This window comes from Amblyomma americanum, chromosome 1, assembly GCF_052857255.1.
Source record: "Amblyomma americanum isolate KBUSLIRL-KWMA chromosome 1, ASM5285725v1, whole genome shotgun sequence".
Taxonomy (NCBI): Eukaryota; Metazoa; Arthropoda; class Arachnida; order Ixodida; family Ixodidae; genus Amblyomma; species Amblyomma americanum.
Genome location: NC_135497.1, coordinates 467,678,454 through 467,750,542, shown reverse-complemented (window position 1 = coordinate 467,750,542; position 72,089 = coordinate 467,678,454). Strand labels below are relative to the sequence as shown.

At 46.4% G+C, this 72,089-nt stretch overlaps 1 protein-coding gene and 1 pseudogene across 1 annotated transcript in view; both read left to right on the top strand.

Annotated features, from left to right (window-relative positions):
• The window catches only part of LOC144104599 (uncharacterized), an 11,407-nt gene extending 9,446 nt beyond the window's left edge, over positions 1–1,961 (top strand). The window contains exon 3 of the mRNA XM_077637707.1: positions 1–1,961. This exon is cut by the window's left edge and continues 801 nt beyond it. The gene's annotated coding sequence lies outside the window, so the exon portion shown is untranslated.
• Positions 1,962–47,472: 45,511 nt separating this feature from the next.
• LOC144126194 (uncharacterized) lies at positions 47,473–68,556 on the top strand (annotated as a pseudogene).
• The last annotated feature ends 3,533 nt before the right edge of the window (positions 68,557–72,089 follow it).

Below are 72,089 nucleotides of genomic sequence, written 5' to 3'. Positions count from 1 at the left end.
TTATTAATAAATTAATATAAGCAGAAACCTCGGTTTGTTCACTCTGTACGCATTGCAGGTCATGTTGACTGCAGTAGTGCACGTAGAGGTAGGGTGTGCAAATATTTGAAACTTCAAATGTGAAGGGAAGGAACTTGGATGCACCAGGAAATTTGTTCATCTTATCAGAACTTCGTCTTTTGGAGGGGGACGCCGGTCTTAAGTCCATTTTTCTTACTTTACAACCAAAATTATGGCATCCGCCGCGGTGGCTCAGTGGTTAGGGCGCTCGACTACTGATCCGGAGTACCCGCGTTCGAACCCGACCGCGGCGGCTGCGTTTTTATGGAGGAAAAACACTAAGGCGCTTAAGGAAACTCCAACAGCTGCAACAAGACTCACAGTGCCTTGTTTATAAGTGTGCTTGGTGTGGTTGCAACACAGCGAAGCCGGTGGCAGCCGGCCGTTGGTGGATTCGAGTTTTGCTTCTTCCGTCGCCATTCCACATGGGCTAAATGTAGGCTATCAAAATGCTGGCATGAGGTAAAACATGATCGCTCAATGACATTTGCTACATAACAGCCGAGCCTCTATTGCATGGATTTCCATGGGAGCTTTGGCAGGACAGGCTCACGTAAACTTAACACTACTACTACTGTTCTTTTGTATCTTCTCACTATAGCTTTCCTTTCACCATTGAACTTGGGAATTTGCTTCCTGGAGACCTTCGTTCTGTACTCAGACAATTTTTGGAACTATTGCTACTTTTCCCAATATTCTTGAATGTTGGTTTGAGATTCTTACTACTTATTGCTACTTCTGCCCCACCTCTGCAATAGCCTCACCAAGGCTGCAGTAGTAAAAATAAACAGCTGTCTTTGGTGTGGGGGTCCAGGTTATGCAGCAGCCAAGAAGCATCAGCAGTGGCAGCCTCGGGAGCGTCGGGTGCCAGCCATCAGCTATGCAGCAATAAAGTCTATGATTGCGACCTGTGCAGCCAGGCATTCAGCACCGCAGAGGAGCTGATTGCCCACCTACGGCACATACACATCAATATCTAAGTAACAGCATGACCTTGAAGTGTCACGCTGTTTAGTGCTTCCGCCCCCCCCCCCTTTTTCATGCAGCAGGGTTCAGTTTGCTTTGGTTGTGCCGTTGCGACTTAAAATGTCTCAGCTCATGCAGGATGAGTAACATGCAGGGGGCATTCTTGCTTAATATTTGCATACAATGTGTTCTAATATATGTTGCTCAGGATGGGTAACCTGCTGGCGCATTCTTACCAAATACATTTTGCTCAGAATGGGTAACCTGTTGAGGGCATTCTTGGCAAGTATTCTCATACAATATGTTCTTGAATCTCGCTCAGGATAGGTAACCTGCTGGAGGCCTTGTTGCCAAATATTGCCATAAAATGTGTTCTTGAATCTTGCTCAGGATAAGTAACCTTTTGGAGCATTCCCTAGGAATACCTTCATGTGATGCGTTGCTGTTCACTCTTGCACAGGTTGGGCTACCTGTATAGACATTGTTAACAAATAGTCCCATATGCGGTGTCTTTCTTTGATGTTGCACATGATGAATACTCGCATGCGCTTTGTTCTACATTTTCACCACTGCAGGCTAGTGGTGGTGCCATGTTCGTGAATCTCGCTTAGGATAGGTAACCTGTTGGAGGTGTTGTTGCCAGATATTGCTATAAAATGGGTTCTTGAATCTTGATCAGGATAAGTAACCTTTTGGAGCATTCTCTATGAATACCTTCATGTGATGCATTGCTGTTCACTCTTGCACAGATTGGGTTACCTGTATAGACATTGTTTACAAATAGTCCCATATGCGGTGTCTTTCTTTAATGTTGCACATGATCAATACTGCCATGTGCTTTGTTCTACATTTTCACCACTGTAGGCTAGTGGTGGTGTCATGTTCTCTATCCATGTGCACACTAAACCTCAAGTGTTGTTCTGCAAAATAAAAAATCTCCCCAAAATTATGTCAAAGGAAAGACTGTCGGTTGATAAGCGTTGTTACATGAGGATGAAGATGAACAACATGTCTGCTGTATCGTTCATCCTCATTACCCTGTGTCCGCAATGTTCCTTTGTCATGTCAAACCAACTAGCCAGTAGCAGTAGCAGTTAAGTCTAGTTTTCAATACAAAAAAGGTGGGTGAATCGAGGATTTTTAACATCCCACCAGCATAATCAAACTTATTTTTTTTTAATGGCGAGTACGGGACTTAAGGCTTAAACTGCATGACAAGCTCCCGACCCCTTGGCAAAACAGCACGATGACAGCCAAATACACAAATATTGCAACGAAATGAACAAGCATTAAAGAGTATTGAGTGATATGGATTCAAAGGGAAAAAAATGTCAATACAGTTAATGTGAGCACCTGTGATCAACTAGAACAGAGATGAAAATGGAAGGCTTGATCACTCCTGCTGATTTGTGAGCTGGCAAAAGCGTTCAGTGAGATGCTCCTCTTTCTACTGTTGGTATAAGGTGATGTGGAACAAAATCCAGACCCCCATGAGACCATTTTGAAATGACTCTTGGATGGACAAAGAGAGATTAAAGGCAAGCTAGCTACCATTGAGCAGTATCAAGCTGACAGCAAAAAAAGTGCAGCTTAAATGCTCGTCTAGAGAAACTCTAAACCCCTACTACAAATTTAGAAGACCTTTAGAGTAAGTGAATGCAGAACTAATAATGAATCACTATGTGCTAAACTTGAAAGTCTTGCTGCAAAGAATGATGACAGAAAATCGAAGCTGAAGGTGCAACCTTTAGTTTAATGGATTGCTCAAAAATTTTTCGTTCTTCTAAATAGTGTCCAATCAATTTGTACAGCTTTCCTCCGAGGCCAAGACTCGCTAAGGCCGCGAGAATCGCGTCGTGAAAAGCAGTGTCAAAAGCGGCCTTGATCTCGGCTACTGATCTGGAGTACCCGGGTTCGAACCCGACCGCGGTGGCTGCGCTTTTATGGAGGCGAAGCGCTAAGGCGCGCGTGTGCTGTGCGATGCCAGTGCGCACAGCACTGGTGGTTGAAATTAATACGGGGCCCTACACTACGGCATCTCTCTCTTCCTTTCTTCTTTCACTTCCTCCTTTATTCCTTCTCTTATGGCGCGGTTCAGGTGTCCAATGATATATGAGACAGATACTGCGTCATTTACTTTCCCCCAAAACCAACTATTATTATTATTATGTCAGGAAAAACAGCTATCGCGATCGATGTACCCAGCATGAGGAACTCAAGTGATGAGATGAGGGCGATGACATTATCAGTCGCAGACCTATTTTGACGGAACCCGTTCGTTTCTTGGAGATGCTGGTTTCGGCTTTCGAGGAACCAAGTGATGCGTTTGCAGATTATTCGCTCCATAAGCTTACCTACGCAACTCAGTAGGGCGATGGGCCGGAAGGATCTGTAGCTTGTTGGCTGCTTACAAGGTTTCAAAACGGTCACAATTTTCGCCAGCTTTCTGTGTTGACTTAACCAGTCATCCAGGGAGAAATGTAGTAAGCTCAGACCATTTATAACGTTACCGCTTGTAATGCGGGACCGCACTGTATGCGGCTTTTTGTGATACCCGCTTCGCTTCACATAAACTCGAATGCATTGGCGTACCGCTTAATACGCGGCTGCGCGTAACCGAAAACCGCGTATAGTGCGGCTACTGGAAAGCGTGGTGGCCCGCGTACCGGCGCGGGCCCGTGTGTACCGGCGGCCGCGAGGAGCGCGCTTCCCAGACTGCGCAAGATGGGGGCAACAGGCGGGGAAGGAGAGCGCTTAAGGCAAGCGTGGTTCAAGGCAAGGCTGGGGTGGCTGACCAAAGCTGAAGGCAGGAGAGGATAGAGAAAAAGTTGCAAAGAAGGCATTTCTCCTCTCTCTCCGATGCGCCTCTGTTGGGCACACTAATTGGGCAAAAGTTGAAAGCACGTGATGACGCGGCCAGACGAGCATGCTGGAGCGGCGGCGAGCGCACTGCACGCATGGCATGACATGCATGCAAGCGCTGCAGTGCTGCTCGTACCAAGCGCACGTTCGGCTGCTTCTTGTCGGTCTTGTCAAGCCTGAGCCCATGAGCGAGATGTGTCATCGCGTGTAGCGAACAGTTGGCAACGTTGGCAAGTTTCATTACGGAAAAGTTCTGAAATGCAGGAAAATAAAACCACATTCCTTTTATATTTGAAGTGTAACAGTTTACCCTCACATTTATTTTCCACTTGCTGAACATTGTACAGCAGTTGCTATAGTTGAGGAACTCGCACCTGAATGAACAGCATTTTGCACCGCGGAGACTGCATAAATACATGGCGTAAAAGAGTGCCGTTTGGACAAGCTTAATTCAAGGCATGTGTAAATTATTAGTTTGTGGGCCACATCATGTGGATGTATCCGTTTTTTTAGTGCGTAAGAGACTGCATGAATACATGGCGTAAAAGAGTGCCGTTTGGACAAGCTTAATTCAAGGCATGTGCAAATTATTAGTGTGTGGGCCACATCATGTGGATGTATCCGTTTTTTTAGTGCGTAAGAGACTGCATAAATACATGGCGTAAAAGAGTGCTGTTTGGACAAGCTTAATTCAAGGCATGTGTAAATTATTAGTTTGTGGGGCACATCATGTGGATGTATCCGTTTTTTTAGTTTGTCCTTTTTTGTGCATCCTCTCACCTGTCTCAAAACCGTCATTCATACTGTAAACAAATGTATGCCTGAAATCCGCCAAACATCTTGTTTATGAGGGGAGATTTTGTATAAAAAAATGTGTAGTTATTTTTCGGTGCCCCATATTTAACCTCCTTCAAGGTAATGCCCATTTGATCCAATGCTCTCGTCTGAAATGTGTTTTTCACTTTTTTGAAGCAGTCCAGAAGTTCTTGCGAGAAGTGGGGTCTTTCAATGTCTGCGCCCTTCTTCCACAACCACAGAACAGTTTATCCTGTGGACTTTCTTCTTAGAGGGGAACTGAAAGAAGTTGTGAAGAACAAGGTACTGAGAATGGCACTGGTAATTACTCTAGGTAATTCTGTTTTTGGTTAGAAATTTGCCAAAACTTCTGCTATTTTCATCTTGTTCAATCATGCAAATGTTTTAGAACTTCCTGGTATTTTCTGCCTTTTTTGGACATGCTGAAGTTTGTCCTGCAAATGCTAAGTATGGCTGAGAAATTTGAATTTAAATGTTTTCCTGCCCCATGAGTCAAACTCATGATATCCGAACAAAGAAACTCGTTACCACCGTATTGAAGTGAATGGCAGTGTAGCATAGCCTTCGCAATCCATGCCCAAAATTTGGTGCCTACGCACGCAGCTTACTTGCAAAATCAGCTGGTGATGACAACACCCGCAGTCAACCTTTTGGTGTTTTCCGTCTTATTAAAGCTCAGTTTTCGGTGACAGCAGTTCCTTTGACATTAGAATATCATATTCTGTAGAAAAGCAGGTCAACTTTAATTTATCCTCAGTGTTCCAAGTTTTGTTTCATTTGCAGGGTTATAACGTCCCAAAGTGACTGAAGCTATGAGGGGCGCTGTAATAGAGGGCTCCAGATAATTTTGACCACCTGGGGTTCCTTTACGTGTACTGACATCACACAGTACACGTGTCTGTAGCATTTTGCCTCCATAAAAATGCGACTGCCACGGCCAACATTGAACCCACGTCTTTCGGGTCAGCAGCCGAGCATCATAACCAGTGAGCCACTGTGGCGGCTTCCCCTTTAAGGTCAGTTGGTTGCCCAGTGATAACTGAAGCTTATTATGTGTGTAGTTATGCAGCACTCATTTGGGGGCTGAAATTTTTCAGATCACTTTAAGATTACTTTCAAAAGTGCACTTTCTCCTTAAATAAATTACTGTTAACATGAAGTTCACAATTGCTATGCACTAAGCCAGCAATAAAACCAGCTCATAACTGCGCGTTGTACAAAGATTGCTTTTAGATATCGAGTCTAAAGCTGTGTAAGTGAGGTTGTATGATGACTAACAATGAGCTGGTCCACCTAAAAACAGATATTTCATACGTGCAATTTCATATTCCAGAAAGCTGTGCTGTACAAAGTTTCTGAACGGCAAACACTGAAATATACATATCATTAGTGTTGCACCCAGCTTCAGTGTATTGTGACTCGAGATAGAATGCTCGAAATGTAGGTGCTTGAAATTATATCTCAAGGAAATTTAGTGAGAAAATCGCGTCCAGTTCTCAACAATTAAAAGGGTCATACACAGAGTGTAACACTGGTCAAACTTGCAAAGGCTTAGTCCCGTTTTGAGCTCTGCTAAATCTCCCTTGCAATTCTACATATACGAAATTATATGCATTTCAAAAAAGATGAGGCGAGGCGTGATGTTAGTGAGGTCATTAATTGTTTCATTCTTGCTGAAGTGGCCGTTTGTGCTGCTAGCTTTCTCCCCCTTTACGAATTGCAAACATGCTCATGGCAGAAGAAAGTTGGCACATTTTGTAGGTGCCAGTCCGAGTTCTTTCATACATTGCACAAGTAGTGTACTTTATTACATAAATAAGCTTCATGCAGATACTACCATCTGAACTGCATGAAAAAGTTTATGTATTGTAAACATGGTTAAACAAGAATAAAGAGAGGCCACAGTGAATGTCATACTGTCACTCACTTTTGAAAATGACACCTGATTTTAGTTACATCTTGTCTTCTCTGTAGTGAAGCATAAGATATTAGAATACATGGATCACAACATGGCATTTAGCTACGACTGCTATGTGATTTAAAATTCAATTTATTTTCTCATGCTGTTTCGGTTTAGACAGCCAGACAATAGCTATGACATCAAAGGTTAGTATAGGTCACTGCTTCTTCATTTTTAGTCATTCTCGCTCTGGAGACAGGCTGGTTTTAGCATTGCAGTTAATGAAAACAAAGAGGGAGCAGTTAAATTACAGTTTTTTTGTGGCGCATGTGGCGTACACCGACCTTTGATATCAAAAACATCTCCTAGCCGCTGGAACCGAAAGAGCGTTAAGAGGAATTTCGATTGTAAATTATTTAGCGACTCTGATGTGTATGGGGTGATCCATATATGCTAATGTCTAACGCATCGTTACAAACAAGAAAACACGCAAGAAAAGATTTGGTGGGTGTAGTCCTTAAAAAAACTGAAAAAGCAAGAAATGAAGGAGGAGAAATGAGAATCGCACAAAGAGCATTTGAAGAGCAATGAAGTGAGGAAGCGAGTGTGTTTCATTCTTTACCTGCATTATGTCTCTCACAACGTCAAGAAAGTTGCAAGCAGGTAACGAGTAAGCCTATGTTTTTGGTGCCATTTATGCGAGGAGCTCTAAATTTTTGTGGACTTTGGCAATACATTTTGCTGCATGGATGTCCTGTCTTGCCAAGCTTAGAGTGGTGTTTCTATGTCATTTTAGAGGCATAACTGCTTCATGGTGCTTTTCCAAACACGCATACTGGCTATAAATAAGAGACAAAAGTGGAGATGGTGCAAACACAATGGCGACATTCTTGAAAGAACAAAAATGAACAAGGACACTGTACCATTTTCACTATGGGCTCAGGCCCACCTATTGACTTGTCGAACACCAGCAGCATCTTGTGAATGAAGGTTCATCTAGGATCACTGTTTATTTCCAGAAATGAGACCACTGCGACTCGGAAGAGTGATATGCAAAAGCTACAAAGGAATGATTTCAAGGCATATTAGGAAAAATAAATCTGTCACAACAAGAAACGCACGGACACCAGTGGCAAATATGGTGAGAGATGTTTGAATGAATAGACTCTTTTGGTACAACCCTTGTCTTTCGTGTAGGATCCATCAACTAACGGCCACAAATTTTAGACCTCTCGTAAGCTTGCCGAGGTGTACCCAAGGTTGACGAAAAGATTAAGAGCTGAAAGAGTTAAAAAAGACATAACAAACACAATGCGTCTTACGGCCATCAACAAGGCCCGTTATTCTAACATGCGGCACATTCAAAAAACATCCCATTCGGTAATACTCTCTGGGGGGCTAAGTTGCCGCATGGTTTTGAAAACAGACGCGCAAAACAGACGACGTTGGGGAAGTCAGACGAAATAAATGCAACTGTTCATTCACCTAGGAAGCGAGTGAATATATAGACAAAAAGGAAAGAGCAGAGAGGGACCCACACATGCGCACAAGTAGAAACAAAAAGGCAACAAATGGCTATAGAAAAAATGTGTCTCAGCACGTATCTAAAGAGAAACTTTCTTTTCTGTCTGTTGTAAGCGATGGTGCACTTGCATAATCTCTTCCGTCTTTATTGATGTGGACGCCTCTATAAGTTCACGGGGCTGTGGTGTCTTTGCCCCTGCTTAGGATTTTTGTTTTCTTCAGCTTCGCCTGGCATTTTTTCTCCTTTTTCCCCGCAGGCTTTACAGTAATGTGGTAAGAGAGTACCCGTGACGTTCTTTAACGCGCAAATATGGCCAGCAAAGCTATCATTATTACATCAGCCGGTTTGGTCAATGTAACATTTCCCACACGTCAGCGGGATCTGATAAACTACGCACACTGCACATTTCACAAACGGCGTCACATGGTTTTTCTGGCATTCTGCTTTTTTCGGTTTGTTTGGATCCATTTTGCCACACAAGGAGAACAGCTTCTTAGGGGTGGAAAAAACTACACGAACTTTAAACTTTGCCTCAACATGTTTCAGATTGTGTGCCATCTTATGAATATAAGGAATTATCACAGGTTTAGGTTTTGGCAACATCGTTTTTTGCACTGTTATTACACTTCTCTTTTTTAAACTTTTCCGGTAACAATTTGGCAACTGAGCACAGTAACATGGCCAGCTTGTTGAAGCCTGGTCTTGCCTTTTTGCTGATCAATTCACTCGCTTTCCAAGTGAATACACAGTTGCATAGTTGCACTCGTTTCGTCTGTCTTTCTCCTGATTTGTTTGTTTTGCGCATTGTTTTTTTTCTAAATTCCATTCGGTAACACCTGACTGCCCAAAATTGCGGAAGTAGATGCACATCTGCTTTTGGCATTTTGGCCAATCAGGTGTCGCTGGAAGGGACGTTTTCAAAAGGAACACAAATTAGAATACATGCCGAGATTCGCCTACCGTGTGGTAGTATGCCCATTTGGCAATGCACTGTAATAAATGTAAGAAATATGGCTGCTGCCCTGCCCTTGAAAACTGGTTTTTGCAAAGGCAAGAGGTAAAACTGGAAGGAAGGTAACTGAGGGCTTCATATCGCCAAGAATGCCGACCAAAGTATATGAGCACGGCGTCTATCTTCATCATTATCATCATCAGCCTGACTGCACCCACTGCAGGGCAAAGGCCTCTCTCATTAACCCTGTCCTTTGCCAGCTGCAGCCACCGTATCCCTGTAAACTTCCTAAATTAATCCGCCCACATAACTTTCTGCCATTCCTTGCTAGTGCTGCCTTCTTTTGTAATCCACTCCGTTACCCTTAAGGACCAGCGGTTGTCTTGCCTTCGCATCACATGCCCTGCCCAAACCCAATTCTTCCTCTTGATTTCGAATAGGATGTCATTAACCCGTGTTTGTTCCCTCACCCACTCTGCCCGCTTCCGGTCTCCTAACGTTACACCTAACTTTTTTTTTTCCAAGGCTCGCTGCGTTGTCCTTAAAGGGGCTGCGAAACACCGTTTGAACGGATGCCGGTTATGCTTGTGATGGATTATTTATGTCACACAGATGCTGACTCAAAAAGAATTCGATGCTTATTAACGGGAGTTATTCAATGAAACAATTTCAAAATACAAGCAAACAAAATGCTGCCCTCAACACGATTTTAGCGCAGCTTCCCATTCCCATTTCACTCTCCCAATGGCGACACTTAGTGCGACCAATCAAAAGAGCCTATCTTAGTACGTGGCGGAAGTATGCACTCTATGGTTGCCTGTTCTCTGTAACGCGTTCATGCCAAGGCTGGCACCGCCGTTTGCATGTTTACAACAACCATGCCAGCGCCCAGCTGACCCAGCGATGCTTCACCGTCACGTTGATGGCGCAGACGAGAACACTAATCAGTGACGTTCTCTTATGGATCCGAACTCGAGCGCGAGATACTGCGGCGGTGTGACAGCCTGCGCAAGATATCAGACACATTTAGCATAGTGCGTACCGCTACTGCCAACCATCGCCCGTCGCTCCTAGCGCGCTGGTTGGTCACGGCGAGCAAGGAGCGCGCTCAATTGATGGGAACGTGGCGCCATCTGGCGCCACCGCCCGGTGATCCTCCATAAGCTGACGATGCGCGCTGCGTGCTAAATGTGAAACGAACGCATCCTTCCTTGGGACCGAAACGAACGCTTATAGAGTGCAATGGCTCGATCGGATCGATTCCTCAAAACCGCTCTCCGATACATAGAGAGTAGCCACAAATGTTTAGTTCTAGGTCGTAGGATGTTTACAGAAAGGCGCAAAGTCCTTGGATGAAAAAAGTAGCTAGAGACTCTGGTGGTGTATTTTTGTTTTACTTGACTTAGAGTGCTTTTAATAGGGGAAACTAGTTGGTTTTGTTAATGTAATATAAAACACAAAACTTGACAAAACATATCTCTAGTTATTAACGCAATTTGCAGTATATTTACTCTCTCCAATCATCAAGCGCGCACTAAGTGATGTCATATCCGCTGCTAAAAACCGCCACTGTGTGGTTACACAGTCAGGGCCACGAATTTGTTTTTGCCAGCTAATTAATACATTAAAAACCACATCGTTGTGTCTTCGTCATGCTAGAGTGCTGCGCGTGCGCCGAACACTTCCATTCCTTCTTTCCGCTCCCACTTCCCTTTCCACTTCAGGGGATAAAAGCCATCACACGCCCCAATTAAACGTCTTCTATGTTCGAGCTGTCGGTGCCTCGTAACGGTCCGAGCCGCAGGCAGTGTCTATGCAACAGTTGCGACGAGCCATGACACCCCACAGGCGGTGAAAGAAGACCTGGAATCGGCCTCCATGAAGGCAGCCTCACAGACGACAAGCATGGCTCATCGTATGCAACCTGCATTCAACGAGGGTACAGATAAGTGGAAGCCGTATCTCATTAAGGCAGAGGCCTACTTTGAAGTTAACGAAATCACCGATTCGGCCACGAAGAGAGCACTGCTCGTGGCAGCATTGAGCACACACACCGTGCAAGTATTAGCCGGCAAGGTCGCACCGCGAGCCCCAAAAGCTTTGAGCTTCGCGGAAGTTGTCGAGGTACTGAGCGAGTACTATGATCCGAAGCGACGAGAAATAACTGAGAGTTTTAAGTTTTTTAATCGCTGCCAAATGGATGGGGAATCATTCACGCAATTCCTGGTGGAAATACGGCGATAACTGCAATTTTGGCAACGCCCTGGAGCGGCTGCTCAGGGCTCGTATTGCGTACGGTGTTCGGTCAGGGGCCCTACAGTAGCATCTACTGGCAAAGGGCGACCTCACGCTAGCGAAGGCTGAAGCACTCGCAATTTCGGTTGAAACTGCTGAGAATGACGCTTTGAAAATGCCATCAGAGCCAAAGGCTCTATTGAAATTGCAGGCGGCTCGAAAAACGCCCTCCGGGGTATACAGAAAGGCTGAAGAGCATCTCGAATGCGGAAGGTGTGGCAGCTCGAAACACGACGATGTCAGTTGCGGATGAGCAAATGCACGTTGTTATCGCTGCGGGCGGCGGGGACACCTTGCTAAGAAATGTCAAAGCCACTCTAACCGCGGAAGGTTAGCTGGCAGAGCGATGCACACAGATGCACTGGCAAAAACGGAAACCACGCCAATGGACGATGGCAGTGACGAAGTCCACCTTTGGAAATTGGTTTCGGAGCATAAAAAATTTCTCGAGCCACCAAACCATACCCGCCGTGGTGGCTCAGTGGTTAGGGCGCTCGACTACTGATCCGGAGTTCCCGGGTTCGAATCCTACCGCGGCGGCTGCGTTTTTATGGAGGAAAAACGCTAAGGCGCCCGTGTGCTGTGCGATGTCAGTGCACGTTAAAGATCCCCAGGTGGTCGAAATTATTCCGGAGCCCTCCACTACGGCACCTTTTTCTTTCTTCTTTCACTTCCTCCCTTATCCCTTCCCTTATGGCGCGGTTCAGGTGTCCAACGATATATGAAACAGATACTGCGCCATTTCCTTTCCGTAAAAACCAATTATTATTATTATTATCACCAATCCACCGCTCATTTATATGGGACAGCGTTCAAGTAGCAATGGAAGTCGACACCGGGTCGCTAGTGTGTGTCATTTCTCGGGAACTGTACAGGAAGCATCAAAACCATTGGCCTGCCTTGAAGCCGTCACAGGTGAAGTTGTCGTGCTACGCAGGGCGGTTACCGGTGGTGGGTGACCTGACATTAGGTGTCGGCTTCAGAGACGTGCTCGTGACTGTCCCCTCACGGTGCTCCCCGAAGGGGGGCGTCGGCAGCTTGCAGGCTTTGGTAAGTGGCGACATCACGGGTTCCCGAGCATCCGCAGGGACATCCCCGCAGGGGGATGATGGTGAACGGTGCATTACCACGGACTCGAGCACCCGCGCTTCGTCGTGCGTGGCATCACCGTGTCCGGGGAAAAGGGGATCCTGGTGGTTGAGCCGATGCCGAGCGTTTGGACCTTTAAGACCCCTCGTGAGGCGACACACCACTTTCGCCCCACTTCCTGTAGACGGCACCTCCGGCCTGACCCGACCGGGGGAAATCGGCACTCGCCTTTTCCTGTCCTCCCTTCTATCTTTCACTTTGCTACCCCTTTCTCACAACTCTCCTATATCCTACTCACTTCTTGGTTTTTACTTTTTTGCTGGCGGCGAGGGTGAACCTTGTGTTACCAACTACCCTGAGTTCCGTCATATTTGGTTATAGTTGAGGTGTACACCTGGCGTGGGTAGGACTTGCTTTCGAGTTCCTGACCCGTCCCCTTGTTGGACTCCGTGGTGGGTGGCTGGCACCATGACAGAATAATTACATTTTTTTTATGGCTCCCCTCTTTCACAACCATATCGCTCTCTCAAGAGAGGGCGGAATGAAGCAGCAGATTTTTTGCCAAAAAGAAACCGACTTTCACGAAGTTCCTTGTCATACACAGTCAATGTGAAGAAAAGCAAGCCCGTATAATATCCCCATTTCTCGTGTCCAAACGCTTAACCGAGACCTTGGGCCCCGGCTACAAGGTCTCAAAAATGGCCAGCGGTGACTTACTGCTTGATTTACGTGACAACATACAGTGTTCCACACTCTCAAACATCGCGTCTATAGGGGACATCTCTGTCTCCGTGACTCCCAACCGATCTCTCAACACAGTACGAGGCGTAATCTCTGAAAGTGACTTTATTCATCTGGCAGAAGCCGAAATGCTTCAAGGACCATATGACCAAAATATAATTGACGTTCAGAGAATCAAAATTCGCAAGGACAAGGAAATAAATACTAAACATATGGTCCTTAAATTTAACACCAGCACCTTGCCCGAAACTATCGAAGTTGGATATCTAAAGGTCAACGTCAGACATTACGTACAAAATGCCCGTTGATGTTTCAATTGCCAGAAGTTTGGCCACGGCTCACAAAGTTGCCGCGGCCGTAAAACTTGCGCGAAATGCGCTTCGAAGGACCCCCGTTCTGAGGAATGCGACGAAGCACTACGCTGCGCAAACTGTGAAAGAGACCATGCTGCATACTCCAAGGCGTGTCCGTCCTGGAAAAAGGAAAATGAGATAATCACCTTAAAGACCAAAGAAAACATTTCATTTATAGAAGCAAGAAGGCGATTTGCCCTCACCAACCAATTCTCCTTCACAGCGAAATCCAGCTTCGCTGATCTGGTGCGCAGGGGCGTAGCACCACACTGCACACTGGCACCTACCGAGTCGGCTTCTATCGAGCCGATGGCAGGGCCTTCCACGCCCCAGGCAGGGACAGCGAAGGCTGCTCTGTCACCTCGGAAGCAGGGAGCGCCGGTCCATGGGCCGGCATCCCATGCGACTTCCCCCCCCCCCGTCAGGGGAGGTCTGAAACGCGGAGACCCGCGGCGACGCCGTGGTCCTCCCGCACATCTCGTGAGGTGATGGACACAACTCCTCCCTCGCACCCGCTGCAGCTGCGGCAAAGCTCTCTTGAAGGCAAAAAAAGAGATAAAGTCCCTATAACAGGTCCAAAAGACCGACAAACCTAGTTTCTAAAACTTATCTTTAACTAGTTTACAATCATGGCTTTTCTAGTTTACTGAAACTGTCGTGGACATTTAAACAACTACACTGACGTAACAGGTATTTTATATTCATTCTCCCCGGTAGCATTGTGTCTCGAGGAGACTGACCTAGGACCTCAGACCTAGGACCTAGGACTACAGACCAGCTTGCGGAATTCTTGTGGAACGTCGTCCGGTCTTCCCTTCCCAAAGCCAAGAGGCGTTCTTCCGCGGGAGGGAAGCTTTTGGTACTTGGAGACATCGCCGTGGATCCAAGGCATGCACAAACTTTACTTCTTGGACCGAAGTTTTGCCTAGAATCGGGCATGATGACCGTCGAAAGGTTGGCGCTTGCACGAGATGTCTCTGCTAAAGCCCCAGCTGCAGATCGACCTAAGTGCGAGTTCGAGTGCATTGATGCCATCTCTAGATGCGTTAGTTAGAAGGGGAAGTATAATCAGTTTCGCTCATTAGTCAACTATCTGTACGATAACCACTTGCGCACAGTCCAGTCGGATAAGGAGGGTTTCTTTGTAGTAATGTCAGAGGACCAGTTTTCTGAAAAGGCCCATGAAGCAGTTATGAAGAACTTCAAAAGTGTCACTAAGAATCCGGCGCTAAGCAAGAAGAGGGCAGTGACTTTGCTTCGGAAGTTTGAGCTAGAAGGTATGGCAAAGAAAGTGGGGGAAGCTGAACACTTGGTGCTAGAAATTTTCTTTAGTGCTAAGACGCACGAGCCTAACATTCCTTTCCGGGGAATCGTCTCTGAGCACAATTCTTGGCAGCTGGTTGTGTCTACATATCTATGCAAACATTTGTCGTCACTTCGCGTAAAGGATCCATTTCTCGTACCTAATTCTGAGGCAGTCACTGCTTTCCTCCGAAATTATAGCTGTGATGACCCCCATAATGCGCAGGTCCACACGGGACGGAGAGGCAAAGAGACACCGTATGGCTCAGTTTAAACAAACAGGTATATTCAATAATTACACATGATTAAGATTATACATCAGAGGCTGGGGCGTCCGAGCTTACGTGCCGACGACTTCATGGGGGCGATGGAGTGGCTCCGGAGTTTGGCTCGAGCGGTTGCCGGCAGAAGCTGCACGCCGTCGGGCTTCGGCGCTGAAGGCCCTCTTGGCGAACGATGTCGTCCTGAGCGTGCTTCTTCCGTACTGCCTCTCGATTTTTATATCCTCTTCTCCACACTCCCTAGGGTGAGGACGCCCACGCCGGAGGGGAAGGAGGGGGGGCTAGGGCTTTCACTTGGGCGCACAAACATACCACCGCACTTATTGTCTCGCCCCCCTCACGTGTTGAGTCCGAGGGAAAGAAGGTTGTCTTCGCGGTAGCGCATAGCGTCGGCTGTGGTACGGCGCGCTCTGGCCCGCTGACAGTTCCCGCGGGTCACCGGCCTCCATTCTTCATCCATCAACTGACACTCGCTCCTCAAGGTAAGGCGCGCTCTGGATCGCTGACAGTTCCCTTGTCCTGGAATGTGCTCGGAAGGGCCGCCCCTGGAACCGCCACGCCAATTGGGGAGGATAAGCCCGTTTCCCCGCGGCGGCGGGTCCGGTTGGGCTTAAACCCCTTCGTTCTGGTTGTCACTCTCAACGAGCATGGCTGGGTAATTGATGATGCCTGTCATCTGGGTCTCCGTCTACGGCGCGCCGTCGAACGTGGAACCTCGTAGCACACACAAGGAATGTACCTCGTAGCACACACAAGGAATGTACCTCGTAGCACACACAAGTAATGTACCTCGTAGCACACAAGGAATGTCACACTCGCTCACCCTCCAGAAGAATGTTCTCCGAACATTTGAGTCCCTGCAGCTCCCCTTGTCTTTCTGAATCGCCTCGCACAGTGCGTCCGACAAAACACTTTTCGCTGCACTCAACACCACTGCACAACACCATATGCCTCCGCTGTCATAACTGGCGTCTCCAGGGGCAGCACTGATCTTCTTTTACAGATAAACATGAAACTCAGCACCGAAGCCTCTCCTTTCTAGTCCAAACTGGACGAAATAAATTTACCACAGTTACAAAGGAGCTCCCACTTCTAGCACGATCACGGCACAGACAAAAATATAGATAACGAAAGGAAGTAGGGCAGGTTCTGCATGCGCTCCGCATGCTCTCCTGTGAAGGTGTTACTTAATGACAGAAAGGTTTAACTACTAACTCCGATAACTTAACACATACGCATATAGCAATGTTATAAGCTGCGGCATTACACAATTCTGACCAGTTCACAACTCCGCTCTGTTTACACCATTAGTCCGACTTAGCTTTCCGATTTCGCAGCGGATATCGGCCTTCATGAGTCATACTAAGTAAGTCTGTGACCCTTTGTCTGCTTTGGGACTCGCGAGGGCTCGTGGCAGGAGCCTCTCCTGGCGTTATCTGCGCGGCAACCTCGCGCGCTTCTTCTTCTAGCAATGCATGAAGTAAATCCGGTGGCATTCTGGCCGTCACCTCTGGCGCCTGCCGAACAAATGCAGGAGAGGGCGTTTCTTGCGAACTATCTGCGCGCTCCGCTTCACTTCTGTCCCCATCAAAATCCGCGCTTTCCCTTTCCTCATTTCGTGAATACTGAACCGGTGCCGACTTGAGGCGATTTGCGTGTATCCTTATCAAGCGCCGGTTCACGTCTCGGACTCTGAAGTTTACCGGAGAAAGCTTCTCGACAACCTCGCACGGTCCTCTCCACTTCGTCTGGAACTTACGAGCTAGCCCAATCTGCCTTTGGCAGTTTTCAATGTACACGCTGTCCCCCACATTAAACGGCGCGTCTCTAGCACTGCGATCGTGCACCTCCTTCCTGCGCTTCGCCGCTTTCTTTAAGGCCTCCTTTGCGATGTCCCTCGCCACTTGCAAGCGCGATTCTAGCTCCACCTTATAGTCGTCCAGTGAAGCGTATGGGACACGACGGGGGCCCTCTGGCACTTCACTAGGCTGGTCCGGGTCTCGGCCGTAGAGAAGAAAGAATGGCGATTCGCCCGTGCTCTCGTGTGCTGCGGAATTGAAGGCAAACATTGCATACGGGAGCCACAAGTCCCAGTCCCGCTGGTCGCGCGAAACAAAATGCGACAGGAACCCGGCCACGGTTTGGTTCAGTCGCTGCACCGCGCCGTTGCAAGCCGGATGGTACGGTGTTGTCTGCTTCTTAGCGATCTTAAGCAGCTCGCAAACTCTCCTCATTAGCTGCGACACGAAGTTCGTTCCCCGATCTGTCAAGAGTTGCCTCGGGGGTCCATGTTGGAGCATGATTTGTTCGACAAATGCTCTTGCAACCGTGTCTGCCTTCTGATCTGGGAGTGCTACCGCTTCCGCGTATTTTGAAAGGTGATCGACAAATACTAAAATATACTTGTTTCCGGAAGTGGTCGTGGGCAATGGGCCCATTATGTCCATACCTGTCCGCTCGAAGGGAGCCGAAACCTCAGAGAACGGCTGAATTGGAGCTGGTCTTCGTCCCTTGGGTGTTTTTCTTTCCAGACAGGAATGACACTTCGCACAGTAGTCTCTAACATCCTGTCGCATGCCACTCGAAAAGTACAAACGCTCCACACGCCTGCGTGTCTTCGCTACGCCAAAATGACCGGCGCATGGCGCATCGTGAAACGCGCGAAGAACCCTTTCTGTCCACGACCGAGGTATGACGACTCTCTCCCAAGCGGTTTTCTCTGGTCTCCCTTTCCTGGTTGGCCTCGTGCGCCGACACAGGGTGCCGTCTTTGTCAATGAAATAACCTAGCTGTTCGGGGTGAGACGGTGCGCCCTCTAAGCTTTCGATTATTCGCTTCAGGTCAGGATCTTTGCACTGCTCTGTGCGTAATTCGGCGGGGTCGACTACGGGGACAAACTCATCTATAGCTGCCACGGCAGCTGTGCGGCTGAGTGCATCAGCATTCAGATGTGTCTTTCCTGACTTGTGCTCAATTTCAAAGCAGTATTCCTGCAGGTGTAGATTCCATCTAGCGAGTCGCGAGCTAGGGTCCCTGACACTCATCACCCATTTCAGAGGATGGCAGTCTGTGACTAGCTTGAATTTGCGGCCGTAAAGGTAGCATCTGAAGTGCTTTACTGCCCAGACAACGGCGAGGCACTCCCTTTCCGTAGCTCCGTACTTTTGCTCTGTGGGGCTCAGCTGTCGGCTAGCAAAAGCAACGGGATGTTCTTTGCCCTCGATAACCTGAGATAGCACGGCACCAACTGCGAACTTTGACGCATCTGTGGCCATAACGAAGGGCAAATTAAAATCCGGGTGGCACAACAGCGGTGCACTCATTAGCTTCCTTTTCAGGGCCCCAAAAGTATTCTCCGCGTTTTCGTCCCAGCGAAAGGCGACATTTTTGGCTGTTAAGGCGGTGAGCGGCTTAGCGAGCTTGGCGAACTCCTCTATGTGCCTTCGGTAGTAACCGATCAGGCCGAGAAACTGCCGGACCTGGCGGACGCTAGTCGGGGATGGAAAATCCGAGACACACCTTAGTTTCTCAGGGTCCGGTCGCACGCCGTCAGCTGAAACAACGTGCCCGAGGTATTTCACCTCGTTTTTGAGGAATTGGCACTTAGAGGGCTTCAGCTTGAGACCCGCTGCTCTTAGTCGCACCAAAACCTGCTCAATATCGCGCAAATGGTTATCAAAACTGTCACTGTATATGATAATGTCATCCATATACACGAAGCACAGCCTCCCCAGAAGACTTGCCAGGATAACATCAGCGGTTCTCTGCCAGACAGCAGGGCTGTTGGCCAGACCCATCGGCATTCTTTTCCATTCATAGTGCCCTGAGGGCGTGTTGAATGCCGTTTTCTCGGCATCTGCCGGATCCATTGCTATCTGCCAGAATCCCGCCGCCATGTCCACTACCGTGAAGTACCTGGCAGAGCCCAGCTGAGAAAGCGTCTCCTGTATATTGGGGATGGGGTATGGATCGATGCGAGTTACGGCATTTAGTTTGCGGTAGTCCACTACCAATCGATACGAGCCATCTGGCTTTTCCACCAATAGTGCTGGTGCTCCCCAGGGTGACTTTGAGTGTTCGACAATGCCGCGATCAATCAGGTCCTGCACCTGCCGCTCTATCTCCTCACGTTGGGAGTAAGGAATCCTGTACGCACGCTGGTAAACGGGCGATGAAGTGCCGGTTTCTATCCTGTGCTTTATAACGCCACAGCAGCCCAAATCCAGGTTGGACGCGGCGAATACTTCCGAGTAGTCGTTCAGCAAACCAGCCAGAGCCTCCCTCTCCCTGGATTTTACGTGAGAAAGATCGAACGACACCTTTGGAGCAGCCGAAGGACTAGCATGCTCTACAGTTGCGAGTACCGTATCGGTGGGCTCACGTTTCTCTATCGCAGAGGTGAAGAAAGCCAATGTTTTGTTCTTGGGAAGGCTCAGTGGCTGCTGGCTACAGTTAACCACCCGTAGGGGCACTCTGTGGGCGTCATTAACTGTCACGAGGCACGCGGCTGCCTTCAGGCCATTGCTGAGAGAGTCGACCGGCTCAAGCACTCCCACGGCGCCGCTCTCTACATCTGAAGGCACAAACGCGTACAAAATGTGCTCCGACCAAGGAAGGACGACCGCCTCATCGACCAGCCTGACGGCAACCCGCGAATATACCTTCTCCAATGATCCCACTGTTTGACGGGTGTCAATATCGGTAATGCGAATCTCAGCCCCTCTCCTGTTCAAAAACGGAACTTTTGATCCGCCCGCATTAACCTCTTCCTCAGAGAATGAGTCTACTACCTTCCCTTTTCTCAAAAAATCCTGCCCTAATATACCTGACACTCCGTTTGGCAGAGACACCGTGTCCGAGCATACGTAGCAGGGGTGCTCCAATGCAATTCCGCCGAGAGAGAAGTGTAACCGGTAGAGTCCACTTATGCCAAGAGGATCCCCCGTTATGCCTACAAATTTGGTTGCCATACCACCAGACGCTTCCAACACCTCGCGGTCCCCCTTCCTTCGAAGCGTGTTAAAACTGCTCTCCTTAAGCAATGTCACCTTTGACCCCGTATCTATCAACAATTCCATGCAACAACCATTTAACTGGCAACGCACAACAGGGCATGCCTCGTCGGCCACACAAACTACCACCACCTCATCATCCACTGCTCCCTCCCCACGCTCCTCAGGCTGGGGAGGACTATCTAGTTTTTTGTCTCGGTATCTGGAGCCCCGCTGTAGGCTTGCTTAGGGCGTGTCTCGCCTGCTTCTCTTTGTGGCTCCCCACGGCGCACGTTTTGGCAGAACCTGGCGATGTGTCCGCGACCCTGGCAAGCGAAGCATTCGATTTCTTCAAACTCTCGCATACCGCGCCTGTAGCTTTGTGGCGGTCTCCGGTTTCCAGCGAATGGGCGCTGTTGAGCGCGCGCTTCAACCTGGCGTTCTACCTGCTGAGATAGCAGCTGTTCTAAGCGATCTAACCGCTCTGTCAATAGAGCAACCTCAGGGATGAGCCCCGCTCTCTCTATGACGCGTACTCTCGCTGCGGCTGTCGTTAACGCCTCATTTTGTTCCTCATCCAATGCGGCCTCCACGGCTTGGTCGAAATTGCTCGGCTTGCGCGAGAGCACGAACCGGCGCACGGGGTCTTGCAGACCAGCCACGAACAAAGCGGTCATTTCCTCTTTAAGTATATCCTCCGCGTATTTCTTCTTAAGCTGGTCTCCTTCCTCCTCCCTGCTTAACGTATCGCGCGCTAAGCGCTGAAGCCGCGACGCAAACGTTCGCACGTCCTCCCCTACCATCTGTCCGGCGTCACGGAACCTCTGTACTCGCACGTGACGTGGTTCAGTGTCAAAATGCTCAAACGCGAGCTTCTTAAATTCCGCAAATGATTTTGTGGATTTTACTTTTTCGTCTCGCCATGCAAAATCATGAGCAGCTCCTGCCATCTTACACCTCGCCATTCCCAGCATTTGAGCATCGGACCATCCCCCCATTTTCTCAATCTCTTCTAGCATGGAAAAGAAATCGCAGATTGGAACCCCTGTCTTATCTCCCGTAAACGTCGGAATGACGCTTCCTAATGCCAGCATGCTTGCTCCGAGCGACGGCTGTGGAGTGGGAGCTCCCTCAGATAAAGACATTTTTTTTTTCAAGCCCTCCGGTGCCTCAAGCCTCTCAAATGGGGGTAAAAGTCCCACAATCAGTCCCGTGATTCCCTTTTGATTAAAATTTTGAAGTCATGAATGTCGCAGCATTCAGAGGACATTTGCTTTTGAGACCCCACTTCTGACACCAGTGTGATGACCCCCATAATGCGCAGGTCCACACGGGACGGAGAGGCAAAGAGACACCGTATGGCTCAGTTTAAACAAACAGGTATATTCAATAATTACACATGATTAAGATTATACATCAGAGGCTGGGGCGTCCGAGCTTACGTGCCGACGACTTCATGGGGGCGATGGAGTGGCTCCGGAGTTTGGCTCGAGCGGTTGCCGGCAGAAGCTGCACGCCGTCGGGCTTCGGCGCTGAAGGCCCTCTTGGCGAACGATGTCGTCCTGAGCGTGCTTCTTCCGTACTGCCTCTCGATTTTTATATCCTCTTCTCCACACTCCCTAGGGTGAGGACGCCCACGCCGGAGGGGAAGGAGGGGGGGCTAGGGCTTTCACTTGGGCGCACAAACATACCACCGCACTTATTGTCTCGCCCCCCTCACGTGTTGAGTCCGAGGGAAAGAAGGTTGTCTTCGCGGTAGCGCATAGCGTCGGCTGTAGTACGGCGCGCTCTGGCCCGCTGACAGTTCCCGCGGGTCACCGGCCTCCATTCTTCATCCATCAACTGACACTCGCTCCTCAAGGTAAGGCGCGCTCTGGATCGCTGACAGTTCCCTTGTCCTGGAATGTGCTCGGAAGGGCCGCCCCTGGAACCGCCACGCCAATTGGGGAGGATAAGCCCGTTTCCCCGCGGCGGCGGGTCCGGTTGGGCTTAAACCCCTTCGTTCTGGTTGTCACTCTCAACGAGCATGGCTGGGTAATTGATGATGCCTGTCATCTGGGTCTCCGTCTACGCCGCGCCGTCGAACGTGGAACCTCGTAGCACACACAAGGAATGTACCTCGTAGCACACACAAGGAATGTACCTCGTAGCACACGCAAGAAATGTACCTCGTAGCACACAAGGAATGTCACAGAGCCCAGCACTATGTGATGGTTATAGCGTCGATCAAAGTTGACTTGTTTTATTCTCTTCCACACTATGAACTAATCCAGTCTGTTCAGCAATGTATCACGGAGGACAACGATGAATGTGTGTTCCAAAATGAGTGTGGAATCACGACAGGATCCTTTCTGGAACTGTTAACCTACTACCTGAGTAACACGTTTGTTGAGTGGGATGGCCGACTTTATCTGCAAAAATCGGGTGTGTGCATAGGTGCGATTCTAGCCCCCACTCTCAGTAACATTTATCTAAGCCGGGTTGATATGACAGTTGAGATTGATCTAGCCGGTTGTTGTATACGCATTTTTCGTTATGTGGACGATTACCTGGTGCTGGCTAGGTCCATGAATCCAGAATTTGTGTCAAATGTTCTTGATGTTTTTGCACGGAATGGGTCGGGGCTGAGGTTCACACACGAAGTCCCTCAGTAAACAGTGTTGCAATTCCTTGATTTAAAGTTGTCTTTCGAACCCAACCATGTCTGTTGGCAGTATTCACCCAGGAGTGAGAAGCCTCTTTTGAATTACAGGTCCTTTCATTCAAAGCTAGTAAAAAGCGGTATCGTTACGGGATGCTTAGGCATGGCAGTAAAGAAATCTTGTTATAAAATGATGCCCACTCTCTTAGCCCAAGCAGACAGATGCAGGGAAGCTGGTTTCCCGGACTCAGTTCTCGTTTCGAGTGCAGACGAAGTCCGCCGTTCCCTGAAATCGTCTGGAAATACCTCGAGGCTGGAAAAGGGTTCGGAAGAAGGGAGAAGAAGGGTAGTGGTTACGCCATATGTCCAGAAGCTGTCGCACCGGATTAAAAGTGTGGGGAGCAAGCATAGGGTAAAGGTTCTGTTCTCTGCACCTGACAAACTAGAAAGAGTGGGGGCGCAGTTCAATGAGGGCATAAAGGGCGCAGAATAAATACTTGCAGCATAAACCATGAAAATAGATATGTTCCCTGCAAGACGGGAGTAGTGTATCAAATTGCCCTGTCCTGTGGCCTTACATACATAGGACAGACTGGCCGCTGCGTTAACATGCGGCTCATGAAGCACGCTAATTCTTTAACGAAGAAAGAAACTAACCTAGCTAAACATTGTTTCACGTGCAAATGCACGCCGTTTCTTGATGACACTTATGTCCTGTTCGCTCATCCTGACCAGCGCACTCGAGAAGTAGCTGAGGCATTTTATATTATCAAAAAAAGAGAAGGATGCGTGAGTACGCCATCTGTCTCATAACCGCCTCGGAAAATCAATATGCTACATAGTGGGTAGCGGTCCAGCGGATGCACACGTGCTTTTAAAGCAGTTTTTACCATATACTATCACTAGGTGCCTTGTTGAAATTGCGCATGTGCGCTGTTTTTTTTTTTCATGATTATATATGACGTGCTTCTTCCCAATAAAAAATAAGTTGTAAGTTCAGTGCTGGTTTGTGAGTCTCGTCTCCTACTTGGTCTGTGTGTGCTGTTGCGCTGTTGAACAACCACTGAGGTACCAGACGAGACTACATTGTTGGGGTATCGGGAACGCCCCTTTATTTCGATGACTGTTGCTTATATAAATATGAGATGAATGATGGGTAGCACCTTCTATACATACACAATAAGCATCCTCAACATTATGAGCTGCGCAATTAATAACGAAGCACACCTTGTGGTTTCAGGCCTTCATATCACGGTCAAAAGCTTCGATCCAATCGCAGAAGATGGCCTGCATGATTCACAATTCCTTGTTTCCCAAATGCTGTACTGGTAAGCTCTTACTGCCTTTGAAGAATTGAGGCCTTGTGGCATTGCTGATAATGAGCAGGCAGTGTTTGTCAGAGCCTTCTGTGTTGGTGCAGAGAAGGTGCGTCATGCTCTTTGCTGTGCTATCCCCCGCTACATGGTTGGCTGTGTAGGCTGGAATTCATAAATCCTCTCTCATCTGTGCTATAAATGTCTGGCTGGGTATATTCTTTCATCATATTCATAAAAGAAGATGACGCCCAAGTCTCTGCACCATTGGCGTCTCAAGTGGCAGACTCTCTGCGCAACACCTTTGCAACTATGTCATGCCAGGCCTTGAAACGGGTCAGCAACCTGTGCTTGCCTTAAAATTGTCAAGATTGGTAATGCAAGCATAGTTCAGTGCCTTCTGCTGCAGCGTGCTTCCGCTGATTGGAATTTTCTTGGCACTCTATGATTGAATTAGGGGGGAGAATACAATCTCGCCATTTAAGAGAAGCAGCAGGTCTTGAACATATTTATTAGTAAAGTTACCGCACTGTAAATAGGCGTGTATATATGGTTCTTCTTGCTGTTTTCAAAGTTTAATTAGTTACAGTATATCTGTTTCAGTCAGATGCTGCCCGCCGGCGATAATGCCACCACTTGTTTATTTTTTGAGGAGAGCTACTGCCAGAGGGGTGGCGGGAGGGGAGGGGAAGAGCGCGGCGCGCTCGGCGAACTTGGCAGAGCGCCAACGCATAGTCATTCGCATTACAGCACTCGTCATGTGCCGTCCTGCGTTTTTTATCCTCGCATAAAAAATGCGCGCCTTACCTTCAGGGCCGGCGTTCAGCACGTTCGCGTTATATCGCCACGACGCGAATGGCCTGTGCCGCCGCCGGCTACCACAAAACTGCCGGATCACGTCAAAGTGAACGATGCTTAACAGCAGCGGCACGAACACGAACCCTCTGACCGCGCGCGTTTTTGATGACAAAAGGACGGACAGATGGAGGTATGATATGAAATATCCACCCTTCCAAAAAAATCTACCCGCCACGGTGGCGCTCGGCTACTGATCCGAGTACCCAGGTTTGAACCCGACCGCGGCGGTCACGTTTCGATGGAGGCAAAACGCAAAGGCACCCGTGCGACGTCAGTGCACGTTAAAGATTCCCAAGTGGTCAAAGTTATTCCGGAGCCCTCCAGCTACGGTATTCCTTTCTTTCATCTCTCAGTCCCTCCTTTGTCCCTTCTTTTATAGCGTGGTTCAGGTGTCCGCCGAGATGTGAGTAGGATACTGTGCCATTTACTTTCTCTCAAAACCCAAAACCGATCCAAAAAAATCTGTTAAACTTTTTTTCCCATGTAATGAACCCTCCTTCTAAACTGATTTCAACTTTTCTGTAAGAAAAGTGGGTTCATTATGCGAGTAAGCACGGTATATGGCGGCTTGGGTATTGGCGGCGAGTGCGAACAAGGTCCAATGAATCGAGCAGTCAGTTCCGGTGCGTCCGAAATTTCAAGCGCTCATACAATGGCTCTATGGGCGATGTTGCAGTGCCGTGAAAAGTCTGAATAATCAAGCATGTCCGAAATATCAGGTGTCCAAATTTTTGGTCGTCGACTGTATTTAGGTTCTTATGGAGTTAATAATACATTCCTTTTCTACATTTTTTGGTTTCAACTTTTCCAGCATTGTATGCCAACCTAAGAGATGGAAAACTTAAACTGGAAGTGCACATGAAAATGAATGTGCATCGCTGCCTGCCACGTTTCCCTTTACTAATGGCAGCATGCTTCTCTAAAATTTGCAAAGCTTTTTAAACGACCTTTGGGTGCTCTCCATCTGCCTCAGCTCATGCTGTTGGAAGGGAGGCAGCAGCGAGGAGGATGGGCACACACGTGTGTGGGAGCTGCTGTAATCCTACACAATCGTAGTCTATTGGAACCTAGAAATCGTGTTTTTAAGTTTCAGCCGACAGATAAACTCGGACAACAGGAACACCTAGACACCAACCCGCACAACTGTGTCTTGTACGGCACTATGCACATGATGACTGCCGCTGCATAGTTTTGTTTTCGAGCCTGCGGTCGCTCATGCACAGCGGTAATTCAATGCTCCAACAGCTGCAACAAGACTCACAGTGCCTTGTTTATAAGTGTGCTTGGTGTGGTTGCAACACAGCGAAGCCGGTGGCAGCCGGCCGTTGGTGGATTCGAGTTTTGCTTCTTCCGTCGCCATTCCACATGGGCTAAATGTAGGCTATCAAAATGCTGGCATGAGGTAAAACATGATCGCTCAATGACATTTGCTACATAACAGCCGAGCCTCTATTGCATGGATTTCCATGGGAGCTTTGGCAGGACAGGCTCACGTAAACTTAACACTACTACTACTGTTCTTTTGTATCTTCTCACTATAGCTTTCCTTTCACCATTGAACTTGGGAATTTGCTTCCTGGAGACCTTCGTTCTGTACTCAGACAATTTTTGGAACTATTGCTACTTTTCCCAATATTCTTGAATGTTGGTTTGAGATTCTTACTACTTATTGCTACTTCTGCCCCACCTCTGCAATAGCCTCACCAAGGCTGCAGTAGTAAAAATAAACAGCTGTCTTTGGTGTGGTGGTCCAGGTTATGCAGCAGCCAAGAAGCATCAGCAGTGGCAGCCTCGGGAGCGTCGGGTGCCAGCCATCAGCTATGCAGCAATAAAGTCTATGATTGCGACCTGTGCAGCCAGGCATTCAGCACCGCAGAGGAGCTGATTGCCCACCTACGGCACATACACATCAATATCTAAGTAACAGCATGACCTTGAAGTGTCACGCTGTTTAGTGCTTCCGCCCCCCCCCCCCCTTTTTCATGCAGCAGGGTTCAGTTTGCTTTGGTTGTGCCGTTGCGACTTAATATGTCTCAGCTCATGCAGGATGAGTAACCTGCAGGGGGCATTCTTGCTTAATATTTGCATACAATGTGTTCTAATATATGTTGCTCAGGATGGGTAACCTGCTGGCGCATTCTTACCAAATACATTTTGCTCAGAATGGGTAACCTGTTGAGGGCATTCTTGGCAAGTATTCTCATACAATATGTTCTTGAATCTCGCTCAGGATAGGTAACCTGCTGGAGGCCTTGTTGCCAAATATTGCCATAAAATGTGTTCTTGAATCTTGCTCAGGATAAGTAACCTTTTGGAGCATTCCCTAGGAATACCTTCATGTGATGCGTTGCTGTTCACTCTTGCACAGGTTGGGCTACCTGTATAGACATTGTTAACAAATAGTCCCATATTCTGTGTCTTTCTTTGATGTTGCACATGATGAATACTCGTATGCGCTTTGTTCTACATTTTCACCACTGCAGGCTAGTGGTGGTGCCATGTTCGTGAATCTCGCTTAGGATAGGTAACCTGTTGGAGGTGTTGCCAGATATTGCTATAAAATGGGTTCTTGAATCTTGATCAGGATAAGTAACCTTTTGGAGCATTCTCTATGAATACCTTCATGTGATGCATTGCTGTTCACTCTTGCACAGATTGGGTTACCTGTATAGACTTTGTTTACAAATAGTCCCATATGCGGTGTCTTTCTTTAATGTTGCACATGATCAATACTGCCATGTGCTTTGTTCTACATTTTCACCACTGTAGGCTAGTGGTGGTGTCATGTTCTCTATCCATGTGCACACTACACCTCAAGTGTTGTTCTGCAAAATAAAAAATCTCCCCAAAATTATGTCAAAGGAAAGACTGTCGGTTGATAAGCGTTGTTACATGAGGATGAAGATGAACAACATGTCTGCTGTATCGTTCATCCTCGTTACCCTGTGTCCGCAATGTTCCTTTGTCATGTCAAACCAACTAGCCAGTAGCAGTAGCAGTTAACAGTCTAGTTTTCAATACAAAAAAGGTGGCTGAATCGAGGATTTTTAACATCCCACCAGCATAATCAAACTTATTTTTTTTAATGGGGAGTACGGGACTTAAGGCTTAAACTGCATGACAAGCTCCCGACCCCTTGGCAAAACAGCACGATGACAGCCAAATACACAATTATTGCAACGAAATGAACAAGCATTACAGAGTATTGAGTGATATGGATTCAAAGGGAAAAAAATGACAATACAGTTAATGTGAGCACCTGTGATCAACTAGAACAGAGATGAAAATGGAAGGCTTGATCACTCCTGCTGATTTGTGAGCTGGCAAAAGCGTTCAGTGAGATGCTCCTCTTTCTACTGCTGGTATACGGTGATGTGGAACAAAATCCAGACCCCCATGAGACCATTTTGAAATGGCTCTTGGATGGACAAAGAGAGATTAAAGGCAAGCTAGCTACCATTGAGCAGTATCAAGCTGACAGCAAAAAAAGTGCAGCCTAAATGCTCGTCTAGAGAAACTCTAAACCCCTACTACAAATTTAGAAGACCTTTAGAGTAAGTGAATGCAGAACTAATAATGAATCACTATGTGCTAAACTTGAAAGTCTTGCTGCAAAGAATGATGACAGAAAATCGAAGCTGAAGGTGCAACCTTTAGTTTAATGGATTGCTCAAAAATTTTTCGTTCTTCTAAATAGTGTCCAATCAATTTGTACAGCTTTCCTCCGAGGCCAAGACTCGCTAAGGCCGCGAGAATCGCGTCGTGAAAAGCAGTGTCAAAAGCGGCCTTGATCTCGGCTACTGATCTGGAGTACCCGGGTTCGAACCCGACCGCGGTGGCTGCGCTTTTATGGAGGCGAAGCGCTAAGGCGCGCGTGTGCTGTGCGATGCCAGTGCGCACAGCACTGGTGGTTGAAATTAATACGGGGCCCTCCACTACGGCATCTCTCTCTTCCTTTCTTCTTTCACTTCCTCCTTTATTCCTTCTCTTATGACGCGGTTCAGGTGTCCAATGATATATGAGACAGATACTGCGTCATTTACTTTCCCCCAAAACCAACTATTATTATTTTTCTGTCAGGAAAAACAGCTATCGCGATCGATGTACCCAGCATGAGGAACTCAAGTGATGAGATGAGGGCGATGACATTATCAGTCGCAGACCTATTTTGGCGGAACCCGTTCGTTTCTTGGAGATGCTGGTTTCGGCTTTCGAGGAACCAAGTGATGCGTTTGCAGATTATTCGCTCCATAAGCTTACCTACGCAGCTCAGTAGGGCGATGGGCCGGAAGGATCTGTAGCTTGTTGGCTGCTTACAAGGTTTCAAAACGGTCACAATTTTCGCCAGCTTTCTGTGTTGACTTAACCAGTCATCCAGGGAGAAATGTAGTAAGCTGAGACCATTTATAACGTTACTGCTTGTAATGCCGGACCGCACTGTATGCGGCTTTTTGTGATACCCGCTTCGCTTCACATAAACTCGAATGCATTGGCGTACCGCTTAATACGCGGCTGCGCGTAACCGAAAACCGCGTATAGTGCGGCTACTGGAAAGCATGGTGGCCCGCGTACCGGCGCGGGCCCGTGTGTACCGGCGGCCGCGAGGAGCGCGCTTCCCAGACTGCGCAAGATGGGGGCAACAGGCGGGGAAGGAGAGCGCTTAAGGCAAGCGTGGTTCAAGGCAAGGCTGGGGTGGCTGACCAAAGCTGAAGGCAGGAGAGGATAGAGAAAAAGTTGCAAAGAAGGCATTTCTCCTCTCTCTCCGATGCGCCTCTGTTGGGCACACTAATTGGGCAAAAGTTGAAAGCACGTGATGACGCGGCCAGACGAGCATGCTGGAGCGGCGGCGAGCGCACTGCACGCATGGCATGACATGCATGCAAGCGCTGCAGTGCTGCTCGTACCAAGCGCACGTTCGGCTGCTTCTTGTCGGTCTTGTCACGCGTGAGCCCATGAGCGAGATGTGTCATCGCGTGTAGCGAACAGTTGGCAACGTTGGCAAGTTTCATTACGGAAAATTTCTGAAATGCAGGAAAATAAAACCACATTCCTTTTATATTTGAAGTGTAACAGTTTACCCTCACATTTATTTTCCACTTGCTGAACATTGTACAGCAGTTGCTATAGTTGAGGAACTCGCACCTGAATGAACAGCATTTTGCACCGCGGAGACTGCATAAATACATGGCGTAAAAGAGTGCCGTTTGGACAAGCTTAATTCAAGGCATGTGTAAATTATTAGTTTGTGGGCCACATCATGTGGATGTATCCGTTTTTTTAGTGCGTAAGAGACTGCATGAATACATGGCGTAAAAGAGTGCCGTTTGGACAAGCTTAATTCAAGGCATGTGCAAATTATTAGTGTGTGGGCCACATCATGTGGATGTATCCGTTTTTTTAGTGCGTAAGAGACTGCATAAATACATGGCGTAAAAGAGTGCCGTTTGGACAAGCCTCATTTAAGGCATGTGTAAATTATTAGTTTGTGGGGCACATCATGTGGATGTATCCGTTTTTTTAGTTTGTCCTTTTTTGTGCATCCTCTCACCTGTCTCAAAACCGTCATTCATACTGTAAACAAATGTATGCCTGAAATCCGCCAAACATCTTGTTTATGAGGGGAGATTTTGTATAAAAAATGTGTAGTTATTTTTCGGTGCCCCATATTTAACCTCCTTCAAGGTAATGCCCATTTGATCCAATGCTCTCGTCTGAAATGTGTTTTTCACTTTTTTGAAGCAGTCCAGAAGTTCTTGCGAGAAGTGGGGTCTTTCAATGTCTGCGCCCTTCTTCCACAACCACAGAACAGTTTATCCTGTGGACTTTCTTCTTAGAGGGGAACTGAAAGAAGTTGTGAAGAACAAGGTACTGAGAATGGCACTGGTAATTACTCTAGGTAATTCTGTTTTTGGTTAGAAATTTGCCAAAACTTCTGCTATTTTCATCTTGTTCAATCATGCAAATGTTTTAGAACTTCCTGGTATTTTCTGCCTTTTTTGGACATGCTGAAGTTTGTCCTGCAAATGCTAAGTATGGCTGAGAAATTTGAATTTAAATGTTTTCCTGCCCCATGAGTCAAACTCATGATATCCGAACAAAGAAACTCGTTACCACCGTATTGAAGTGAATGGCAGTGTAGCATAGCCTTCGCAATCCATGCCCAAAATTTGGTGCCTACGCACGCAGTTTACTTGCAAAATCAGCTGGTGATGACAACACCCGCAGTCAACCTTTTGGTGTTTTCCGTCTTATTAAAGCTCAGTTTTCGGTGACAGCAGTTCCTTTGACATTAGAATATCATATTCTGTAGAAAAGCAGGTCAACTTTAATTTATCCTCAGTGTTCCAAGTTTTGTTTCATTTGCAGGGTTATAACGTCCCAAAGTGACTGAAGCTATGAGGGGCGCTGTAATAGAGGGCTCCAGATAATTTTGACCACCTGGGGTTCCTTTACGTGTACTGACATCACACAGTACACGTGTCTGTAGCATTTTGCCTCCATAAAAATGCGACTGCCACGGCCAACATTGAACCCACGTCTTTCGGGTCAGCAGCCGAGCATCATAACCAGTGAGCCACTGTGGCGGCTTCCCCTTTAAGGTCAGTTGGTTGCCCAGTGATAACTGAAGCTTATTATGTGTGTAGTTATGCAGCACTCATTTGGGGGCTGAAATTTTTCAGATCACTTTAAGATTACTTTCAAAAGTGCACTTTCTCCTTAAATAATTTACTGTTAACATAAAGTTCACAATTGCTATGCACTAAGCCAGCAATAAAACCTGCTCATAACTGCGCGTTGTACAAAGATTGCTTTTAGATATCGAGTCTAAAGCTGTGTAGTGAGGTTGTATGATGACTAACAATGAGCTGGTACACCTAAAAACAGATATTTCATACGTGCAATTTCATATTCCAGAAAGCTGTGCTGTACAAAGTTTCTGAACGGCAAACACTGAAATATACATCTCATTAGTGTTGCACCCAGCTTCAGTGTATTTTGACTCGAGATAGAATGCCCGAAATGTAGGTGCATGAAATCAAATCTCAAGGAAATTTAGTGAGAAAATCGCGTCCAGTTCTCAACAATTAAAAGGGTCATTCACAGAGTGTAACACTGGTCAAACTTGCAAAGGCTTAGTCCCGTTTTGAGCTCTGCTAAATCTCCCTTGCAATTCTACATATACGAAATTATATGCATTTCAAAAAAGATGAGGCGAGGCGTGATGTTAGTGAGGTCATTAATTGTTTCATTCTTGCTGAAGTGGCCGTTTGTGCTGCTAGCTTTCTCCCCCTTTACGAATTGCAAACATGCTCATGGCAGAAGAAAGTTGGCACATTTTGTAGGTGCCAGTCCGAGTTCTTTCATACATTGCACAAGTAGTGTACTTTATTACATAAATAAGCTTCATGCAGATACTACCATCTGAACTGCATGAAAAAGTTTATGTATTGTAAACATGGTTAAACAAGAATAAAGAGAGGCCACAGTGAATGTCATACTGTCACTCACTTTTGAAAATGACACCTGATTTTAGTTACATCTTGTCTTCTCTGTAGTGAAGCATAAGATATTAGAATACATGGATCACAACATGGCATTTAGCTACGACTGCTATGTGATTTAAAATTCAATTTATTTTCTCATGCTGTTTCGGTTTAGACAGCCAGACAATAGCTATGACATCAAAGGTTAGTATAGGTCACTGCTTCTTCATTTTTAGTCATTCTCGCTCTGGAGACAGGCTGGTTTTAGCATTGCAGTTAATGAAAACAAAGAGGGAGCAGTTAAATTACAGTTTTTTTGTGGCGCATGTGGCGTACACCGACCTTTGATATCAAAAACATCTCCTAGCCGCTGGAACCGAAAGAGCGTTAAGAGGAATTTCGATTGTAAATTATTTAGCGACTCTGATGTGTATGGGGTGATCCATATATGCTAATGTCTAACGCATCGTTACAAACAAGAAAACACGCAAGAAAAGATTTGGTGGGTGTAGTCCTTAAAAAAAACTGAAAAAGCAAGAAAGGAAGGAGGAGAAATGAGAATCGCACAAAGAGCATTTGAAGAGCAATGAAGTGAGGAATCGAGTGTGTTTCATTCTTTACCTGCATTATGTTTCTCACAACGTCAAGAAAGTTGCAAGCAGGTAACGAGTAAGCCTATGTTTTTGGTGCCATTTATGCGAGGAGCTCTAAATTTTTGTGGACTTTGGCATTACATTTTGCTGCATGGATGTCCTGTCTTGTCAAGCTTAGAGTGGTGTTTCTATGTCATTTTAGAGGCATAACTGCTTCATGGTGCTTTTCCAAATACGCATACTGGCTATAAATAAGAGACAAAAGTGGAGATGGTGCAAACATAATGGCGACATTCTTGAAAGAACAAAAATGAACAAGGACACTGTACCATTTTCACTATGGGCTCAGGCCCACCTATTGACTTGTCGAACACCAGCAGCATCTTGTGAATGAAGGTTCATCTAGGATCACTGTTTATTTCCAGAAATGAGACCACTGCGACTCGGAACAGTGATATGCAAAAGCTACAAAGGAATGATTTCAAGGCATATTAGGAAAAATAAATCTGTCACAACAAGAAACGCACGGACACCAGTGGCAAATATGGTGAGAGATGTTTGAATGAATAGACTCTTTTGGTACAACCCTTGTCTTTCGTGTAGGATCCATCAACTAACGGCCACAAATTTTAGACCTCTCGTAAGCTTGCCGAGGTGTACCCAAGGTTGACGAAAAGATTAAGAGCTGAAAGAGTTAAAAAAGACATAACAAACACAATGCGCCTTACGGCCATCAACAAGGCCCGTTATTCTAACTTGCGGCACATTCAAAAAACATCCCATTCGGTAATACTCTCGGGGGGGCTAAGTTGCCGCATGGTTTTGAAAACAGACGCGCAAAACAGACGACGTTGGGGAAGACAGACGAAATAAATGCAACTGTTCATTCACCTAGGAAGCGAGTGAATATATAGACAAAAAGGAAAGAGCAGAGAGGGACCCACACATGCGCACAAGTAGAAACAAAAAGGCAACAAATGGCTATAGAAAAAATGTGTCTCAGCACGTATCTAAAGAGAAACTTTCTTTTCTGTCTGTTGTAAGCGATGGTGCACTTGCATAATCTCTTCCGTCTTTATTGATGTGGACGCCTCTATAAGTTCACGGGGCTGTGGTGTCTTTACCCCTGCTTAGGATTTTTGTTTCCTTCAGCTTCGCCTGGCATTTTTTCTCCTTTTTCCCCGCAGGCTTTGCAGTAATGTGGTAAGAGAGTACCCGTGACGTTCTTTAACGCGCAAATATGGCCAGCAAAGCTATCATTATTACATCAGCCGGTTTGGTCAATTTAACATTTCCCACACGTCAGCGGGATCTGATAAACTACGAACACTGCACATTTCACAAACGGCGTCACATGGTTTTTCTGGCATTCTGCTTTTTTCGGTTTGTTTGGATCCATTTTGCCACACAAGGAGAACAGCTTCTTAGGGGTGGAAAAAACTACACGAACTTTAAACTTTGCCTCAACATGTTTCAGATTGTGTGCCATCTTATGAATATAAGGAATTATCACAGGTTTAGGTTTTGGCAACATCGTTTTTTGCACTGTTATTACACTTCTCTTTTTTAACCTTTTTCGGTAACACTTTGGCAACTGAGCACAGTAACATAGCCAGCTTGTTGAAGCCTGGTCTTGCCTTTTTGCTGATCAATTCACTCGCTTTCCAAGTGAATACACAGTTGCATAGTTGCACTCGTTTCGTCTGTCTTTCTCCTGGTTTGTTTGTTTTGCGCATTGTTTTTTTTCTAAATTCCATTCGGTAACACCTGACTGCCCAAAATGGCGGAAGTAGATGCACATCTTCTTTTGGCATTTTGGCCAATCAGGTGTCGCTGGAAGGGACGTTTTCAAAAGGAACACAAATTAGAATACATGCCGAGATTCGCCTACCGTGTGGTAGTATGCCCATTTGGCAATGCACTGTAATAAATGTAAGAAATATGGCTGCTGCCCTGCCCTTGAAAACTGGTTTTTGCAAAGGCAAGAGGTAAAACTGGAAGGAAGGTAACTGAGGGCTTCATATCGCCAAGAATGCCGACCAAAGTATATGAGCACGGCGTCTATCTTCATCATTATCATCATCAGCCTGACTGCACCCACTGCAGGGCAAAGGCCTCTCTCATTAACCCTGTCCTTTGCCAGCTGCAGCCACCGTATCCCTGTAAACTTCCTAAACTAATCCGCCCACATAACTTTCTGCCATTCGTTGCTAGTGCTGCCTTCTTTTGGAATCCACTCCGTTACCCTTAAGGACCAGCGGTTGTCTTGCCTTCGCATCACATGCCCTGCCCAAACCCATTTCTTCCTCTTGATTTCGAATAGGATGTCATTAACCCGTGTTTGTTCCCTCACCCACTCTGCCCGCTTCCGGTCTCCTAACGTTACACCTAACTTTTTTTTTTCCAAGGCTCGCTGCGTTGTCCTTAAAGGGGCTGCGAAACACCGTTTGAACGGATGCCGGTTATGCTTCTGATGAATTATTTATGTCCCACAGATGCTGACTCAAAAAGAATTCGATGCTTATTAACGGGAGTTATTCAATGAAACAATTTCAAAATACAAGCAAACAAAATGCTGCCCTCAACTCGATTTTAGCGCAGCTTCCCATTCCCATTTCACTCTCCCAATGGCGACACTTAGTGCGACCAATCAAAAGAGCCTTTCTTAGTACGTGGCGGAAGTATGCACTCTATGGTTGCCTGTTCTCTGTAACGCGTTCATGCCAAGGCTGGCACCGCCGTTTGCATGTTTACAACAACCATGCCAGCGCCCAGCTGACCCAACGATGCTTCACCGTCACGTTGATGGCGCAGACGAGAACACTAATCAGTGACGTTCTCTTATGGATCCGAACTCGAGCGCGAGATACTGCGGCGGTGTGACAGCCTGCGCAAGATATCAGACACATTTAGCATAGTGCGTACCGCTACTGCCAACCATCGCCCGTCGCTCCTAGCGCGCTGGTTGGTCACGGCGAGCAAGGAGCGCGCTCAATTGATGGGAACGTGGCGCCATCTGGCGCCACCGCCCGGTGATCCTCCATAAGCTGACGATGCGCGCTGCGTGCTAAATGTGAAACGAACGCATCCTTCCTTGGGACCGAAACGAACGCTTATAGAGTGCAATGGCTCGATCGGATCGATTCCTCAAAGCCGCTCTCCGATACATAGAGAGTAGCCACAAATGTTTAGTTCTAGGTCGTAGGATGTTTACAGAAAGGCGCAAAGTCCTTGGATGAAAAAAGTAGCTAGAGCCTCTGGTGGTGTGTTTTTGTTTTACTTGATTTAGAGTGCTTTTAATAGGGGAAACTAGTTGGTTTTGTTAATGTAATATAAAACACAAAAACTTGACAAAACATATCTCTAGTTATTAACGCAATTTGCAGTATATTTACTCTGTCCAATCATCAAGCGCGCACTAAGTTATGTCATATCCGCTGCTAAAAACCGCCACTGTGTGGTTACACAGTCAGGGCCACGAATTTGTTTTTGCCAGCTAATTAATACATTAAAAACCACATCGTTGTGTCTTCGTCATGCTAGAGTGCTGCGCGTGCGCCGAACACTTCCATTCCTTCTTTCCGCTCCCACTTCCCTTTCCACTTCAGGGGATAAAAGCCATCACACGCCCCAATTAAACGTCTTTTATGTTCGAGCTGTCGGTGCCTCGTAACGGTCCGAGCCGCAGGAAGTGTCTATGCAACAGTTGCGACGAGCCATGACACCCCACAGGCGGTGAAAGAAGACCTGGAATCGGCCTCCATGAAGGCAGCCTCACAGACGACAAGCATGGCTCATCGTATGCTACCTGCATTCAACGAGGGTACAGATAAGTGGAAGCCGTATCTCATTAAGGCAGAGGCCTACTTTGAAGTTAACGAAATCACCGATTCGGCCACGAAGAGAGCACTGCTCGTGGCAGCATTGAGCACACACACCGTGCAAGTATTAGCCGGCAAGGTCGCACCGCGAGCCCCTAAAGCTTTGAGCTTCGCGGAAGTTGTCGAGGTACTGAGCGAGTACTATGATCCGAAGCGACGAGAAATAACTGAGAGTTTTAAGTTTTTTAATCGCTGCCAGATGGATGGGGAATCTTTCACGCAATTCCTGGTGGAAACACGGCGATAACTGCAATTTTGGCAACGCCCTGGAGCGGCTGCTCAGGGCTCGTATTGCGTACGGTGTTCGGTCAGGGGCCCTACAGTAGCATCTTCTGGCAAAGGGCGACCTCACGCTAGCGAAGGTTAAAGCACTCGCAATTTCGGTTGAAACTGCTGAGAATGACGCTTTGAAAATGCCATCAGAGCCAAAGGCTCTATTGAAATTGTAGGCGGCTCGAAAAACGCCCTCCGCGGTATACAGAAAGGTTGAAGAGCATCTCGAATGCAGGTGTGGCAGCTCGAAACACGACGATGTCAGTTGCGGATGAGCAAAAGCACGTTGTTATCGCTGCGGGCGGCGGGGACACCTTGCTAAGAAATGTCAAAGCCACTCTAACCGCGGAAGGTTAGCTGGCAGAGCGATGCACACAGATGCACTGGCAAAAACGGAAACCACGCCAATGGACGATGGCAGTGACGAAGCCCACCTTTGGAAATTGGTTTCGGAGCATAAAAAATTTCTCGAGCCACCAAACCATACCCGCCGCGGTGGCTCAGTGGTTAGGGCGCTCGACTACTGATCCGGAGTTCCCGGGTTCGAATCCGACCGCGGCGGCTGCGTTTTTATGGAGGAAAAACGCTAAGGCGCCCGTGTGCTGTGCGATGTCAGTGCACGTTAAAGATCCCCAGGTGGTCGAAATTATTCCGGAGCCCTCCACTACGGCACCTTTTTCTTTCTTCTTTCACTCCCTCCCTTATCCCTTCCCTTATGGCGCGGTTCAGGTGTCCAACGATATATGAAACAGATACTGCGCCATTTCCTTTCCGTAAAAACCAATTATTATTATTATTATCACCAATCCACCGCTCATTTATATGGGACAGCGTTCAAGTAGCAATGGAAGTCGACACCGGGTCGCTAGTGTGTGTCATTTCTCGGGAACTGTACAGGAAGCATCAAAACTATTGGCCTGCCTTGAAGCCGTCACAGGTGAAGTTGTCGTGCTACGCAGGGCGGTTACCGGTGGTGGGTGACCTGACATTAGGTTTCGGCTTCAGAGACGTGCTCGTGACTGTCCCCTCACGGTGCTCCCCGAAGGGGGGCGTCGGCAGCTTGCAGGCTTTGGTAAGTGGCGACATCACGGGTTCCCGAGCATCCGCAGGGACATCCCCGCAGGGGGATGATGGTGAACGGTGCATTACCACGGACTCGAGCACCCGCGCTTCGTCGTGCGTGGCATCACCGTGTCCGGGGAAAAGGGGATCCTGGTGGTTGAGCCGATGCCGAGCGTTTGGACCTTTAAGACCCCTCGTGAGGCGACACACCACTTTCGCCCCACTTCCTGTAGACGGCACCTTCGGCCTGACCCAACCGGGGGAAATCGGCACTCGCCTTTTCCTGTCCTCCCTTCTATCTTTCACTTTGCTACCCCTTTCTCACAACTCTCCTATATCCTACTCACTTCTTGGTTTTTACTTTTTTACTGGCGGCGAGGGTGAACCTTGTGTTACCAACTACCCTGAGTTCCGTCATATTTGGTTATAGTTGAGGTGTACACCTGGCGTGGGTAGGACTTGCTTTCGAGTTCCTGACCCGTCCCCTTGTTGGACTCCGTGGTGGGTGGCTGGCACCATGACAGAATAATTACAATTTTTATGGCTCCCCCTCTTTCACAACCATATCGCTCTCTCAAGAGAGGGCGGAATGAAGCAGCAGATTTTTTGCCAAAAAGAAACCAACTTTCACGAAGTTCCATGTCATACACAGTCAATGTGAAGAAAAGCAAGCCCGTATAATATCCCCATTTCTCGTGTCCAAACGCTTAACCGAGACCTTGGGCCCCGGCTACAAGGTCTCAAAAATGGCCAGCGGTGACTTGCTGCTTGAATTACGTGACAACATACAGTGTTCCACACTCTCAAACATCGCGTCTATAGGGGACATCTCTGTTTCCGTGACTCCCAACCGATCTCTCAACACAGTACGAGGCGTAATCTCTGAAAGTGACTTTATTCATCTGACAGAAGCCGAAATGCTTCAAGGACCATATGACCAAAATATAATTGACGTTCAGAGAATCAAAATTCGCAAGGACAAGGAAATAAATACTAAACATATGGTCCTTAAATTTAACACCAGCACCTTGCCCGAAACTATCGAAGTTGGATATCTAAAGGTCAACGTCAGACATTACGTACAAAATGCCCGCCGATGTTTCAATTGCCAGAAGTTTGGCCACGGCTCACAAAGTTGCCGCGGCCGAAAAACTTGCGCGAAATGCGCTTCGAAGGACCCCCGTTCTGAGGAATGCGACGAAGCACTACGCTGCGCAAACTGTGAAAGAGACCATGCTGCATACTCCAAGGCGTGTCCGTCCTGGAAAAAGGAAAATGAGATAATCACCTTAAAGACCAAAGAAAACATTTCATTTATAGAAGCGAGAAGGCGATTTGCCCTCACCAACCAATTCTCCTTCACAGCGAAATCCAGCTTCGCTGATCTGGTGCGCAGGGGCGTAGCACCACACTGCACTCTGGCACCTACCGAGTCGGCTTCTATCGAGCCGATGGCAGGGCCTTCCACGCCCCAGGCAGGGACAGCGAAGGCTGCTCTGTCACCTCGGAAGCAGGAAGCGCCGGTCCATGGGCCGGCATCCCATGCGACTTCCCGCCCCCCCCCCCCCCCGTCAGGGGAGGTCTGAAACGCGGACACCCGCGGCGACGCCGTGGTCCTCCCGCACATCTCGTGAGGTGATGGACACAACTCCTCCCTCGCCCCCGCTGCAGCTGCGGCAAAGCTCTCTTGAAGGCAAAAAAAGAGATAAAGTCCCTATAACAGGTCCAAAAGACCGACAAACCTAGTTTCTAAAACTTATCCTTAACTAGTTTACAATCATGGCTTTTCTAGTTTACTGAAACTGTCGTGGACATTTAAACAACTACACTGACGTAACAGGTATTTTATATTCATTCTCCCCGGTAGCATTGTGTCTCGAGGAGACTGACCTAGGACCTCAGAAAAAAAATATTCTTAAAAAGTATGAAGTCTTTCGATGTGATTGAAAGACCTCAAGCAGGCTCTCTGGAGGCACTGCTGTAGTTGTCCAGGGTGGAGTTGCTACTCGAAAAATTGACCTAAAAGCCTCATAGGGGGCAGTTTCTGTCACTGTCCTAGATTTTAAGACAACATTATGTTCCATATACATTGAACCTCACCAGTCACACTTCACGATTTAAAGTCTTTTAATACAACTTCCAGAGCCGTATCCTTTAGTTGGGGATTTTAATGCTCACTCCACTTTTTGGGGAAGCAAACAAACGGATGTCAGAGGCCGGATTTTAGAAGATTTTGTCCTCTGCAACAATGTCTGCCTTCTGAACACAGGAAAAGAGACTTACTGTTCTCCAAGCAGTGAGAAAATGAGCTGCCTAGATTTATCGTTTTGTTCACCAAGTGTTTTTACCGATTTTAAATAGGATGTTCTTGACAACATCTATGGGATCGATAACCTTCCAGTCATAATAAGCCTGTCATCTTCACCAACAGTCATCCCGACAAAACCACGCCATTGGAAGTTACATTTAGCTAACTGGGAATTGTTTAGAGAACAGGCCAGTTTGTAGAATATTGCTTTAAAAAATCTCGGCATAGACGAAATAAATGAGGCATTCACATCATGCATCCTTACAGCCGCACACTTATAAATCCCAAAGTCATCAGGAGTGGCCCGTCAGAACCACAAAGTGTGGTACACACGTGAATTCAAGGAAGCAAAAAAACGGCAAAATAAAGCATGGGGAGTCTCGCAGATACCCAACACATGAGAGAGAACCTTATCCTTTTCAAAAAGGCCAGAGCACAAGCACGGTATATTCGGTGTCATGCCGAAAAAACATCCTGGAGAGCTCATGTGAATTCTATAAATAGCTCAACCCCATCGAAGAAAATGTGGGAGCAAGATAGAAAATTAAATGGCAACTACTCACCCTTCACAGTTTCTTTTTTGACAACACCCGGTACACAAACAAATATAGGAGAACAGGCAGACAATTGGGGGAGCACTTTGCTGCACTTTCAAATTCATCACACTATAGCGAGTCATTTTTGAAATACAATAGCATGGCCGAATAACACAGGCTCCCATCAAGTGGAGGGGTAAATGAAAAATACAATTGTCTAATTACCATCTAAGAAATAACTAAAGTACTGTATGCCGGCAAAAAAACTGCTCCTGAACACGACCAGATACACTACAAAATGCTTGCCCATCTTTCCCTGCCTGCCTTCGAAGCACTCTTGAATTTTTTAAACAAAATGTTCACATAAGGAAAAATACCTAAGGATTGGAAGAAACCCGTCATAGTGCCACTCCTGAAACCTGGGAAACCACCATCTTCCCCAAGTAGCTATAGGCTGATGGCCTTCACAAGCTGTCTCGCGAAATCTTTTGAAAGTGTCCTTAATATAAGATTAAGTTTTGTCCTTGAAACCCGCGAACTTCTTGATGCCCATCAATGCGGTTATAAAAAGGGATGCTCAACGACAGACCATTTAGTTCGTCTATAAAACACAATAAGAGAAGCTTTTATACACAAAGAGCATTGTCTTGCCGTTTTCTTCGACATGGAAAAGGCGTATGATACAACCTGGAGGATTGGGATCCTCCGCGACCTTGTGGACCTAGGCATCCGCGGCAGGATGTTGAACTGCCTAAATGACTTCCTTTCCGACCGCTCATTTCAAGTACGCTTGGGATCAACCCTTTCCAGGAACTTCGTTCAAGAGAACGGGGTTCCTCAGGGGTGTATTTTAAGCACGACACTGTTTATTGTAAAGATGAATTCCATAAGGAAAATATTCCCAAAGTCTATGATGTACTCAGTCTATGTCGACGACCTTCAAATAGCTTGTGCATCATCAAATGTAGCAACATAGGAAAGACTAACACAGCTAATAATAACAAACTAGAGACATGGGCAGACAAAAATAGATTCCAGTTCTCCACACAGAAAACAGTGGGCGTGCTGTTCTCACTAAAACGAGGTCGACAATCCAACCCCAGCTTACATTTAAACAAAATCGAACTGCCTAAAAAAATTAAGTAAAACTTCTGGGCATTATCTTTGATAAAAAGCTGACGTTCCTACCACATATTAGTGATCTAAAAAAGAAAGCCTCCCAGTCTTTGAATATACTCAAAGTATTTTCCCGGAAACAAACTATGTTCAACAATAAATCTTTTTGCTGATGACTGCGTCATATACCGCGAAATTAACAGTGACTCTGATATAGCTCTTCTTTAATCAGATATTGATCATGCTCTTGAATGTACTAACAAATGGAACATGGAACTAAACATAAAAAAGTGCAAGCACATGCGGGTTTCTCGTCGTAACACAACATTGCCTTCATATCGTCTTAATAATTGTAGCCTTGAGTCTGTGCCTTTTTACAAATAGTTAGGTGTCTTCATTTCCTATAATCTTTCTTGGAAAGTACACATAGACTATGTAAGCAATAACGCTAACCGCATGCTGGGTTACATACGCCGTAACTTTAATATTACTTCTAGCTCCGTAAAACTGCTTCTCTACAAGTCGTTGGTTCGTAGTAAACTAGAATATGCTGCATCTATCTGGGACCCCTATCAAGAGACACTAATATACCAACTCGAATCTATACAGAACCGTGCGGCCCGTTTCATTCTCTCGAATTATCACCGTAACTCTAGTGTCAGTGCCATGAAATCAAGCTTTTCACTCCCACTATTGTCGCAACGTAGAAATATATCCCGCCTTTGTCTATTCCATAAGATTTACTACGATAACCCCATCCTTAAGAGAAAATTTATAACGCCACCTTGCTACGTTTCAGCTCGGATCGATCATCGTCATAAAACTGGTATTCTTTCATGCCAAACAACCCACTTTTACAACTCATTCATCCCCAGCACATCGGCACAATGGAATCACCTTCCCCGATCGGTCGTCGAAATAAGTGACCATTCTGTGTTTAAATCGGCTTTAACTAACTTGATGGTAACATAGTACATGTAATTCATGCGCCCTGCCGTTTATTCTTTTCAGCTTATGTGGTAGTTAAAACAGACCTGGTCTGCGTGGTATACTTGTTTGCGTGGTATGCTTACTTTTATGCTTACTTTTATTCTTTGCTCATAATTTCATGTTAAATAACTGTTAATTTGTTTGATTGTATTTGCTGCAACCTACTGATTTGCGCGAGCCATATTCTTGTTCACATTTTTGTGTTACTTGTGACTGCTGTTCCTTTGTTATTTTGTCTATTGTACCCCACTCCCCTCTGTAATGCCCTCGGGCCCTGAGGGTACTGAAATAAATAAATAAATAAATAAATAAATAAATAAATAAATAAATAAATAAATAAATAAATAAATAAATAAATAAATAAACGTTTTAAGGAAGTGAATTTATTCCGTCTCTGTATAGGCCACACGCACCTTACGCACAACTTCCTGCTAAGAAAGCAGGACAAACCTATTTGCGAATGCGGAGATGATCTTACTGTTAATCACATTTTATTTTCATGTGTGAAACTTGAAACACTAAGAAAAAGTATTTTACTCAATTTTATAATGAATACATTCCTTTTCATCCAGCACTTCTCTTAGATGATAATGCCATTGTTAACATACATTCTGTTTTTAGCTTTTTAAAACAAGCAGGGTTACTTGAAAAACTAAATTTTGATCTGTTTTTAGCTTTTTAAAAGAAGCAGGGTGACTCGAAAAACTAAATTTTGAACCACTGGTTCGCTTTATTGCATGGTACACCTCAGCCACTTTCTCATTCCTGAGAAGAAGGCTGATGCTTTTTATTTGATCACTTGGAAGACTCAGGATCCTTGCCCAGCCAAGGATAGCCGTTGAGACTACCTTACCTTCTCTGTTGCTTTAACCATTAGCTGTTTCCAGATTTCTTCTTCTCTGTTTTTTGCCAGGCAGTTCAATATTTTTAGGCCATCTACACTATGGACGATTTTTCATAATCCTAAACATTCTGCAGAAAACCATTTCTATACCTTGAGCTTGGCGCATGATGGCCTTAGCTGCCTATGTGCCATAAAACACAACACAACACCTCACGGTGCTCGACTGCGAAGGGCCAATGCTGTGCGGAAGGGACCTGCTGACGCTGCTGGACAACGCTGGCGCTCCGGTGCTACATGTGACTCTGGCCTGCGGAGCCACAGAAACCAGCGAAACGGACACCTGCAAGGTTAAAGGCCATTTTCACAGACTACCAGGATATCTTCACCTCGGAACTCGGCCTAATGAAGGGTCTTCCATCAAACCTGCACCTCAAATATGGAGCAATACCAAAGTCTTGTAAGGTGAGATCTTTTCCTTGTGCCCTATGCGACAAGGTAGCTTTGGAGCTAGACCGACTCGTTTTCCTTGGCGTCTTATCGCCAGTCAGCCATTCGGATTGGGCAACGCCCATAGTGCCGGTGCTAAACAAAGATGGATCGGCACGGATTTGTGGCGATTTTAAAGCTACATTGAACCCAGTTTGCGCATCCGAACAAAATCCTATTCTTGTATTCGAGAATAGGTTCACAGTTTTAAGTGGCGGTGAATGTTTCAGCACCCTCGACTTGCGATACGCTTACAGTCAGGTACCTCTAGACGAAGCCGCATGCAAACCTTGTGTTATCAATACCCACAAAGGCTTATTTTGGTATAATCGGCTTTCGTTCGGAATGTCGTCTGCACCGTTGATTTTTCAGAGAAAAATCGACACGATTATCAGTGGTTTACACGGCGTGCAAGCTTACCTTGATGATGTAATCGTGTCCGAGAAGAAAGGCGATAACGGAGAGCGATTGAAAATTATCTTAGAGCGTTTTCGGGATCACGGAGTGAAGTTGCGGTATGACAAATGCAAATTTCGACAACCGGCTTTTATATACCTCGGACGTCGCATTGAAGGCGAGGGCCTGCATTCAATCGAAAACAACGTGGAAGCTATTATGCGCACACCTTATACGCGGAACGTGACCGAACTGCGGTAATTTATCGGAATGTTGACGTTCTACGCAAAATTTTTGCCAAACATGTCAACTTACCTAGCACCGCTGTATCAACTACTGAAAAAAAACGCGCGGTGGCAATGGAAAGCGCCGCAAAAGGCTTCGTTTGATGCAGCGAAAGAACGTCAGAAAAGTGCTCCAATTCTTGTAAATTTCGACTCTACAAAGAAACTCAAGCTAGAGTGTGATGCGTCGTCGCTCGGGATTGGAGCAGTTCTGTTTTCGCTCGGGGTCGGAGCAGGTCTGTTTCATTCTAGCAACAACGTATATAGACCTATTGGTTTTCGCTCAAGAACACTGAACAAAGCAGAGCGGAACTACTCCCAGTTAGAACGTAAAGCGTTGGCGCTGATTTTCAGTGTAACCAAATCCCGGGACTATCTTCTAGGTCGTGAATTTGCGTTGGTCACGAATCGTCAACCGCTCGTCAGCGTGCTGAGACATGACCGCCAGACACCGACTATGGCGGCTGCGTGAATTCAACGCTGGGCGCTGTACCTCTAAGGCTACAATTACCAATTACAAGCTTCAGTATATTCCTGGGAAACAGCTACTCAACTCGGATGCTCTCAGCAGCTGCCACAGCAGACCACCAGAGACGGAGGTGAAGGTGAGCCCCCGGAATACGTGCTTGCACTCGAAAACTTAGATGAAGATGTGGTCTTAACGCGTGAACTGAAGAATCTAACGGCCGTCGACTTCGACATTGTGTAATGTTCAACATTACGTGCTGCGCGGTTGGCCACCAAGCAAGACAAACATAAAGCCCGATTTCGCACGTTATTATGTGCGTAGATTAGAATTGTCCCTGGCCCACGACCTCGTATACTGGGGAAATCGCGTCGTCATACCAAATGACGGCAGAGAGCGCTTCCTGCAACTTCTTCACGAAACCCACCAAGTATCATCGGCTATGAAAGCCGTGGCACGCTCCCTATTTTGGTGGCCAGGTCTTGACCGCGGCATAGAGGAGCGCGCGGCCAATTGTGGAAATTGCATAGCAAATTTACCTATTCCCCCGGCTTCACCTCCCCTAAACTGGCTGAAGACTGAAGAACGGTGGTCTCGGATCCATATCGACTTCGCAGGACCCGTAACCGGGAAGATTATCTTTGTGGTAGTGGACGCGCACTCCAAATGGATCGAAGCGATTCCTATGAAACATGCAAACGTAGAATGCACAAGGGCTCTGAGGAGCATGTTTGCCCGTTTTGGTGTGCCACGTACAATAGTATCTGACAATGGCACACAGTTCACGAGTAAGGAATTTTTCACATTTACAGCAAAAAAAAAAATTTCGCGTCTGTGCACGGCACCTTTTCACCCAGTCAAACGGAGCTGCTGAAAGGGCGCTGCGAACGATAAAGGAGGGTATTCAGAAAATAAAGGGCGGCGATATCGACGAGAAATTGGTACACCTGCTGTTCAATTATAGACGAGCACCTGTGAAGACTGGGAAATCACCTTCAGAGATCCTCCTAGGGTATCGAATAAGATCGCGTCTAGACACCTGCTTCCCTGTGAATGTTGCAGGTCCAAATGAGGGGAGCCACGACTGGACACTGCCGCCAGACAACAGCGTGTACGTCCGCAATTACGGACAGGGGGAGAAGTGGATCCCTGGTTATGTCAAATCGGCGACAGGAGCACGGATGGTAACCGTAGAGACTCCACTGCCATCGTCAAGCGGCACGTCAAGCAGGTGCGCGGCCGCTTGGATTCATCACCAAGGTTTCCGGTCACCGATACGACTGCTGGTGGTCCAGGGTCCAACCAGACGCCAGGTCCCAGTACGGCCGCCAATGCAATTACTCCCTTGGAAGCGGCCGCCCCAGATGATTCTCCTGATACAGCCCAAATTGCGGGCAACAACATTCAACCTCGCACCTCTCCTCTTTAACCTACCTTCAGTCCTGCCGAAGCTTCGCAGCAAGTCTAGCACCGGTCAACGAGGCAGCCCAAGCCAGTGCAACGGTTCCATTTTTGAGGAGAGGGTAGGGTTGTGTCTTCGTCATGCTAGAGTGCTGCGTGTGCGCCGAACCATTACCCCCTGAAGAGCTTTCAGGCCTGCGCCCAAAATTTTGACGTCACATCCGGCAGGCTGACACTTACAGAAGCCGCATCGCCAGCGACATGATTTTAGTCCCTGCTGTTCTTTCTTTCACGCTCCCTGCGCCGCGCGGGCCGGTTGGTTGCTGCGGCGTGGTTTCGTTTGTCGTCTCTCGTCGTTGTTTTGCGGAAAAATTTGTTTCCGTGCGCGATGTGCAGTGGATACTAAAATGCCGAACAAGTGTTGTGTGCCGGGGTGCACCGGCAATTACTATACGGGCAGGAAGATACAAGTGTTTTCTTTCCCAAAAGACGACACTTTCAAGAAACGGTTACGCGCCATTACAAGGAAGGACTTCGTGCCCACTTCATACACTAAGGTAAGTAATGTTTATGGTACTGTTATGTGCTCCTGGTTGCTTTTACTTAATCAGCACGTTTATTGCGATACTTCCGAAGCACAGATCATTTCTTTGCTGAAAACACGCTTATAGACAAAGGGGCTAGCATTAGGATATTTTCATGAGTGGATTCTGAGATGTTTACGAAACGTTTGTACGTTTGTGCAGGTCTGCGCTGATCATTTCGACGCTTCATGCATCGAGACGACGACATCGTACACGGATTCAAGGAGAGGAAATGTTACAGTTCGATTGCCAGTACCGCGCTTGCGCCGTGGATCGGTGCCTATCGTAATTCCCAACTGCCCTTCGTACCTTTCAGCACCAGACAACAGCGAGAAGCATCTGATGCTACGAGGAGCCGACTAGAAGCTTCCCAACTCGCCCGTGCGGTCAAAGGATCACTGGCGTCATATGAAGCGGAGCAGGATAGAGACCAATTTTCGTCACTCGAAGAACTAATAGCGCGCCTGCAAGTGGCCTCAGTGTCAGTGCAGTAGACTGTGATTCATAAAGAAAAGTGTACGATGTTTTTGAACATCACCAACGATCGTGAACTTTGGTTGAAGGCGTCATTGACAGTGTTCGAAAACCTCCAAGTTTCAGCCTGCTACCAAGGATCCGCGATCAAGAATCTTGGTAGCACTGTTGTACCAGACTCGGTTTGCAAAGTAAGCTCCTTGTTGGAAATTTTGAACAACCTGTGCATGCTGTCTGACAAGTCTGGCGAGCGTTGTAGTTCTCGCCACCTGTCGCTTGCAGTAAATTTCCTTCTAGACAAATTGGAAGCAAGAATTAGTGAAAACAAGAAAGGGGCTGTGAAATTTTTAAAGGAACAGCTAACACTGCTCTCTGCACAGTGTATTCAGACAGCACACAGGTAATTGTGTTTGCACGCATTCTACACACAATATCGCCGCACGCCTACAAGTATTTGAGATAAAAAAGTACACTAGCCTAGCCCCATCCTAGCCCTATTAGGAAAGTGTGCTCATCTGTACAAATGTGCCGAGAAATTGATTCGTGTGATGCAACTTTTCTTCAGTATGTTTCCCAGAGATTTACACATCTGCAGCCACATGAAAAGACAGTGACGTTGATGTTTGACGAAATTCATATCAAGCCTTGTTTTGATTATAAGGGGGGCAGCATATGTGGTGCTGCAGTGAATTCCAGCGAGGCAGCCACATCTGTACACGTGTTTATGATACAAAGTCTGCTGAGCTCATTCAAGGAGGTAGCACAAATTCTTCCGGTAAAAACCATACAGGGCGACCAACTTCATGCCATACTGGAGAAGGTGATCATACGCTTAGAAGAGATTGGGTACGGGGTCACAGGCATTGTTTGTGACAATAACTCTCAAAGCAGAAAGGTAATGAAGATGTTTCTGCCAAAGCCAATGCTTCGTCATGTTTATCCACATCCGGCAGATCCAGATCGGCCATTATTTTATGTGGTAGATGCTGTACATCTTTTGAAGTATATCAAAAACAATTGGCTGAATCAGAAAAATGTGGGGACTTGCTTTTTCTACCCACGCTTTGAGCTTTCAAACAATGATGTTCGTCCTAAATGCAAAATAACTGCCTCATTGAAGAATTTGAGAGATTTACATAAAGAGGAGTCATCTCTACTGATAATGTCTGGTATGGCTTGACATCCAAGGCACTTAATTCGAGCAACTTGGAACGGCAAAATGTGAAGCTGGTGCTGCAGGTTTTTAATCTGCACGTAGCCACAGCCATGGCAGCTCGCAGTGGTGAAGCTGATTTTCAACATGCGGCAGCAACAGCAGATTTCATCAAAATCATTCTTCGCTGGTGGAGTATTGTCAACGTAGAAACGTCAAATAAAGGCTTCCATCATCGTACTGTTTACGAAGAACCCGTGTCTTGCAGTACAGAAGACCGAAAAGTAGCTTTTCTGCATGTTTTCAACCTGGCTTGATGTCTGGAAATTTCATTGGCATGACACTGGGGTTCTTACCCAGGACACAATGAGTGCCCTAAGGCTATCTGCTCAATCCTTACTGGCATTGGCAAAGTATTGCATAAGTGAACTTCATTTTAAGTACGTCCTACTACGGAAAGTTCAAACGGATCCTCTCGAGAGTCGTTTTGGACAGTACCGGCAAATGGCTGGTGGGCATTACCACATATCTGTTCGACAGTTTTGTGAGACAGAGGGCCGGATTCGCCTTCAAAATGCCCTGCCGAAGATGAGTTCTGATGACTTCAGAAACATCGAAGAGAGAAACAGTGTCAGAGATGTAGAAACCTCCTTTAGTGTTCAAGTTGTAGACGCTGACCTTGATGCACTCAGAGAACAAATGCCAGTTATTTGTTATGTTGGCGGGTATTGTGCGCATGCTACAATGAATGGTTTGAAGTGTGAAAGTTGCCTAGGACACTTGGTTGTTACCGGAAGTGAGACGGAAATGGACAAAGACGCCCACTCCTTAATCGCACAACAGGACGGAGGTGGACTCAAGTTTCCCTTCGCCCTTGTGATTAAAATAGTCATGTACACGGAGGTTGTAGTTACAAAGCTTGTGACACAAAGTGCCTGGACACAATTTCTCCATGGGCCTAACCAAAGGAATGTCATTCGGCAACTGACGCTCAACTCTCTACCAAGGCTTGAGGACATAGATGCATGTGAAAATGGGCATGCCTACGAGCTCCTTGTCACACTTGTTGCAAACTGTGCAGCAAACATAATGCTTAACAACTTATGCAAACAAAGCAGTGATCAACTTCATATTATAAAAGAACAAAAGGCAAAAAACAGAAAAGCCCAAATCTTCCTGAAAAGTAATTTTCCATAACTTGTACACCGCACATTTAATTACTTTAAATTGCACTGCAGGTATTTTATTGCAGTTTCCTCATGTGATTTCTTTGGCGAACTTCTGGCTGTTGTATCACAAGCAGCACAAGTAATAGTCCCAACATTGGAACCCTACTGGCAAAGCGGGCCCTACAAAGGACCAGGATGGGACCATTCTGTTGCAATATTGGGCCGATGACCTGTGCTGCTTGGGATTGCAATGAGCCTTCTTTTGCTTGCGTCATGCATGCTTTCTAGCCCAGAGTTTAAATGACAGTTCTTTGTTTTCAATCTGGAATTTCAAAGTATTTTGACAATTAAGTGAAATGTTTTTTTTTTACAGAGCTGAACCTCAGACAGTGCCTGCTGTGGTAGGTGAATGACTTATTTTTGACACCTTTTGTCTGTATGTGCCCTTCTTGTGCAGTGTTTATTATTGTACTATTGTTGCAGTGTCTATTATGTATTATTGTATTAGTGTCTATATTATTGTGCAATGCAGTTTGTGCAGTGCATTCCTGTACCTGCAGCAGTGAAATAAGCGGTTCTTTGTGTTCTTATTTCTTATAACCTAGTTCACAGTTTAGTCACAAGTGTGTTTAATGCACTGTGGTTTATTTGCATGTCATCGACATTACAAAGTACTATGTTGTGTTTTATGCCATTGAAGGGCGGCCACCTACTCTGAAAAATTGATGAAATAATATTTTCTTCTAACCTACAGTTAAGATGCGAGTATGGGGTTCGATTTCTACCTCTTGGCATTGCAATATGCTATGTTCTGCTTCCTCTCATTCATCCGAAACTCGTACCGTGCCACAGGGCCTACTTTAATATACAGATTGGTATTGTAACTGTGTGCATCTCTTATCGGTGCAACAACTTGTTTCGGCTGTCAGTTGTTTACGATTTTACAGCACGCAGTATAAAAGGCAACATCCGTCTACATTACAGCGCGATATCGATTTCTGTCTGTCATGTATTTTGGCCGCGAACGATGTGTAGTCGTAAATATCTGTAAATATGCTTACAGACAGAGTCTGCTGTGATAAATAAATTTGTAAAATGCTGTCCGTAATCTTAATTATTTGTCTTTGCCCTGATAAATTGCGCGGACCTGACGGTCGACGATCCTGTCTGTGCCATAATTTCCCGCGAGGCGAGCGCGCGGCAATCGCTCGCGGCCCTCAGCCGGCGCGCAGTGACGTCGTTGACGTCGCGTCACGTGACGCGCAGGCCTGAAAGCTGTTCAGGGGGTCATTGCCGAACACTTCAATTTCTTCTTTCCGCTCCCACTTCCCTTTCCACTTCAGGGGATAAAGGCCATCACACGCCCCAAGTAAACGTCTTCTATGTTCGAGCTGTCTGTGCCTCGTAACTGTCCGGGCCGCAGGCAGTGGCTATGCAGCACACAGTATACGTTGTACAACCGATGCTAATAGCATCACTATAACTCATTCTATGCAACCAAGAGGCAACACAATGCACTGAAAATGTGTTTCGGGCCCCTTTAACTTAAGCTGAACAGTTTTCGTTAGCCTCCACGTTTCTTCCCGGTAGGCGAGTACCGGCAAGATACAGTTTGTACACTTTTCTGTTGAGGGATATTGGTAAACTGCTAGTCAAGATCTGAGAGAACCTGCCATATACGCTCCGCCCCATTCTTATCCTTCCTTATTTCCCTCTCATGGTCCAGATCAACAGTCTCTGGCTGCCCCCTAAGCACCTCGCTTCCAATTGTGAACAATTGTGCCCTTGCTTGGCTATTGAACATTACTTTGATTTTCTGCATGTTAATTTTTAGACCCACTGTTTTGCTCTGTCTGTCTAAATCATTGATCATGCTTTGCAATTCATCTCGTGAGTGGCTCAGCAAGGCAATGTCATCAGCAAATCGCAGATTATTTAGGTATTCTCAATTAACTCTTATCCTCAGCTGTTCCCAATTCAGGCCACATGATGTTATAACCCTTTTTTGCTGTAGTATGCAGTCTCCCCTTCATATTTTGTGCATATACAAGGTGTCCCATTTGCTATACAGCACAGCTTTGAAAGTTGAATAATCGGTGAGGCTGATGCCTCAGTCAAGTGCAATGTAAATAATAAATGCTTATCCATCTAACACTTTGACACTGGCTTTAAAAATCCGGAGTTTAAGTCATATCTATAGGGAATAACATGGCACACCCTGTATACCATGAGTATTCCGCCCAAACATATTCTTTAAGAATAACTGAAAATACTGAAATGGCTCCATTCCGCTATCTTCTCAAAATATGTCGAATGCTAATGGCAATTGCTAGAGTTCTAGCAAGGCCGGAAATAAAAACACTGTTTTACCGGACCGTAACAGGTGCTGGCACCACGTCGCTGGAACTCCTTCACAAAATTTTTTTCTCACCAACAATAAATATTTTTCTAGTTTTTTTTAATATGCGAAGCTAAATGTGTTGAACATTTGGCTAATTTTTTGTCTAGCACCGTTGCCCACATAGCGTTTTCTGGTCTTTTAATGTGAACCGTTTCCGCAGATATCGATATACTTTTTATTAAATTACAGAACAACGCAAGGTTCAAGTTTAATGCAAACTGTGCTAAATCAAGGTTTCAGGCAAAACTCCAAAAATTTTGCTTAAATATAGACTCAAAGTTTAGCTTAAAAATGCGGATATCTTCAAATTTTTTTCATGTTAAGCAGTTCCATTTTAAACCAAAGTGACATCATCCACAGTTTATTTTTTGAGGCATGACAGGGCATCTCAATACCAGACTACATGCTGGGATAAACTTTGCCGACAAGGACCGGTTCCTGAACAATAATTTTCGCAAAATGCCCAAATGAAGATGTCTTGCACTTTTGAGCCTGATATATGGAGAAACTTTTTTTCTTTGAAAGAAGGTCTCTACACTTCTGTTGCGACTGGTCTTCCAAGAATTTTCTCAGCGAAATCTAAAATAGCAAGAATTTGGTACATCTTTTTTTGCGTGGAATGACTCTGCTGTCCCCAAATTTAATTATGGAAATCGACTGGGAAGTACTGTAAAAAAATTTTTAGTGAACCTCGGCGGCTGTGAATTGTGACGAAACATAATAATAATAATAATAATAATAATTGGTTTTGGGTGAAAGGAAATGGCGCAGTACCTGTCTCATATATCGTTGGACACCTGAACCGCGCCTTAAGGGAAGGGGAAAAGAGGAAGTGAAAGAAGAAAGGAAGAAAGAGGTGCCGTAGTGGAGGGCCTCGGGATAATTTCGACCACCTGGGGATCTTTAACGTGCACTGACGTCGGACAGAACATGGGCGCCTTAGTGTTTTTCCTCCATAAAAACGCAGCCGCCGCGGTCGAGTTCGAACCCGGGAACTCCTGATCAGTAGTCGAGCGCCCTAACCACTGAGCCACCGCGGCGGGTAGAAGAAACATTCAAGAAACGCATTCTTAGTTGATGTTCATTCAGTCTTTATTTTTTTTTTGGACAGAGAAGGAGACAGGACTAAAAGCTCGTAAGCTTGACAGAGGTCCGGCCCCTTTATAAACTTAGCAGTACAGTACAAAGGCAGAGATTTTCAATTTTCCAAATAAACACTGAAACAAAATAACAAAACACTTTGTAAAAAAGCAGCGCTATGCATTGCAGCACAAACATAGGTATTAGAAAAACAAATAACTGCTCATGGGGAAACGAAAAAAAATAACAGGTATAGGTTTAAACTGAGTGCAATATTGCGTAATCTTGCTAATAAAAAATCGCTTAATAACATCACTTGAATGCTGAAAGGGGTCAAACAATTCTTTGTTTAATTTATTTAATAATACTGGAACAGTATAAGAAAGAATCTGATCGGTATAATATGCCCTAGGCGTCGGATCTAACCAAATTTCTTTGTCTAGTCTGCAGGATATGCGTGTTTTTCGCAAGTTTTGCCAGATAACTAATATAATGTTCATCACTTTGTGAAGAGCGTTTATATATCATTAAAAGTCTATAATTGTTTAAACTATATATTGGCAAGATTTCATATTTTAAAAACAAGTCATGTGTGGGGGAACAATAAGGAACACCAGCAATGCATCTTACAGCTCTTTTTTGAAGAAGGAGAAGCTTGGATAAATTTGTGACACCCGTAGTGCCCCAAACGGTACAACAATATTGTAAAAGAGAAAGAACTAATGAGTTGTATAGCAATAACCTAACTTTGACAGGAAGAGTACCGCACAGCCGCAACATGACACCGACAGCTGAAGACACTTTTGATCTGATATAGTCAACATGATCATTCCAAGTCAAATGCTTTGAGAATATAAAGCCAAGGATTTTAACGGAATCTACAATTTCAACAATATCAGAGCTTAAGAACACGTTCAACGGCCTAGAAATTATCTTTCCTTTTGGAAAGTACAATATTATTTTTGTCTTTTTGGAATTAATCTTCAAACAATTTGATTTTGCCCATGTATTTAATGCACTCAGTGTTTTGGTTGCTTTCTCTTCAATGTCACTTTCTGATCTCCCGGTTATGAACACCGAAGTGTCATCAGCGTAGGATACAATCTTTCCATCAGTTACACATTGCACAATATCATTTATATAGATTAAAAATAAGAGCGGTCCCAGTATACTTCCTTGGGGGACTCCTGCATAAATATTTTGTATTGAGGACAACGAATTTTAAAGTCAACATATTGTGTTCTGTTCGAGAAATACGATTTCATAAGATCGTGAGCTTTTCCTCGGGCACCATAGCTTGCCAGTTTATGTAGTAAAATTCTGTGGTTTATCAAGTCAAAAGCCTTAGTAAAATCTATATATATATATGTCTCCACCTATTTCCTTATTTTGAAACATATCTATAAAGATTTATTTTTGAGTCAGTAATGCTGTTTCAGTGGATCGATTCTTTCGAAACCCGTGCTGAAAGTCAAGGAGCAGGTTATGTTCTTCAAAGAAAGATAGTACCCTACCACGCATTAATTTTTCGATACCCTTCAAGAACACTGGCAGTATAGAAATTGGACGATAGTTACGAATAAAATTCTTGTCGCCGCTTTTAAAAACCAGTATCACTCGAGCCATTTGAAGTGCCTTTGGAAATACAGCGGTGGATAATATGAGATTGTAAATGTGAGTAACAGCGGGGCATATTAGGTGAAGAACATGTTTAATGGGCGCTATTTGGAGACCAGTTGCATCTACTGACTTTCTATTTTTAATATTACATATGCACGAGAAAACTTCTGTGTAGTTCGTGGGCGCAACGAAAAGGGATGATGAACAGCTGCTTCCCTTCATGAATTCAATTTAATTTTGGCTGCACTCTACCTGACTCTGAGATGCTTGTAAGATAAAGAAATTGTTGAAAGTATCAGCTAAATAGGTCCCATATATTCGTTTACCTTCATGCTGAAAGTTTTCGGAAGTATCACGGGTATTTTGTTGCAATAAGCAATTCAGTTTTCGCCAGATTACATCCGATCGCTGTTCTTCAGGGCTCCAAAATACATTTGTGAAATAGGCGTCTCGAGCCATTCTTAGTTTTGATGTTAGATTATTTCTGTAATTTTTGAATTGCCGAAGCAACTCTTCATCTTTTGATCGTACAAACTGTGCCTACAATCGGTTCTTATGCTTGATCATTTGGAGCAAGTCGGATGTTATTCCGGGTTTTCTGCCTAGATACTTCCCTTACGGAACATATTTCTCCCCAGCAGTTTTACGTTTTCTGAACCACTTGTTTCTTTGCACTCCTAGGACCGCAGCGCAGGTCTAGAGAACCGTTGTTTTCAAATTTATGAATTTTAAACTTCTTGTATGCAATTGTCTTCTCACTTTAATATGTCACCAAATACTGAATCTAAAAAATTCATAACAAAAATGTGAGCTTTGCAGAACAAAAAATTACAAGAATGACTTCACCCTGCCAGAACAATGAATGTTGAACTAGCGTTCTGTTATATTTTCTTAGCTTTACAGCCTTTAAGAAAAATGTATATCGGAAAATATTGTTCTGCACATAAAAAAGTGATGGTCCTTGTTAAGGTGCCTTCACATCGCTCATGTGAAAATCTCGCCTGCCGCGTAACCACGTTCCCTATAGCAAACGAACTGGATTCGCGCCATACGAGGAGGCTTCGGACGCCCAGCCACCGCCTGGTTGCGTCTCATACAGCAAATGTCACGCAATTATTTCTGGACCTGAACTGTGCACCGAGGCTAGGTCTAGCACCTTCGGTGACGTGCTGGCGAGGGTAGCTCCGCTTGCGCCGCTTGCCTCGGTGGAATTCCCGCCAGTTAAACAGCCCACTGAGCATGGGCCGGACCTCCAAAATCGCGCCTTTGTTTCATAGGATACGGCGCCTGCCCTGCCTTCTCCAGAGGTACAACAGCTCGTGAGTGTTTTACCCTCTGGACGGAACACAGATAAGGCTGCACAGCCTGTACTTCTGGATCGACCTGTACCAATACCACATGGCACGTCGAGCACTCCAATGGACCGGTCATCAGGACCGCCAGTCGGGCCGCTGGCCCTCCGCTCTCCTCAAAAGCGCCCTCGGGGAGACGCTGCAACGGGTTCCTCTTCGGCCAGCGGCGGCTCAAAAAGCAAACGTTCCAGCGTAACCACAGACCGCCCAGTTGTGTCTACCAACGGCTCAGTGAGTTACAAAGCCACTATAAAATCTCTGGCAACGAAAAGCCTTACAGATATACCGACCAGAATTCTGCAGGCAAACATGGATGCATGTCTCGGAACTAAAGGTTTTCGCGGCTTTACGGCCAGAAGAAGTCCAATACCATTGTTGTGTGGCTCCCGACCTTAGCGGCCGTGGAACGTCTGCAAACGCTACAGTGCATTACAGTTAGCAGCGAGGTCTCGGTACCGGTACAGGTGTACCTGGTTGATGGATCCGACTTGCAACGTTGTGTTGTCTACAACGTCGATGTTGATGAGGACTAGGCCGCCCTTCAGCGTGAACTTTATTGTCCCATTAACTCACCGAGTGATCCAAGCATGTTACATGAGAAAAGGGCGCTCATGCATCGTCACCCTGCAAGGCCCACCACCAACACCACCGGCCTGCTTGCAATATTATGACTGCATTTACGGCCTCGGCCCTACTAACCTGCCGCCATCTACTGCTACAGTTGCTTCAAACCTGGCCATATGCGCAGATCCTGCCCTTTCGCAACTCAAGTGGAACCTGCGTCAGAATGCGCAGCGGCGCACAGATGTGGCCACTGCAAAACTGACGACCAAGACATCACATCACCCACTTGCCCCACAAAGTAGAAGGCAACAGAAAAGATTCGTCGTGGGTATTCTATGAAAATGACTGAGAATGTGAATACGCCCCTTGTGCAGACTTCCAACCGGTTTGCACCTCTCCAGTCGGATGATGACGAGTGGCCCGAACTTCCCGTGCTGCACACGCATGAAACTGCTACCCAGCAGACTTATAGCGATAAAGTGCGTAAGTACTGCCGAAATCAGCAGGCTACAAAACAGCCTAGCATCTTGGAACCTTTCAATGATGACGATGATGTGGTAGCAGTTGATGACCAAATTTCATGCCTTTTGGCAGAGGTTTCAAGGCTCCGACAACAACATGAACTGCTTGCCTGCCGTAGACATGCAGCAAGGTCTGATACCGCCACTAGAAATGATGAATCAGCTCCGAGCTTGTCCAGCCCACCAGCTTCTTTCACCGCTCCTCCCAGAGTACCTGCTACATTGCCAGATAACTCTTCAGCGTACCTGCTCCGCTTCATAGTCACCCAGTTATCTAACCTGAAATCTGTTCTCTTGCAACGCTTGGACTACTAACCGAAGATGGCGCGTTCCGGCTTTTCTGGTGTGCTCCAGTGGAACTGTAGAGGCCTCTCCACTAAAGTGGGAGAGCTGAAAACGCGTCTTCGCTTGCACAAGCTCCAGGTGTGGGCCATGTTACTGCAGGAGACCAATGCCTTGCCAGCAATTCCGGGCTTCAGTGGTTACGCGTCGCCTTCGATTAACGACCATCGCGTGCACACTGCTTTCCCGCCGGGAAAGGCGGTGGTGTACATTAACACGCGTTTCCCTCATGTATGCCTCTCTCTAGAAACTTGGTGCGCCTCGTATCAGGAGGTAGTTGCAGTTACTGTAAAATTACCGAAGGCAACTGTTGTGGTGGTATCCTACTACGTAAGACCAGTGGGTGGCGCTTCCTCCCGTATTAATCTGTGCGTAGGAAATACCCACGGCGTCCGATTTTATTCGGAGGTGACTTCATCGCCCCACACCCAGACTGGGGGTACCCTACTTCGAGCCCCCGCGGCAGGTGTGTGCGGGATGCCTTCGCGATGCGTTGTTCATTCTTCTAAATCACCCCAGTTCAGCAACGCGGGCTATGCGTCACAGTCACAGTAACACCTATGCTCCCGATCTGACGTGGTGGTCTGGCCCCGGCACTCCCTCGTGGCACCTTGAGCCTGCCTATTGGGGCAGTGACCACCACCCTATAATAATCGGTGTCCATCCATCACGAGCTCGCCGGTTACGCCCCAAGTGTACGGTGCTATTCTCCTGGATCTCCCTGCAGAGTCGTCGCCATCGCTTGTTTACCGCATACAATGCGCGTTAAACAGGGCTACCACATGCACCTGGGCAGACATCGATCGACCGGTTCCAGATATCGGTCTGCTAAACTTGTGGGCTGCTCGCCGACAGGCCGAGCTGACAGTCTCACGTGATCCCACATCTGCACAGGCACGTATAAGGCTGAAGTATATTACTGCTAAGGCTCGAAAATACGAACGCGATCTATCACGAAGGCAGTGGCATGCGTGGTGCGAACAGTTTTCTGCGAATTCGTCGAATCCACCTCTCTGGCGAACTTTCCGTGCAATGGAACACGGTCACCGTCGCCCGGACGCAGCTAGCACCGCATGCTTCACAGCTAACTTGTCTCCGGATGATTTCGCCAGAGAAGCGGCACGGAAATTCTTTCCAAAATACGATGTGTTGCCACCCTCAGCTATCCAATCTAACTTGACAGGGATTCCAGCTCACGTAGATAAACTGCCATCAGCACCAGATGCCGAGGGTATTGCGTCTCCTTTTACCATGCCTGAGTTGCTTGCCGCAATAGATGAGGCTAAACGAAAGACATCGCCCGGTCCGGATGCCATTTCGTATGAGGTGTACAAGAACATGAGTTGTGCGGTCCTCCCTCAACTTTTCGAAACCATTAACACAGTATGGCTAAATGGCTCTGCCTAAGACCTGGAAATTGTCCATTTTGATCCCAATTCCAAAAGCAGGGAAGCTACCGATGTATCTTGGCAACTTCAGGCCTATTTCTTTAACATCAACACTGTGCAAGTTAACAGAGAAAATGTAATACCTGTGCTACATGGGTACATTGAAATGACATTCGAGTCGAATGGCATTCGCACTGGACGGACCCGCACGGTGCTACACGACTATTCCAAAAGCATTCGAAAGCTTCAGTATTCTGCCGCCAAGCTACAGGGGCGCTGCTGCCGTCAAGTTTTGTTTTAAACAAATATGGCAGCAACAATTAATTTCTATAGTCACAGTCCGCTATAAAATTGCTACTTTTAAATGTAATATGTCATTTCTTATAAATTTTACTATTTATTCGTTACTAAACGCCTCTGTTCTAACAGAGGCCCAAGCCCATAGCCCTGCCATTTTTTGTGTGCGGTCTGTTGGCTGCATTGGGCTCTATCTCCTGCGTGTGTCGCAAAAAACGAAAAAGTGCAAAAAACTTCACTGAATAAAAAAGAGCTCACTTAAATGTACGCACAGACGCACACAAAATAAAAAGACAAAACACAGCAAAAGCAACAGCACAAAGTAAAAAAACTGGCACCGGGCCAAAACGGCTGCCTTTCTTTCCTGCGATGGGTTCCAGAGTTTGCGGTAAATATTTGCTTGCTAACAAAACTTCTGGAAAAGATCCGTGTAGTGTATATAAATAGTATTTAGAATTTCATTGTTTGACGAACGTATTTGCTCTTCAAAACTTATGCTGCCATCTATGACGCGAAGACGCTGCGGTAGAGAGTAGTCGTGCTTGCGCCTCGAAGGCATTCAAAATCTCGAATGTCTCCGCGGAGCTCCGGCGACTCGAATGTCATGTGAACCGAATGCCGTTCAAAAACGTCGTGTAGCAGCGCAGGTTTGGCAGTCGAGTCGAATGACATTCGTTTGGAAGGCATTCGAAACGCCCGTGTAGCCCAGGTATTAGCCACACGACTGTCGTGGTGGCTGGAGCATCACGGTTTCTACCACCAAGCCCAAATTGGCTTCCGTCCATTCATCGGCACTGAAGATGGTTTGGCTGTCTTGGCGTCGTAAGTTCTCTCAACTCGCAGCCACAGTGTGCGTACCGTCCTCGCCATGGATATCGAAAAGGCTTACAATAATATAAATCCTGCTGCCATTTTGCATTCTATTGACATGCTGCATTTTCCTCTTCGAGTATGCATTTTTATAAAACCTTCCTTGAAGGCAGGCGATTTGCCATACGCCTCAGTGGTGACTTCATAGGATCATTTGAATCTGTTCGCGGTGTACCCCAAGGCTCGGTGCTGTTACCAACACTGTTCAATATTGCCTTCATTCCTCTTGCATGAAGCATACATGATGTCCCTGACGTTAAGTTCTTACTGTACGCCGATGATATCACGGTATGGAGCACTCACCATGACCTGCTAACTCAAGGGGCGGCCCTAGAGTCAGCCTTAGATATTACCGCCAATTACGCTATGTCTGTCGGCCTACAGTTTTCAGTGAGCAAAACTACGTTCATGTCAGTGGCCAACCGCTGGGGACGCCGTAAACTCGCTGCCACGCCAATCCGTCTCCAACTACCTGGAACCCCAGTTCAAGAATCTTCGACACTGAAAATTCTGGGTTTGTCGATACATCAGTCCGGAACGGGTACTGCCTAACTTTCTCAGGCTAAAAAGCAGGCGTTGCAGACTTTGGGCTGTTGTGTCGGCTGGCGCTCATGTCGATAAGAGCACTCTGCGAAGTGCGCATGCGTCAACTAAGTATTAAAAGCAGAGTGCTGCTTGCTAGGGGCTCTCTTTTTTGCCCGAGCCCCAACCCACAAGCATGGGTTAATAAACGTCGTTCACCCGGAACTTGTCTGATCCTTGCACGCCTTGGCGCAAAACGTAACACGTGGCGACGATGATGGGATTTTGAAGAGTTGCGCAGCGTCAAGGAAGGCAAGTGTTCTCGGCATTCAGCCTCTGTTCAGTATCGACGATTGAAGAGTGCTGTTTTTTTCTTTTCTTCGCTGACTGATATCATGAACAAGAAGCCAGTGCCGGTTCGACGCAGTTTGCTGCTAAACTGGGCCAGAGGGAACCATTCGACGTTTCCACGAATGACTGGGCGTCGTACGAAGAACGGCTGACGTCGTTTCTAATCGTCAACCGTGTTGCCGAAGGTGACAGAGTACATGCATTCCTGAGCATCAGAGGCCCCAGTACCTACAGTCTTCTGAAATCGCTGGTTGCCCCGGAGTTGCCTTCAGCCAAGAGCTTCGAAGTACTAAAGAAGTCACTGGGGGACCATCTGAAGCCGAAGCCCTCAGTAATTTGCGAGCGAGCAAAGTTCCACAGGAGGCAGCAAGTCGAAGACGCGTCCATTTCTGATTACGTTGCCGAGCTACGGAAGCTAGCACGAACCTGTGATTTTGGAAGCGCGTTAGACTCCCCCCGGGATCGCTTCGTGTGCGGCTTGTTAAGAGAGGATATACAGCGAGTGCCGTTCACTGAGGATAGCAAACTTACGTTTCAGAGAGCGGTAGAGCGCGCTGTGGCTATGGAGGCGGCAACAAAAAGCACCGTGGAAGCCCGTACTGGTGTGTCTGCAGCCAGCCCTATGCATAAGGTACAAGCGATTTCGAGTGTCCAGTCGCAGGAATGTTTTCGCTGCGGGTCGCCGAAACATTCCGGCAAAGCGTGTCCCCACGTAAATGAAAAATGCTATAATTGCAACAAAAGGGGGCACCAGCAACGAGTTTGCCGTAGCGCCTCCGGCACGTCGCGTGGGAAACGCCCCATCAAGGACAGTCCCAATGATGTGACAGTCCCTATGGAGCTAGATACAGGTGCCACCGTCACATTCATGCCTTTCAAACATTACCGCCAATTTTTTTCATCAGCCAGGCTCAACCCGACAGAAGTCAAGCTCCGCACCTATACAGGATCCCTGGTTACCCCAAAATGCGTCATACAAGTCAAGGTGCAGCACGGTGGCAACACGGCGAGCCTCCCTCCATACGTCGTTGACCAGGAGGGGCCGCCATTGCTGGGCCGGGAATGGCTTCAGGCAATTAGGCTGGAATGGAGCAAAATCTGGAACGTCCACCATCTGCCAAGGTCAGAGCTGCCTTTTGCTTGTCGTTTAGAGGAAAGGCTGCACGCTTTAATCGCAAAGTACGACTCTCTATTTACAGATGAGTTAGGCGTGATTACAGAAGAAGGGGCCGAGCTGTATTTGAAGCCTAATCAGGCACCGAAGTTTCTCATAGCAAGAAACGTGCCGTTCGCACGGCAAAAGGCGGTTGAGGTTGAACTTTCAAAGGTGGAAAAAATGGGCACCATAACGGCCGGTGCCACATCAGATTACGCAACGCCAGTGGTACCCGTTCTCAAGAAAGACGGTGGCATACGCCTCTGTGGCGATTATAAGGTGACAGTGAATCCGTGCCTTCACGTCACACGTTACCCGTTGCCGCAGGTCGATGACTTATACGCGGCTCTGTCTGGAGGCACACATTTTTCAAAGATCGACCTGAACCGCGCTTATCAGCAATTGGTTATGTCTGATGCCTCAAAGCAATACCTAACCTTGAACACGCACAAGGGATTGTTTGTTGTCAACCGGTCACCTTTTGGAATCGCTTCCGCGCCGGGGATTTTCCAAAAGATTATGGACGCGATGGTAAAGGACCTAAAGTGTGTTTGCTGCTACCTAGATGATATTTTGCTAACTGGGAAAACACTAGAAAATCACTTAGCTAATCTCGAAGCGCTGCTGGAGCGTCTTCAAAGCCGAGATGTCAGGGTAAAGAAAGAGAAGTGCTCGTTTTTCAAAGCGACCTTCACTACCGTGGCCACAAGATTCAGCTCTAAAGTCATTTCCCCATTGTCAGATAAAGTTGACACACTTCTCCAGGCACCAGAGCCGAAATCAAAGAAGCAGCATCAGTCTTTGTTGGGCGTTGTCAACTATTACAGCAAGTTCGTGCCCCAGTGAGCAACAATAGGACAACCATTTTTCAGACTTCTACGAAAAAACGTAGCGTGGCACTGAGACGAGCATGCTAGAGAAGCCTTCAACCAAGTGAAAGCGCTATTGGCACAACCACCTACGCTCGCACACTCTGACTCTGAAAGACAATTTAGGCTATCATGCGACGCGTCGCAGTATGGTGTAGGAGCGGTCCTATTTCATGTCTACGATCACAGAAGGGCACGGCCCATTGCTTACGCTTTAAGAACGCTATTTGAAGCGGAAAGATATACCGTGAACTGGAGAAAGAAGCGATAGCCATCATTTTCGGTGTAAAGAAGTTCGGCTTCTATTTTTATGGGCGCTCATTGACCTTGGTCACAGACCATAAGCCTCTTCAAACAATATTCGGCCAAACAACCGAGATTCCCGCCATCGCGGCTGCTTGTTTGCAACGCTGGGCCGTTACGTTGACTGCCTACTCGTACAATCGTATCTTCAAGAAATCGAGCGAGAACGCGGAAGCCGATTTCCGCTCGCGTCTGCCGCTGCCAGATCTTGAAGTGGAAATCAAAGAAACATTTTATTCTTTGCGATTGGACTCGTTGCCTGTTTCTAGTCGAGATATCGTGGCTGTAAAGACCGAATTCTTTGTCAAGTGAAGAATTTCACAAATGTGGGATGGCCCACGTCGATCACGGATGAGCAGTTGAAGCCTTTTTTACGCAGGTGCAACCAACTGACGGTGCATCAGGGATGCGTCATGCTGGGCGCGAGAGTAGTCGTCCCTGCAAAGCTGCAAGGGTTCGTACTGGACGAACTCCATGACGGCCATTCCGGCATCATGCACAGCAAAGAACTAGCACGCAGCTACGTGTGGTGGCCAACTCTTGAGGCGGACCTCGAACTTCGTATCAGAAGCTGCGCTAGTTGTCATGAGCAACGTAACGCTCCAATCAACGCACCTCTTCACCGGTGGCCATGGCCGACTTCACCGTGGCAGCGTGCTCACGTAGACTTTGCGGGACCCTTTTCAGAATACAATGTTTTTACTGGTGGTAGACGCACATTCTAAATAGCCAGAGGTTTTCGCAATGAGATCGACAACTACAGAAAGCACGATTCGTTGTTTGACCGAGCTCTTCGCACGTTTTGGTTTCCCTGAAACAATTTTTTTCCGATAATGGACCTCAGTTTGTTTCGCAGAAGTTCAAGCACTTCGTGCAGGCAATGGGAGCGCGGCGTGTCCTCACGGCTCCCTACCACCCCAGCTCCAATGGGTTGGCAGGGCGTTTCATCCAGTCCTTTAAGAATGCGCTGCGCAAAGACGGCACAGGAGGAACACTGCAGGTAAAGCTGCATAAATTTTTGCTGTCGTATCGCAACACACCACATGCGACGACTCGTGAATCACCAGCGGAATTGCTCCCAGGACGACGCTTACGCTGTCGGCTAGATGCCCTAAAGACTTCCGTGGGGGAAAGAGTAGAACACAGTGCATTCAGGCACTAAGTCGTCCGTGTCGCGAACGTCACTTCTTGGTAGGCGACAGCGTTTTAACACGTAATTATTCTGGAAAACCAAAGTGGGCACCCGCTGTGATTGTTGCTCAAACAGGACCAGTCCCTTTCCAAGTACGTGCAACCACCTCGAAGGGGACCTTCACCTGGCTTCGGCACCAAGATCAGCTGCTACAGAGGCCTGCAGAGGACGTTACCCCTAGGCATGGATGGAACAGCTGGTGAAGTTACGACCAGCGAGTTCCTGGTTTATCCTGAGACTGCCGGCGCACCAGTTCCTTCCTGTCCACAACCGTCCAGGGTAACTCCGGTTGTGCAACAGGCAACACCAGCACCCGCCGAGGCAAGACGATACCCCATGCGAAATCGTCGCCCACCAGATAGATTCCAAGCTGGACTCCTATTGACTGTGTGCTTCATCAAAAGGGGAGGTGGTGTTTTGTCGGCTGGCGCTCATGTCGATAAGAGCACTGTACAAAGTGCGCATGCGTTAACTAAGTATTAAAAGCAGAGTGCCGCTTGCTAGGGGCTCTTTCTTGCCCGAGCCTCGACCCTCAAGCATGGGTTAATAAACGTCGTTCAGCCGGAAGTTTTCTGATCCTTTCGGCACGCCTTGGCGCAAAACGTAACATGGGTCTAATCAAACGTATTGCTCCCAAAACCGGCGGCTCTCGCTCCCATGTCGCACATTTGGTGAAAGCGGTTTTGCAACCGCGCCGCATTTACCAAGCACAGTTCCAACACTTCACTAGGGCTCAGTGGGATCGTCTGGAAGCCGTCAATCGAGAGGCAATGAGAGCTATCACTTGCCTTCCACGAATCACGCCGATCGTGGCACTTCAAGAAAATGTTCCGTTAAATACCCTTGACGAGCTTGTGCAGCAGCCCCGTGATGCTCGTAGCCTTAAGGCCACCCTTTTGCATTCATCGCGAGCACTACGGACCTTTGCTTCATCACACAGCATACTGTCGCCACCACCGTCAGTTCTTCCTCCATGGGACTTAGTGCAGCTGAGCGACAACAAACCTACCGATCTACGTCGCCCAACCACACCTTATGCGGCATCGTCCCTTCCCGAGCGAATCGCGGAACAAGATAGTCTCCTACCCCGCGGCTCAATTATTATATATGTTGATGCCAGTATCCAGGGCTGTGTAACGATGACAGCACTTTACTGTCCCTGCCAGCCTGCACTTAACAAGACGGCCAGGTTTCGATTCGCGGAACCCCCTACTTCCTTCTGTGCTGAGCGTTTTGCTATAAAAGATGCGCTTCGCTCTGTAGTCGCACTTACCTTCCTACAGCCCACATTATCATCCGCACTGACGCCCTTCAAGAAACTCGTCTACTCCGACGCGTCAGCCGCAGCCCAGAAATGTGCCAGAATACACATCGCCTGGCGGCTCGCATCCCGCAAGCCATTCGAATTGAGTGGGTCCCACGTGACCTACTCAATTCACAAAGACCTGCAGATTCTGAAACCCGCCTGCCAACCCTACCCACGTCAATGCCTCAATTCCTTAGTATGGATGATGCTACCCTCCTTCTCACAAGAAAGGAACACCTCCGCCTCCGCACACGTGCTCTCGTCTCTCCGTGTGCGATAACCCTTCCCCGCGTTCTTACCCGTGCAGAGGAGGTTGTGCTCCGGAGGATCCGGGCGGAGTTGCCCTCACTCCTGCCGTTACTCGGACGTGGCCTCCATTTCATCACTTATATCCCCACCTAGGATGTCCAGTCTGCAACTCACAAGACACTGAGGCTGACATTCACCACTTGTGCGATTGCCCGGCACTGAAGTCAACTAGAATTCGCTACCTGCCAGGAGCGGGTCTCCACCCAGACAACCCGTTCTCATATATTGATTGGACGCAGGGGCCACCTCACCGCTCCTTCCTCGCCTTCATTAGATCGGCACATCTTTCCTGCTTTATTTAACACCCACCCACCCACTCTTTTCTTTTCTTTCTTTTCTGCCAACTCCCCTTAGGCTCAGAGGCAATAAACAACGCTATAAAAACAGTGACATTTGATGAGATAATCATAATTTTTTTTAAATTGCTCAAAAAATGGCATGTAAATACAGCTAGAAATAAACTAAATTTTGTTGAAAGTTGAATCCCTTCTTAAATGGAGATGTTGGACAGACTGCTGGACACATTATCTTGACTTGAAATTCTATCATATACATCAAGCGCCATATTGCTTGCTGCATTGCCTTTCTGACTGGTTATCACGTTTCCTTGTCAAGTGCGAGTGAAGGTGCCACCTCTTTTTGACACAGAGTGGCACATGACTAGAAATGTAGTTTGAAGCAGTGGCCATTTGGCAATCACTAAGTGCCAGTAGACTGGTTGGAAATATGCAGAAATCAGTATCCTTGACACTTCAGCAGCCGACCATGATGCAGGAATACTTTACTGTGAGGCTGTTTATTGCCATGGGTGCACTCCAGAAATGCCATCTTGTAGTACTCTGTGTGTAGCCACTATCTGCAAGTTACCACTTCTGTTCTTCCATGGCCGAGATAAAGGTGACCCCCCTGCCATCATTGGTATCCAAAGAGTCTCCCCATGCATCGCTCCCGCTATAGTGGCAGTGTTTATCGTGCTTTTTGTTCTTTGATACAGCTACCGCATTAGGACATGCATGCAAAGTTATTGGGCTTCCTCATAACAGGAACATTGAAAGGACTCTGAAAATGAACACTGAAGCTTGTTTGGCTGGCTGGTGTTTACTTCAGAAAGTTTCGCATAATACCTTTTCTGTGTGCTCAACTTGCTGGTGTACCATTTCTGTATTTTTTGTCACAGCAAGGATGAGGGACGTTCCTTAGGAAGGCCATGCATAACATGCGAAACCAGGTGGTGTTTCTCGGATACTGCATGGTTTTACAGGCATGCCTCGTTAATATGGTACTTTGGTCCCCCATCAAAACTGTCCATAGTAAATTGGGAAGAAAAATAAAAAAATACATTTATTGAGATATATCCACTGGGGTTACAGTGTGCTTTTCTGCATAACATGCAGTGAATTGCAAATTATATTCTTAGAAACTTGAACATTTTCCCGGTCGCAAAAATTGTACTGCGGTGCGATGTGCCTCACAGGCCGCGATAGACATGATTGCAGGATTCGCACTGAGTGTCCGATTCTGTGTTTGCTGTTGCATCCACAGTGGCCCTGAAGACGACTTGCTTGTTCACCACTTCCTGGTCTACTGCATCAGCTGCAGACATTCCTGGAGACTCACGAGGAGGATGTCATTGATGCGCAGATTCATTTGCCTGTGACGTCCCTGTGAGGAATGCTATTTCTTGGCTGCTCTGTGACAAAGATGGCGAGCCAATGTATATGTGGGCTTTGTTGGCTATGCAGAAGCCTTCCAGGTTTCTGTATGCGTTTGGACCTTTTGTACTGAAGTTATAGGTTCCCTGGCTCACCTATCTGTTTGCATATGGTTCTGTGTTCATGATAGTACCATTTGCATGTTCCCTTACCAAATTTCAATTCTTATGCAAGGTGCCTGCACAATGACAGACACTGCACTGCTGAGTTGAGCCGTTCCTGAACCTGGAAGTATCGATGCTAGAGTCTGTGTGTCAAAGCTGAGGTCATGTGTTGGACCTGTCTAACTCCCAAAGTTTAATTTCGGTTTCATTCTTCACTGTTGGAATAAATTAAATTGTTCTTGCAGCTTATACTTGTAAATTTAGAGCTTTGACCTGCTGTTAAGCTCAGTTCTTTATTAAGTTCAGTGCGCTTAACCGCAGTCATATCTCTATACTAAATACCGCTTAATTTTCACTGCGACTGTTTTTCTTGTGTGTTTTTTTTCTCAAGTGGTCATCACACTGTGAGTGAACAGCTTTGTTTTCGTTATTTTTTGAGTGGCTTTGTTCTCTTTGCAGGTGCAGGTTGGCGCAACAAAGGTTGAGGAAGCTTCCATTCTTTTCTTTACAATGTTGAAATGCTTATGGAGGTGGTCATTTGAACATTTATTTATTTTCACACCCTGCAGCCTCAAGTGAAACAGTGGCATGAGGAGAGGAAAAAATATGTACCCTAGCATGCCCTTCTAAACACCTGCCCGATGACAGCAGGGTCTAATACACTCAATATTGTGCAGTGGAATTTTTTCTTACATATTTCTTTTTATACTTTTTTCCAGAAGTAGTTTCCCTCTTCATCCAACAAAGTAATGCAGCTAGTGCTGAGCAGAAAAAAGCCACTGACATTGGTTCGCTGCCTGATTTTCAAGCTGTGCAACAGCTGAAGTGCCCTGGAAGCTATATCAATGAAGCCTTCAGCAACATTGGCCAAATCATAGTTGACGTACTGTGCTTCTGCTAAGTGTGCATTCTATGAGGACCTGATTTCAACATGGTGTGAACATGACATTCAAGAGTTGTCTTGACAAATTTACTCTGTAATGAATTGTATGGAAGTAGACCTTTAATAAAGGCACTGTCTCCTCATTGCTCATCAGAGCAACCAAACTGCCATATATATAGCCAATAGAAAACCGGGCAGCGATTCAATGTCAACGTCGTGGTTTTCTGTGCCAAACGAGCTCCAATCGTTATGCCAAACTACTAGTCCACCATTTCTTGCACGAATAGGATGCGAAAAAAACAAACCATAACATCAGATTTGTTCAGTGCACAGGATTCATTGTACATTGGATCCCGCTGTCTTAGGTACGGTTTCTTTTACGGCAGTCTGGGGTACATCTCAATTATTATTTTCACGAGTATTGAAAAAATGTAAAAGTCGGAGAATGGTGGTTTCCTCAACTTTCATTGCAGAGTAAGCAGATGCCGACATACTGTAACGGGAACAAGCATTCTTGATAACCCCAGAAATTCTCTAAACAAATATTTCATAGCCTGAAAAGAGGAAACTGCACGTCTGCTCCAGCCGACATTTTCCTGCCGAAACCTGCACTCATGATGATGATCCTTATGCATTCACAGTGCCAGCACTCATTACTGCATAAGTCTGTGAAAGAGTGCGAACAGTAAATGGCAAGCAGCAGCAGCAGTGCATTATCCTTTCCCCTGTATTCATCGTCTGTCTACTTAACCAAAAATGAAAAGTACTATTACTGACGATGCGAGACCGGCCCCTTCTCATCAAACAAGCCATTTCCTACAATGTACTTCGCACCAAGGCACTGCGAGTTTTCTGTTCGAAACATAAGTTAAGGAGCTGAACAACAGAGTCCATACAACTTTCTGCACAGTGCGGATGTTAGATGAGTGATGTATTCCTTCCAATCCTCATAAATAGACAGTCAAACCACACCCTCGGTCACATGTAGCGTCACACTGATATGAATGTTAGTTTTCTGTACACTAACAAAGAGGTGTTCTGACTGAAAACACGGCTCTTTCTTCCCTAATCGATTCTGACGTTTGTAGATGTCGCGATTACCAAGACCTGGTTAAATGACATGGTTTCTGACAATTACATTTTCCTCTGCGACTCCGAATTTAACATATTTCATTGTGACCACGCGGGTCGTAGGGGTGGTGTTGCACTTGCCATCAAAAAAAGACGTTACCGCTGTGCGGTATGTTTGGTCCAAATCAAACCTACTCAAGATAAATGCTGTCAAAACAAAAGCAATGATTTTTCGCGCCAGGAATAAAGAAGTTTAAACGAACCTTACAATTATGTTCGAAACTCTAGAAATAGAAGTTGTTGACCACCACAAGATTCCTGGAGTATACTTATCTTCTAGCTTAGGCTGGGATACTCTTATCAATTATCTATGTAAAAAACTGTCTTCAGTTACAGGAGCTCTAGTACACTGCCGCAGTATACTTCCTTTGAAAGCGAAACTTCAGATATATCAAGCATTATTTAACTCTCATCTAAATTATTGTACTTTAGTATGGGGCACAACAACTAAAAGAAATTTAAGCAGGCTTCTAGTAATACAAAAGCGAATAATTCGTCATATTGCCAATATGGAACCAATGGTCACTACAACAAGTACCTTCAGGTCATTTGAAATACTTCGTATTGAGGATATTTATGAATTCCGACTATTGAAAACATTTTACTTTTCCTCCCTTACTACAATAAACCAACTAATGTCATTAGCATCACTGCAGCGCCGCGACGCTAACGTACCCACAAGAAATAAAGATTTGTGGGAAATCCCACGGTTCCGAACTTTTTATAAGTATCAAGCGTTATCACATAACCTCGCACTTATACTAAACAAAAATACTCACACTTTAGGTTTGAATAGAAGAGGTTTGAGGTCTTGTTTTTTGTAATTGCTCTCCCCTGGTGATACTTTGTTTTGGTATACTGTGTTTTGTTACACATTGTGTTTTTTTTCTGTTCTGTTCTTGTGCTTTTTTGCATGCAAATCAATTGTACAATGTTTTTTTTGCCACGTTTCTTGAAATGTGTTTTTTGTATACTTTGTTTGATGTCTGACTTGTGTTATTTACCTGGTATAATTTCAGTGCTCCGAATTTTGTACAAAACTTGTAATTATTGTTGCAAATTAGAGGTAAATGTCTGTTTTAATTATAATGTGTTTTTACTGATACTGCTATGTAACGGTCTTCTTGGCCTTAGTCAAGCTGCATGAGCAGCTTTTAGCCAAGGAGACCCTCCAGGCACTTTCTGGAAAAATAAACATTGAATTGGAATTGAAATTGCTTATTGAAGTCATATCGTGCCTGGAGTCAGTATGGGTTCGCATGAAATGCGGTCCTACGGATGTCATTCTTGGTGTTTACCGCCCTCCTGACATGAACACTTATTCTCAAGTGAATTGTGTAGAATGTTGAGCGAAGTTACTGTTTGATTTCC